General features: G+C 36.2%; 2 protein-coding genes across 7 annotated transcripts; both read left to right on the forward strand.

The window, feature by feature from the left end:
• The first annotated feature begins 18,664 nt into the window (after nt 1-18,664).
• On the forward strand, nt 18,665-27,547 carry LOC104594300 (farnesyl pyrophosphate synthase-like). The gene is made up of 12 exons (XM_010254539.3): nt 18,665-18,957; nt 20,352-20,376; nt 20,547-20,662; nt 20,800-20,886; nt 21,022-21,138; nt 21,226-21,314; nt 22,278-22,329; nt 23,371-23,466; nt 23,575-23,619; nt 23,730-23,819; nt 23,902-23,973; nt 27,224-27,547. Exons 1-12 carry the CDS (start codon nt 18,826-18,828, stop codon nt 27,350-27,352), a joined length of 1,050 nt encoding a protein of 349 aa, XP_010252841.1. The 5' UTR covers nt 18,665-18,825; the 3' UTR covers nt 27,353-27,547.
• Nucleotides 27,548-28,573: 1,026 nt separating this feature from the next.
• On the forward strand, nt 28,574-59,835 carry LOC104594299 (C2 and GRAM domain-containing protein At1g03370-like). Of its 6 annotated transcripts, XR_016081086.1 has the most exons (11): nt 28,577-28,764; nt 29,466-29,811; nt 30,080-31,333; nt 46,246-46,428; nt 46,624-46,907; nt 47,002-47,118; nt 47,352-47,614; nt 52,430-52,598; nt 53,101-53,373; nt 53,507-54,079; nt 59,698-59,835. XR_016081086.1 is itself a non-coding variant. In XM_088896172.1 (10 exons), the coding sequence occupies exons 1-10, from the start codon at nt 28,720-28,722 to the stop codon at nt 53,702-53,704; spliced, it is 3,105 nt and encodes a 1,034-aa protein (XP_088752298.1). In that variant the 5' UTR covers nt 28,576-28,719; the 3' UTR covers nt 53,705-54,355. The 6 variants fall into 6 exon arrangements, 4 of the variants coding, with proteins under 4 accessions (XP_088752305.1, XP_088752298.1, XP_088752296.1 ...); XM_088896172.1 differs by lacking the exon at nt 59,698-59,835 and having other exon boundaries at nt 28,576-28,764; nt 52,430-52,571; nt 53,507-54,355; XM_088896170.1 differs by lacking the exon at nt 59,698-59,835 and having other exon boundaries at nt 53,507-54,355.
• The last annotated feature ends 8,628 nt before the right edge of the window (nt 59,836-68,463 follow it).

Below are 68,463 nucleotides of genomic sequence, written 5' to 3' on the forward strand. Positions count from 1 at the left end.
AATTTCTCTTTACTGAAAGAAATTGTGGCACAGCCATTTGTGATTCTGCCTGTACAGGGTTTTCTCTGTCAAGCATTGCATACAAAAGAACATGCAATCAGCCGAAGAATAACATAGAGTGAACACTCATTAAGCTTATCCCAATTAGCCCCTAACTTTTAGAACTAATTTAAAAGCATAAGCTTCCTTCTTCAGCTAGCACATAGAATGTAGCCTGTGATAGGGTCGATCAACATTATCATCACCCATACCTTATCCCAACTATATGGGGTCTCGGCTACATGAATCCCGTTTTGTCAATCCGTTTTATTTAAAGTTATTTCTACTATTAAATTATTAGTATTTAAATATTACTATTTTTATTCATGTCCTTTTTGGTCGGCCCCAAATTCTTCAGGTAATAGGTTCCGTTCCATGCAATGACAAATACACATTCATTTGACCACAAAAATATCCTCTTGAAGTAGGTTTTTTCCTTCAATTCCACAAGATTCAGTTTGGAAGGAGTACAAATACAAATATGTACTATGCAAATACATACAAAATATAGGGTTTTGTACTGTTCGTATTTGTATTTGTACTCCTTCCAAGCTGAGCCTAGGTGATGGATTAACCTCCCATATAAGGAATGATTCGTTACAATCCAACTCCAACCTGCTGCTATAGTTTTGTATCTAATGGTTTGGTTCCTATTAAGTTAATAAACTAATAGAAATGTCATGCCTACTACAAGGCAATATTTATATCATATATAATCAGATTTATTTGGGAAAACCAAGGCCATCACTTGTTTTGGGAATTAAGGGTCTGTTTAGTTCATAATCAGAATCGGAATCAGAATTGAAATCCTCTGAAATTGTAAACGGAATGGTCCATTCCCATGGTCTGTTTGGTTCAGATAAGAATGTGAATGGGAATGGGAATTAAAATCAGCAGGAATGGGATTTCATTCCCAAAGGAGGGGCAGGGAATGGCTGTTCCCTCAAATGAGAGAATGCCACTCCAACAGAAATGGGAATGAAATTCCAATTCCACCCAACCAAATAGTTGGAATCGGAATAGCCCATTCCAATTCTGATTCCATACGCTTATTCTCGCGAACCAAACGGGCCTAAATATATGTCAAAATGCTTTAACTTATAACTTCTTTAAAGTGATCTGCACAGTTCTTGTAGGGGCAAATCCGAGATAATATTGACATCTACATTTGAAGCATATATAGTATGGTATCAGTCCCTATTGCCATCTGCATTATTATTGGGGTAGAAGGGAGGGGACAGACCAGGGTGCATGTGAAAGCCCACTAGCAGTTCCATGGGTTTGATCCCATGCCTCCTTTTAAAAAGTGACCCTCTCAATTACTGGGTCATTGGTTATCCACAATATTGTCCATGTTTAAAAGAAAAGTAAGCGGCATACTTCCAATTTGATAAATACATATCTTCCTTTGATGTTGCCACTTTTATAGAAAGAAAATATCTAAGCTGGCTACAGTTTTTTATGTGTAAATGCTGCTGAAAATATTAATTCCGGATTATATATGTCTGTATATAGTAGAAACACCAAATTTAACGTTTTCTGAAAAAATAACAATGGTACCAAACACAATCTAAATGAAAATCAAATTAGCTGTTTGGCCATACCTGAGTCCATAGCTTGTTATTAAGACCATACAAATTAGCCGTTTTCTGTAAATTCATAAAACTATATGTATTGAAAGGAGGCTGCACGCCTCCCACATTCTTCTGCTTCCTCTTAAATTATAAGGGATTTGTGTTCCTCATCAAGCATCTTTTGTTCTATTAGTACTTCTTTTATTTATTTTTATTTAATTAAAAATTTGAAAAGTTCACATCTTCTTTTACTCCATTGTTTTCTAATTTGCAGAATTTGTTATGGAACCTTCTCCCAAATATATGGGGTTGGCTACATGAATTTTGTTCCACCATTCCATTATATTCAGTGCTATATGTATTATTAAACTATGAACCCTTCACTTATTTCTCACTATTTCAATTCATGTTATGTTTAGATATTCATATTATATCCATATTAGATATTTTTGTTTATAAAAAACATAATTTTTTGTAAAAAAAAATCTTAATATCCTTTTCTTAGTCTTAGTACACTAATTGTTATGATTGAGTCTCCGTAATGAGAAATAATGAGTTTGGTTGATGTTTCATTCTCAGATTTAGGCCATTGATGATAATCGTCCTTAATCGGAAGTAGCCTTGAAAACAAAAGGGGGAAAAGCCCAAAAGATTTGTTCCGTAACCGTAAAAGCCCAGGACTCACTCCATCAGTTAAGGGGTGTTCATGGACCAGGTTTGAGTTGGATCCATTCAAATCAAAATCAATTTGAACGGATTGAATGGATTAATAAAACATGAAATATTATTGGATTGGATTCGACCTGATCCATTTGTAATAGGTTTATATTGTACTAGGTTGAATTGAACCAATATCTGGTTCACCGGCATAAGATAAGAGTATAGGTATCAATGGACCAAGTGTGGGTTAGACCCAATCTAAATTAAGACCAATTTGAACAGTTTAGATGGTCCATACATTGAATCGGACCATCTGGAATGGTCCAAAGTATTCTTCGGATTGGATTGGACATGATCCATCTATAATAAATTCATAATGGACCAGGTCAGATTGAACCAATATTCGGTCCATTGACAGCCCTACCGTCAGTATAAAGTTTAATCCAATTCGCTTGAGTGTAAGACCTGTTATGGAGACTGTTCAACATGATTAGTGTTAACATGTGAATTCAATTGCAAATACATGGGACATATGTATTCATAATTCATTTTTTTTGTTTTCCATAAAATCCCCGTGGTATGATAGAAGAAAATTTGCAGATCGGTCAGCTTCAATGCCAAGGGTAAAAGACAAAATTGACCACTTAATAAAACAAGAAATTGTAGTCCGTTGCCTTGCCTTTGCGGAAAAGAAATTTCATTTGGTTGAATTGTATTATTGGCGCTTGGAACCACACTTAACAACCCCCTCCCCCCAAAAGAAACAAGACAAAACAAAAAAAAGGATCATCTCTTCTTACCCCTAATACTGTGTTTGGTTTGAAGTAAAAAGTAGAGAAAGGAAGGGAAACGTAGGGAAATTTATACAAACCTAAATGTTCTGTATAGGTTTTTCTACATTTTTCTTCCTTTCCCTATCTTTTCTTTCAAACCAAAAATATTTTATTTGTTTGTAATGCAGTTTTATTTACACCAATACAAATAATTGCATTGGAGTACAAGCAAGAGAAATAAAAATTGCATTCCCATGAATTTGCACCAGACCAAAATGAAATTGCATTAGAAACAAATTGTTGTTAATTAATTTTCTAGAGGGCCTTTTTATTGCATTTGCAATTCCAAAGAGATTAGGCTTTTTTTTTTGGCAAACAAAGAGATCAGGCTTATGGAATAAACTTGTCAATGGATACCGAATTGATTGGATCCCTAACCCACTGTTAGAGATTAGGCTTTTTTTTGGCAAACAAAGAGATCAGGCTTATGGAATAAACTTGTCAATGGATACCGAATTGATTGGATCCCTAACCTACTGTTCCCATGGTGGATTCCAAATCTGCTCTGTTTTGATAATTTGGATTAATTGAATGTAATGGCTGTTCAGCAGGCTGTAGAACCAATGATGATATTCCATGATAATAATAATTTCATAAGCCCCTCTGTAAGAGATATGGGTCCAATGTATTTTATTATTGACATAGAAAATTATAATTGCTTCTACAATCCACTGAACACCTATCATGCTCAGCTAATCCTTCCTTGATTGAACCGATGCAACCGATGTATGTATATATTTTATATTTTATAATATAAAGATGGTATTTTTGCATATTTCACAAATAGACCTATTCATGAATCGGGTTTAGACTTAGTTTTTGTCAAAATTCTAATGTGCCTGGCCTTAAGCCCGAGCCTGAAATAGTACAAAATTGGACCCAAAGCCCAGCCTGTGAACAGGTCTATTCACAAATTGAATCAGATCCCAACAAATTAACTAAAAATTAGACCTGAGGGGTTGGGTGGGTCGGGTTCGGGTTGGGTTATCAAATGCTAGACCCTAACCCTAAATGTCCGGGTTAGGGTTGACCCATGAGTCAATTTGGGTCATCCCAAAAAATAACTGAAATTTAAAAAAATAAAAAAAAAACTACATGAAAAATGCCAAAATTAAAGGAATTAACCTTAAAATTCCAAATATAAAATAAAAAACGTGAATATTTAACAATTTAAAGAGTAAAGACTAAATAAAAAAGTAAAGAGTGAAAACTTCTAGCAGTGCTTAAATAGTCCCAATTAAACTTGACAATCAAATCAACGGGTTGATCCATGACCCAATCCAACCCAACCAACTCAATTTTTTCGGATTAAATTAAGTCGGGTCATTTTCACATTCACATAACTAAATATAAGACCCTAATCCTATTTTTTCGGGTTGGATTGGATCGGGTTCGCGGGTTGAATCAACTTTTTGCCATATCTACTTAAAATGCTATTTCTTTATTTCTTTTTACTTCCTTAGCTTTGGTATGGGAAGGTGGAATAATCCGATCGGCAGCTAGTGGACGGCAGCACGAGTGAAAAACTCTTGTTGAAATTATCGTCATATGCTTTGCGTGCATATGTGCCTCGAATATCAGGATTCGGTACCCCCGTCCGGTGGGAATTCATTAAAACTTTTCGGGATTCTAAGCTGCCTGGAATATTTCTTTAGTAGTGTCTGACACATTTTACGTGCATATGTTCCTGCAATGTGGCTGGATGAGGTCATAAATTAATGAGTACTGAACGAATCCATGGACAAACTTCTCTTTTCCTTTTTATTGACATGTTGGGATACTATCTTTACATGCTCTACAAATATCTATATATTATTATAAATTAAAGGTGAAAGATTGGCTTTGTTGCTTCTTTTTCTCCTTTCATTATAATTAAAAATTATAATCATGATTAGTATTAATTACTATTAATTATAACATTGTGCATGCAAAGCACACAAGAAGGAAAATGCAATAAGTGTGTGTAACACATTATAGGTATGAATATGCTTTTTCTCTCTTTGGTATTATCGCTTGGGTTTTTCAAAGCTTATTTGGATGATATTTGCTTGTTTTTTTTTTTATTTTTTTCAAAACTAGTTTAAATTTTGATGCAAAATGGTTATTAGACTCTAAACCCACCACTCACGTGTAAACAGTACAGACAATAAATTAGGTTTTAGGTCTACATAATTTGTCCATTTAGATGGGTAGGGAGTGAGAGGAATGTTTACTTTGAATTAAAAAAACAGAAATATTAAAGAAATTAAAATGGAAAATCATTTTCTCCAATCAAACAAATTAAGTTTTTTAATATAAAAAGTCCAAATTAAAGTATATAACAACTTGTCCACATTCAACAACTAGTACACATGATTAAAGAAATTAATGTAAAATGTTTTGGCTGTCCACATTCAACAACTTGTACACAGCCTCTCTCCAGATGACAAGTTAGTGCATGATGATCTCATGCTTTCAATACTGTATGGACTAACATGCCATTGAAAGAGGGCCCTGTGGACAGCACATACCGTTAATCATGAATAGCCAGAATCATGAGATAAGTTCCTTAATAGGGTGGTGTGGGTCAGAATTTTTAGGCCCAAAGTAGTATTGGTGTAGGTGCCAGCTCAGAATTAATGTTAATTTACGGGTGGACGTTAGTGTATAGATTGTGGATTGTTGATATTTTGAATGTTTATAGCTCTACAGTGAAAATCAGAAATTTGTATTGGACTTGTCCGTACTCTATCAAAGAAAATTAGTAAAAAAATACCACAAATGCCCTCATAAATGAGAGTAGGGAGACTATCTTGTGGTGAGAGACCTTTCACCTCCCTACACTCTTCTTTCAGTCTTTTATATATAGAGATAGATGATAAGACCTAATTACAATTGACAGTCAATACTTTGACAACAAACCTACTTATTTGTTAATTTGTTAAATCTGATTCTGGCCCAATTAAAGTAATGTTGGGGTTAGAATTTTTAGGCCCAAAGTAGTGTTGGGGTAGGTGCCAGCTCGGAACTGATGCCAATTTACAGGCGGGTGTTGGTGCATAAAGTATGAATTGTTAACATTTTGAATGTTTATAGCTCTGCAGTGGAAATCAGAAATCTGCATTGGGCCTGTTCGTACTTTCCGAAGAAAAATTAAAAAAGAAAATACCATAAATGCCCTCATAAATGAGAGAAAGGAGACTATCTTGTGGTGAGAGACCTTTCACCTCCCTACACTCTTCTTTCAGTCTTTTATATATAGAGATAGATGATAAGACCTAATTACAATTGGCAGTTAATACTTTGAACCTGTATTTTGACAACAAACCTACTTATTTGTTAATTTGTTAAATCTGACCCTAGCCCAATTAAAGTAGTGTTGGGGTCAGAATTTTTAGGACCAAAGTAATGTTGGGGTAGGTACCAGCTCGGAATTGATGTTAATTTACGGGTAGATGTTGATGCATAAAATATGGATTATTGACATTTTGAATGTTTATAGTTCTGCAGTAGAAATCAGAAATCTGCATTGGACTTATTCATACTTTTTCGAAGAAAAAATAGTGAAGAAAATACCATAAATGCCCTCATAAATGAGAGAAGGGAGACTATCTTGTGGTGAGAGACCTTTCACCTCCCTACACTCTTCTTTCAGTCTTTTATATATAGAGATAGATGATAAGACCTAATTACAATTGACAGTTAATACTTTGAACCTGTATTTTGACAACAAACCTACTTATTTATTAATTTGTTAAATCTGATCCTAGCCCAATTAAAGTCGGAATATATACTATTTCTTAGTTCTGACGGATTGACCATCTGGTCTAGAAAGAGTAACAATATTAAATCCAAAGTCCAAACAGATCCTACACGATTATTACTACAGGATATATTAGAGCCAATGTTGGAGAATCTTTACAGTTTTCTTCTCGTGTTTCGTTATTTGGCTTTGCATAATTGCCAACAGAGATAGATGCAACTAGAATCCAATAGGAGAAGAGCTCCCTGTTCACCAAAAATCTTCTGTTTTGACTCCACTGGACCATCTTATTGACAAACCATCAAACAATGGTTTTGGTCCATTTTGGCAAGGGACCTGGTTTTTTTATTTCTTTTGTATAAGAGAGAGAAATAAGAGAGATTTGATTGAAGATGCAAGTCAGATGGATCGGTGTAAGATGGTTGAAGGGGGATGTGGTTGATCCCATTTATATAACTGATTCATTTTTGTTTGAGCACTAAGATATTCCTCTTGATAGGGGTGGTAATTTGTATTCTTTTGAATCGACAAGAATATAATATGATTAATTAATTGTGTCAAATAATGAAATATGAATTTGACAAATTTATTGTATATGTAAATGATATAAATCGTATAACATAAATTAATACAATTAACCTATTTATTTCTTTACTAAATGACACGTATAATCTGAATTAATTCTAAATCCACATGATTAACTTATTTAAATTAAACAATAAATATATTTAAATAATAAAATAAATATTTAATAAAAACCATTCAATGTAATACTTACCTTATTTCATCCAAATACTATTATATGATCTAATACTTGAAACTTCTGGTCATAAATAAGTCATTTTCAATTTAAGTGGATCAACTCAAATTGATACATTTATTAATTATGTTAAATGGGTTGGCATAATTTTGATACGAACACAATTAAGATAAACCTAAACCCATTAATTTCGTATCGTATTTGAGTTGTGTTCACATGTCATTTTAAATATTTCCAACCCTACTTGTGAGTTGGATGCAATTTGGGCTTGGTTAGCCTGAATTAGGTTGAAGCTTGGGTTAGAGTTGAAAAATATTTAGGATAATCTAATTTAACTTGAGAGCGAATTAACTAGACTTAATAAGCTATATTTTGAGCTGTCGAACCAATCATAACACCCCCACACCAGCCATAAGTGGTGGGCTATATGCACTTTATGGTTGGCTTGGGGCATTATGATTCGTCTTAGGGCCGAAAATGCAACTATCATGTTCAGCTAATCCATTGTCATTTAACTTTGAGTTGGGTTAGCAATTAGAATCAAGGGTGAACTAATTTAACTTTTTTTCTAACTTAATTCCATTGTATCTTGTATGCATAAACAATATAATAACATCCATTGATTAATTTATCCCTGAACATTACCAACAATTTTAACTGGCAAGAATTTTATAATATTGTGTTATAATTTAGTATGATACTCTTGTATTACCAGTTTTATCCGTATACAAACTACCCAAAAAATTGTCGTTCTATAAATTACAAAAAAAAGTTACTATTATACATTTAGCAATACTAGTAAGTCTGTGTGTGTTTTATACGTGGCAATTTTTTATGATGAGGATGATTAGGGATACAACTTGAGCAGGTTAGGTTAGGTTGAAGGTCAACCTAGGCCCAACCCTAAAGGTGCAAATTTTGGGCTTGGACCTGACCCAATCCGAGGTTAAGTCCAAGTTTATTAACCCAGACCCAATTTGAGCTTAACCCAACACAACTCAGGTTGGGCATGGGCTCAAGTTGGGGTGGGTTCGGTTTCAAAGAATTTATGTATATATTTTTACGTATTCATCTTTTATGGGATTTATGACCCAATTTAAGAATATAATCATTTGAAAATATGTACAAATTTCATTTGCAAAGAAAAAAAAAGATATTTTATATAAATATAATACACACGCACACACACACACACACACACACACACACACACACACACACACATATATATATATATATATATATATATATATATTCTTAGGTTGGCTCAACTTAGGAACGCTAGGCTTGAGTTTCTAGCCTAGGCCCACCCCACAACCCAAAAACTCAGGCCTAAACCAGGCAAAAACTCGAGTTTGGTTAAGTCGGACTTAGGTTGGATTTGCCCAAGTTGCACCCCTAATGATGACAAAAAATAATATGTTTAAAAAATTCTATAATTTTTTTTTATATTTCTGTGTTTATAAAAATTATTTTTATTTGTCACACTTATTTTTGTTTAATATGATGAGCATATGATATTAGAGAAGTGCCCAAATGTTTTACAACTTTTTTTGTATCTTTATACTTTTTGTGTATTTTTATATTTTTTAATCATTACTATTTAACTATGACATCAAGGATTGCCACATTTTGTTGACTCACCACCAAATAGGAAAACAACTCCATTTTTTAGTTGGTTTTAAATTTGTATTTTATTTGTATCATCAATAAAAATAATTGTTCTTTGTCACACTTATTTTTTTTAATGTGGTTAATTAATATAGGATTCAATGAAAGAATGCGAATTAATACCCTAAACATAAGACTTGATAAGAGGAATTGAATGAGGAGAAATGTAGCAATTAAAATTACATTTTGTGGCCTCAAAATTAGAGAGACCAAATTCAAGAATAGGGATATTTTAGTCAAGAATAAGGCCCAATAAAATGTTAATAGGAGTTAATGCTTTAATATAAGACTTAGAGGGATTTGATTGAGGAGACAAGTGGTTGTTCAAATTACATTTTTGTCCTTACAATCAAAGATGGATTTGAAAAAAGCCAAGCCAACCCAAATCCAACCCGAGCCCAATCTAATATTAGGGTTAGAGATGATGACTCTACAACCAAAGTCAAAGTCAAGTAGATTGACCTCAAACCCGGCCTAACCTTGCATGATTTCCACCCCAACCCTTATATGACAATGTATGGTTTCTAAGAGCAATTACAAGTATCTCTGCACTAAAAAAAATAAACGGTCAATAATAAATTACCACTAGCTTTGGGACTTGGAGTAGTAATACTTAACCCCTTAAATTTTCATGTACAGCAAAGACCCCTGAGCTTTCATGTTCCAACATTTTTGCCCCCTTTATTAGCATTTCATCAATTACGGAATTACTTTTTTTTTTTAAAAAAAAAAGCTCATTTGATTGTTTTGTGCATTTTAAACATTTTCCAAATCCCTAAAGTATCCTTTCACTTATATAAGAGAGAGAGAGAGAGAGAGAGAGTACAAATCAGTTTAGTCATCAACACATTGTTAACAAAGGTGAGGTTAGCTACTTTTACCCTACCCATTTTCTTCATTTTGAAATAACATATTTTCCCCCATGTGAAATTTGAAAAGGCATTTTAGTAAGGTATTTTTGCAAAATAATTGACCAAGTTTGGTCAATTGACAATTTTGATTGTTTCATAAATAATATTGAATCTAGTGAATGGGAGAAAACATAGACATTTTATGATGAAATTACCCTTTTGTTAAAAACAGGATTAATCCAAATCCAAAAAACATTCATGTTTCATCATCTTCTCCAAAGTTCGAGTTCGAGTGATTTGGGGTCCCATTCTCTGTCCAAGTTCAAGTTTGAGTAATTTGGGGTTGCATTCTCCATCCAAGTTCGAGTTTGAGTTCAAAATTACCCTATTTCAACTAGAGGGGTTTCTTCTTCTCACAAACTTCAGAGATAGCAAGGAGGGGTTTCTTCTTCTAACCTTGAAGGCTCCATTTTTCGAAGTTCAATCCTATATTTGTTCGCACTTTCCAGCAATAGGGTGTAAACATTAATCTGAGCTTATTATCATCTCTCAAAGGTATTGTATTTCTTACTTTGATTTTGTTATTCAAGTTTTATTACAAACAAACACTTAGTTTGATTTTGTATCCTGTGTTTTCTTTATTTATTTTCTTGTTTCTCCATTTGATAGGTGTAGTCTCGAAGGAAGATGAACGTAGGCTTTATTTTTTTTCTTGTTTCTTATTTCTTGTTTCTCCACATATTTTTAATAGGCCTGACGGAAATTATACATATTTTATTTTTTTAGTTTGCTGCTTCTTTGTATTTGTATTTCATTGTTTAAGTAATTGATGTAATTCCTTGGTCAAATTTTGCAAAATGTACGTAAGAAATAAGACTTATAAAACCTGCTCCTGTTAGAAACAAGGAAATGCTAGAAAAGTATCTCATAAAAGAAGAATGCTATTGAAAAATTTGACAAACCTGCTCCTGTTTCTCATGAATTTCCTTAATAAATGCATGTTTCTTAAATGCAAAGTGTAAGTAGATATCTTGAGAAGCTTTTTTGAGTAGGGTCCATTTGAACTGGAGAACAAAATTGGGTGTATTTATAAAAAAAAAAAAAAAGTAGATAGATGGTGTTTGTATTCAGGGGATACAAAATTGGGTGTGCAAGTTATAAGACCAATTCCATAAGTGTTCAGATGCATCTTTGGGTTAAGGGATTTTTGAAGGTTACTACACCTGTTTTAAGGGATTTTAATAAAACCTTTTATTTTATGATAAAATAACATTAATTCCTTGCATTTATTGGTTTATCCCCCCATAAAATAATATAAAATAGCTTAAAATTCACAATAGAGAGTTGAAGGTTCTACAACCTATAATATTGCTTTCTTCCCCATATGGAAAAGCATCTTTATCCTCCTAAATAACTGAAGACCTAGAAGCCACAAGTTCTAGAAGTAAAACAAGGAGAAAGAAATTGGTGTTGCCTTGGGAGTATGGCAAGTAGAAGAAACTTAGGAAGAATAGGAGGGCTCCCCGTTGGAGGTACACATATACTTGCTGATTTCCAGATATTGTATGTGTTGCTTAATGGTGGAATGATGTGGAATGTACATCATTCCTTTGATTTGGTTCTAGGAGTGACATCAGCAAATTACCTTTTTTTTTTGTCTCTTCTGTCACACATAAGTGGTCAGTCTCTTTCTAAAACTTTTAGTAACTATCCATTACAATCCTTGTCATTGCTGTTATTCACCCAATATCTTCCTACATTTTTTTGCTTTATAATAGAACTTGTATATGAAAACACTATGACCTTAAATTACAGTATTTAAAACAGGATCTCTTGGTCTATCCTTGAAAAAGATATTTCTTCAAGGAGTTCTAAGTCTTGTTGCGTTGCTTGCAATGAAGTTAAGAAACAAGTAATATACTAAAATGGTTTTTAAGTCTGTAAACTATCATCCGGTCTGTTTAGTGTTTCAAAATTGCAAACTATCATCCGGTCTGTTTAGTGTCGGATGGTTTCTAAGTCTGTAAAACACCACCCAGTCTGTTTAGTGCCAAATGGTTTTTAAGTTTGCAAAACACCATTCAGCCTATGTAATACCTAATGTTTTTCAACTCTAGAAAACACTATCCGGTTTGTGTAATGCTAGATGGTTTCCAACTCTGTAATAAACCATCTACTCTTTCCCTTGTCGGATGGAGTATACTATGAATACGATTCATATACTACTTTTATGGAATACTGGGATTTATATGTTTTAGGGTGTAAATACTCTTTATCAACCGAGGGGTTGAAGTTGACAATCGAGAATTGAAAATTCAGAACTACAATAAAGCATCCAGTGTAATGCTAGATGGTTTCCAACTCTATAATAAACCATCCAGTCTTTCCCTTGTCGAATAGTATATACACTTATGAGAATCATATACTATTTGTATGGAATGTTGGGATTTATATGATTTTTATGGTGTAAATACTATTTTATCACCTGAGGGGCTGAAGTTGACAATTGAGAAATGAAAATTCAAAACTACAATAAAGCATCCGACCTGTGTAATGCCATATGGTTTCCAACTCTGTAATAAACCATCTACTCTTTCCCTTGTCGGATGGAGTATACCATGAGTACGATTCATATACTACTTTTATGGAATACTGGGATTTATATGTTTTAGGGTGTAAATACTCTTTTATCAATCGAGGGGTTGAAGTTGACAATCGAGAATTGAAAATTCAAAACTACAATAAAGCATCTAGTGTAATGCTAGATGGTTTCCAACTCTATAATAAACCATCCAGTCTTTCCCTTGTCGAATAGTGTATACACTTATGAGAATCATATACTATTTGTATGGAATGTTGGGATTTATATGATTTTTATGGTGTAAATACTATTTTATCACCTGAGGGGCTGAAGTTGACAATTGAGAATTGAAAATTCAAAACTGCAATAAAGCATCTGATCTGTGTAATGCCATATGGTTTCCAACTCTGTAATCAACCATCCGGTCTTTCCCTTGTTAGATGATTTATACACTTGTGAGAATCATATACTACTTTTATGAAACGTTGGAATTTATATGATTTTTAGGGTGCAAATACTATTTTATCACCTGAGAGGCTGAAATTTACAACTACACTTGAAAATTAAAAATGCAATAAACCATCCAGTCTGTATAAATGCCGGATGGTTTCAAATTTTGTAAAGCACCATTCGATATTCCCCATGTTGGATGGTTTTCAATTCTATTAAACAGTACCCAGGTTGCTCCATATCAAATGGTCTAGGCACAAAATATGCTCTTGTTGTTGATCATATAAGTAGATATGTTGTTTGGATATTAATTAGTTTGGAACAAACCAAAACTGGTCCAAATCCAACTAATTAAGATATTCTATCACAATACCTCCCCATAAAGATAAGCATTATGAGCTTTATTCAACTCCCCTGTTGTTTTAGCCAATTTGGCATTATCAACCACCACCTTCTTCTTGTACACTTTCCTAAAGTTCTTTGCAAGGACCAACCTCTTACTGACTGTTCTATTCATGACTCATTGGCCCATATGCCATTGGAGAAGGATGAGAGGGTGGTGACAGTGGTGGCATTTGCTTTTGTTCCCACTAGTATAGTTTGTGACAGTGGTGACAATGGTGGTACACCTTCCTCTTATTGATTATTTTGATCAATATTAACCACTAGTGTAGTTGTCTGTATTTGGTATGCTAGCTGCATAGTGCCAACATGTTGCTACAATGCGGCAATGCCATTGAGGATAGTATTAAACACCATTTATGCTAATAGTATTTTAAGATTTATATAAACATAAAACATAAGAAAAATTTTCATCTTTTATCAAAATATGTACCTTTAGTGTACAATAAATAACCAAACATGTCTTTCATTGTTTCCACTAGTGTATTTTCAATATATGTGCATTTACAAAAAGAACTTATCTCCTTATATGTATTTAACATAACCCCACCCATGTATTAACAAAAAAATTCATTTGGTGCTTCATCTTGATTATAAACAAAAAAAAAAAATCAAAATGAAGAATATATCAATTTCTTAGGCCTTGAAAAGGGGGATTCTTGCATCCCCTTCTATTGTGGCCAAATTCCTTGACTTTCCACAACATATTGACACATGAACCATAGATTGAGACTCAGTCCTCTTTTTCCTAGGTTAGCCTGGTTAGTGCTTTGCATTTGGAGGAAGAACTTTAAGTTCAGATTCAACAGATGGCCATTGCAATTGATCCAATAACGGATGCAAATTTCTTGGTATGTCATGCGATATGTCTCACAAGTAAATCAATCTTCACAATACTCATATATATATATGTGTGTGTGTATCAAAATGCACGATAGGAACATGTAAACTTCTAGAGATTATTGATACAATGAAATCACTTGATATTCATATAAAGAAAATGGAATTGGATTAGTTGAACCTACATCTTGATTAACCTTTTGGATGTACTTCTCACCAAATGGAGTTAGTCGTGTTTTCATTTTTGCACCTTCCAATTGCCTTTTAAAAAATAAATCTGCAACCTTCATTATTGTTTTCTCAACTAATCGTGCAATTGACAACTCTCTTGCTTCTTTTAATGAAAAGTTAAAACTTTCAGACAAGTTTGTCATGTCTATATTGTACCTATTTCCATCAAAATAGGCTCTTGCCCAATGTCTCTTTTCAAGCTTCACTATCCATTCAAAAGCATTTGCATTTATTCCTTTAATTTTTTTCCAAGATTTCATCACATTCCTGCATAGTAAATCCACGAGCTGCCACCCAAAACAATTTTCTCAATGACTCATCTTTGAATGTACCCCAAAAGTTCTCCAAAACATGACGAAGACAGAAACTATGATGTGAACCAAGAAACACCTCGGGAACTCCTTTAAGAAGTTCATGATGTCAATCGGTAATTATTGTGAGGTATGGCTAAAACCACTCCCAACAGCCATTGTTCTCAATCTTGACTATTCCAAATGCAACTAGAATAATACCATTATTTCCATCAACCCCGGAAGCTATTAACAAAGCACCGGGCACAGGCATAGAACCCTTCAGATGTGTCCCATCAATTGGTAGAATTGGCCTTAAATTTTTGTGAAAAGTGCAAATACATGCTCCAAATGCCCAAAAGAAACATGAAAATGTCGAATCATCATTTAGTACAATGTGTGCCACACATCCTTCATCCCTTCAATGCAATTCCTGCATCAAACTTGGCAATTTTGTATATGAGTTTTGAAATGTCCCATCTATCAAATCTAATGCCTTCATTTTAGCCCTTACCACCTTTGAATATGATATTGTAATGCCAAATATTATTTTTATATCTGTGATCATTTCAATTAGTCGAATGTTCCCTTTAGTTTGGATGTTATCCAATATGAAGTTGCTTGACGGTGATCATGACCACCTTTGCGCATATGTATAGAACATGTATGACTTTATTATATTTTGTCACTTTAAAAGTTGGCAAATTATGCAATTTTTTTGGCATGTAAATGCCAAGAATACTCTGCAACAACACACTTCACCGTTATCATTTGTGGGCTTGTATAAATTGGATTGTATTCATGCTTTGTCTTGATTGCATTATCTTGAAGAAAACTTTTCAATGTTGATAAACTTGTAAAAGACTGTCCAACTGATAATTCAAATGAATCACCAAAATTGTTGCTTGTATTTTCATCACCTCCATTGTAATCCATTGCCTTTACAAAAATGTACGTTGGGATCAAAATAATAATCATCAATCAAGTCTTGCTTGAATTCATCTCCATGATGTCCATTTCGAAATTCCATTTCTTGTTGCCCTTTTGTTGCCTCTGCATAATTGAAATCATCTTCACATGTTTCTTGATTAGTTGGGCTTAAACTAAAATCCTCTTGAAATTTTGGTTCATTTTGGCTTAAAATTGGGCTGAATTTATCTTCCAACTCTCTTTCTAGTTGACTTATCAATGCATGGTGGAAGTGTTTTTCTATAGTTGGTTCTTGTGACCTAGGAGATATCAAAGTAAAATAAATTATATTGAATCAATATAAAATAAATAGTCGTTTCTTTAAATAGTATACCTGGGAAGTGATGAAGGAACATAAGATATATTGGACCATCCCTCAACATTATATCTACCACCGGGCTTGGTATTTTTGTTCATGCTCCCAACTCCTAATTGAATTTTAGCTCCAGATTTAATTAAAATAATAAAACATAAATGTTAATTTAAATCAAATAAGTAAAACATGATTCAATAAAGTGATGAATAAAATGCTTAATAATATGAAAAGAATTACTAGAAATGGCAACAGGGCGGGTTTGGGGCAAGGATCATATTCCCTGTCCCTTCCCCGATTTTGAAATTAACCCCCATTGTCGTCCTCGATCCCCACTGGGGATAAAATTTGTCCTCCATCCCCGATCCCCGATGGGGATGGGTTCCCTATAGGGACCCGAATCGCCAAATCTTTTTTAGATAATAGTATTTTTTTGAAAAATAAATTTATTTAAAGCAAATAACAATTTTAAATTATAAATAATGTTTTAAATATGTTTAATATATAAATAATATACATTTAATATATATATATATATATATATATATATAATCAGGATTGGGGTGGGGCGGGGCGGGGACCTCAATCCACATCCCCGATCCTGACTCCGATTGGAGATTCCTATTAATCCCCCTCCCCATCCCCGCCCCACCAAAACAATCACCATCCCTGACCCGATGGGGTTAGGGAAGTCGGGTCCCCGTCAGGGATGGGGAAAATTGCCATCCCTAATGTATACCACGACTATATTACAATGTCGAGGGTATAGATCTATAGCATATTCTAATGCTCGATCATCATCTGCATCTATGGATATCGAAGAATGTTGGTCAAGAAGATATCAACACTTGATTTTTATCATTAACCCCTCCACTAGTTTTCATATTGAATGTAATTTTTGAATAAATTCAACAAAATTGACACCCTTAACAACTTGATCCACCTTGGTATGCCCTGATATATATTCAGAATTATTGGCACTATCCTTTAACTGTCCATCATAGTAACATATCAAAGGCACATATGGCGTGTTATCTTGAGCATGTTGTCCTCGTTCTCCCATATTGCTCTACATAAGTAAAAAAACATAAAATTATTTAAAATTATTCAACATGGGCAATAAGTGTTTGTGAATCAAACACTTTACTATAAAAATGTAATGCTCCAAATTTATTCATAGATGAAGAAATGTGGAAAAAAAATTGTTCTCTTTATTTGTGCTAATGTTCTCACTAAAATTCTTCATCTTAGCAACAACCTTATATATTACATTTTAGAGAACACAATGGATAGAAAACATTACATGAAATTGAGGATACCTACCACCTGTTTCTCTTCTCTATAAAGAAAAGAGGATGCTCGAGGCTTTCCTTATCTATAGTTGTTGATTTGGAGCTCTGTTTTGAAACAAACCAAGCACTAAGGAACTTCAACCGTCAAAATCCTCTGTCATTAACTCAAGACAAAACATATGGAAACTAACGATTGAACATGTATACATTTTCTGATATTGCTTTGAAGATGGAATCTATGCTTCCTAGTTGTAGATTCTGAAATTGCTTTGAAGATGAAATCGATGCTTCCTAGTTGTAGATTCTGATATTGCTTTGAAGATGGAGTTGATGCTTCCTAACCAACTGTAATTTAAATCGATGGAGTCGATGCTTCCCAACCTGCCGTAATTTGAATTGATGCTTAATCAGTTATCTGTGTGAGATGGAGAATGAGAGCCCTCAAATCACTCGAACTTGGAAAAGAACGAATGAAACAAGATTCAGTGGATTATGTTTTTAACAAAAGGGTAATTTTATGATAAAATGTTTATGTTTTCTCCCGCTCACTGAATTCGATATTATTTATGAAACATAACTGAAATTGTCAATTGACCAAACTTGGTCAATTTTTTTTGCAAAGAAACCCTTTTAGTAAATTAATATCTTTTATAAATCTAAAGAACAGAAACTAAATGGATAAAAATAAAATGGTCTTTGTTGCAAATGAAGGTTCAGGGGGCTAAGTTTCATTACCCCAAACCATTGGGTGGTAATCTGTAATCTACCCAAATAAAAACCAAAAGATTTATAGCATTGAAAATGGTACTTTAGAAAATGATCTATTAAGGGTAAAATTGTAATACAAAAACTACAAAGTTCAATTATTGATTGTGCTAACAAGTAAGCTTATGCATGCATTTAATATTTTCTTTATAGAGGACAAAGACTTCCATAAATCATAATTAAATAAAAATTTTAAAATGCCTATAATTTTGACTGTTCAGTCCAACTTTTGGAAATGGTAGAATGAATCTGACCGTGGATTGATGTCAAAATTAACAGGCAGTGCATTATAAGGGGCGGCTATTAATAGACTAGAGATGGCTGTAATTTCAGATTTCTGAGGGTAGTAACAGTCTACTTATCCCTTTTCATATTTATTTGTATTCCGTTTTTTTGCAGGCAACTCAAGCGTACTTTCTCATAAGCTACCATTAGAAAGTAGAAAGTAGAGACTCCATTCCGGTCCGCGTGACTTACTTGCCTTGCCATAAGCCATCTTCTCCATCACCAGGTCATATACTGACTGCATTCCCTTTGCGCTCTCCGCCTCTCTGTCTTAGTCATGGCGGCTCTGAACGGAGCAACAGGTGATCTCAAATCGACCTTTCGCCTGGTATACTCCAAATTGAAATCTCAGCTACTCCAAGATCCCGCTTTCGAGTTCACGGATGATTCTCGTCAATGGGTAGAGCGGGTAACAAAACTCCTCTCCTCTTCTTGTTCTTATTTCTTACCACTCAAGATCTATAGTCCTTAATGTTTTCTTCCCGTTAATATTGTAATTGTTGGTATCTGAATGCTTATTCTCACGCAATTGGATGTGAACGTTTGTTGCTTTATTTGTCGAGTAATCCGAGTAGTTCGTAGGATTCTTTTTCCTGTATCTATGTTATCTTGTCATCTATGCACCAGTTTTTCTTTCTTTCTTTCTTCTTGTTTTCTGAAAAAGGCTTGGAAATGATATCTTTTACTTGCTCTGTTGCTTAAGTCATCGTTCAGAGCTATGATAAATAAACGGTAATCTGTTTGATTAAGCGCGGTATTCTTGGATAAATAGATACGGGACTCCAAGAAGGGGAAGAAAGAATTGTTCTTTTATGAAGTGGATTTGAAAATCATCTCTAATAATGGATTGTGTGTAGCTCAGGAGAGAGCAGAAAAGGGAATGAATAAATGATCCAATTCCAACTTGATAGATTTAGTGCTATGGTTTACAAGGGTATTAGGGCGTGCTTTGTTAGGAAGTGGAAATGGAGATCCGACTTTACTGCATGCATAAACAATTATTGTTACATGATAGAATGCATATTTTCTTAGCTCGGATCATGTTTTGCTTCAAGACTCTACAGAAAAGACTACCTCCTTCATGCCTATGTTCTTGCTAGCTGCTACCATGCTAACAGCCTAACACTACCTTTTCTTTCACAACCTGTTCTCTCTGATTGTTACCACAACAGGAAGGATTTTACTTTACAAATCTCTTTTTATAAGATGTATTGTCATGCAGTTTAAGAAATTTGATGATGACTGTTCTAGTCCATTTCCATGAGGTGGTGTTACTCTTCTCTAACAGCTTGTTAAGAGATTTAATAACTGTGCTAATTTCCAAACATATGCTGCTGATGGTGCTAACACTAGACTTTCTCAACCAAGATATACCATTGCAGCACTACCTTTGTTTTGATTGCACACAGATAACAGATTGCGATTGTCAAAGTGGAACCATTAATTCTGCATGCATACATATTCCCCCTCCCTAAAATTTCTCAAACAAATCAACAGAACAGCAAAAGTTTTGTTCATATTAGCTTACATTACCATTCATTATCATTCTGATCCTCCAAGAGGGTTTATGGTATATATTGTTCTTTCATCTTGCTAATTCATTTGAAGAAAAGCTTTGGGTTTTTATTTCTTGTCTTGCCAATGGTAAAATGGCCTAACTGGTTTTAAGTTCAAGGTACTAGGTTGTAATTATTAGCTCTTTTTGTCATATTGTTTTCTTGAAAACTTTCTATCTATTTTCTATTCATTGTAAACTTAACTTGTTCACATTCTGACCATGTTTGTTTGCACCTTCTGCTGCAGATGTTGGATTATAATGTGCCTGGAGGTGGGAAATTAATTGCTTATACTTGTATCATTTTTTATTTGAGAAAAAAAGGATAAGTTAGTATTCATTACATGATTAGTTATGCATTTGTTTCTGCAAGGAACTGACTAAAATAGGAAGGCATCATCTAAAGAAACATGGTCCAGTCTCACCTTTATAGGTATTGGCAGGAAAGTTGAATCGAGGTCTCTCTGTGATCGATAGCTACAAGCTGCTGAAAGAAGGAAAGGAACTTACAGAAGATGAAATCTTTCTAGCATGCACACTTGGTTGGTGTATTGAATGGGTATAGTATTGGACACAATCCTTGGGCTTTTGACCGTTTGAACTTTTGTTACTAGAACATTCTTATACCCAAAATTTTCCCACCATTTATCTGTTATAGTGCATAGGAATCTTACTCATTGACAAAATACTATGCAGCTTCAGGCTTATTTTCTTGTTCTTGATGATATTATGGACAACTCTCACACACGTCGTGGTCAACCTTGTTGGTTCAGGGTACCCAAGGTATGTGGCCATAGTGAGTATAGCCATGGTGCTTCCGTTGCTTTCTTTTGTGGTGTTACATGCATTTCTATTATCATCCTTTGATTTTTGATTTGGCAGGGAGCATTACTGACTTGTATAAGTTCTTTGTTATAGGTTGGCCTTATTGCTGCAAATGATGGGATACTCCTTCGCAACCATATTCCTAGGATTCTTAGGAGACACTTCAGAGAGAAGCCTTACTATGTGGATCTGTTGGATTTATTTAATGAGGTTATTGTCTTCGTGCAAGGAAAATTCACTTTGTTTCATTTTTAGCCAAATACTGAAAGTTATCCAATTTCTCTCATTGTTTATCAGGTAGAGTTCCAGACAGCTTCAGGGCAGATGATAGATTTGATTACTACACTTGAAGGAGAAAAAGATTTGTCCAAGTACACGATGCCACTGTAAGTGAGAAAACATACATTTACTCCAATCAGTAAGTACTATATAGTGATAGTGTTCTGTAACAAGCATTATACACTTGTATCCATATCTCACCATATGCACCATTTCTCACTATTTAGCTGGTGGGCCTCGTTTATGGTGTGAAATGCAGGACATTAAAGTATTCAATAAAAAAGAAAGGCAGGATATTAAATAGTTTCCAATGGCAGTAAATGACACCATGCAGTTCCCTTAAATAAAACAATGTATGCAATTGACAAGTGTTTGTTAGAGGATTACACTATGGTTTCTGTTATTCATATCCTTGTGCTATTAGCATCATAATTTTTCTACAAACTCTTCTAACCCTACCAGTCAATGCATGGGTCATATGTATTCTATTATATGGAGTTCAGAAAACTGAAGCTTTGTGTTGTTGATGGATGCATTACAGTTTTTCCAGTGAGAGCATATCCAAGTAACATGATGCATTGACCCATTGTGCTTCTGTTCTGAAAGGAATAACATACTAGTGATGCTAAATGGCATAAGTGACATCTTAGCTCCTGAAAGTATCTTGTTTGTTATCAGCATAAAATGTCTTTTTGACTTCAGGGGTTTTCATTTTAAGCATTTTGTTGATCACTGGAATGCTATTTTGTGGGTAGATTTCTTGGTCTAATGTCTAGCCTGTTGGCTAATTTCTTGTTTTCAGCTGTTGAGGAAATCTCTCCCTCAGCAGCTTTATCCTATCTTTATTAATAATATTCACCATTTCTCAAAAAGAAAAGTCTTTTTGTCTTAATATGAATTTCCAGTCTGGATTAAATTATGTAGTTTTTCCTTGCTTTTGTGCTACCTCAATATTTTCCTCTTCTCTCTTAATATGAATTTCCAGTCTGGATTAAGTTATGATTTTAATTAAATCAAATTTCTGATGGTCTTTGCTGATATGAGTTATGATATGGTTTTGATGGATGCAGTCATCATCGCATTGTTCAGTACAAAACTGCCTATTACTCATTTTACCTTCCGGTGAGTATAAAAAAGGAGAGGAAAAAAGAAATCATTATTCTAATGCAACAATATGCTGACTTTAATTGATTTGTATATTTTAATATCTATGATGATATTTGCTTAAAGAACTATTTTCTAGAGGGTAGTCTAGTACTAATCTTTCTTTTCCTATTTTTATTTTCTCTTCTTCTTCCACATAGAATTCATGATACCTGGGAATAATTGGACATGAAAAACTTTACTTTTAGAAGCTTGTTTGATGCTCACTGGTTTGGCTTAATTTTTGTTCTTTATTTTCTTAACATTTAAATGGTGCACATCTTTTTTTTTTCCTCTTTCAATGAAGCGATAATATAACATATTCAGTTGCTTTTTCCTTTTGCTAGCATCATCCAACAAGTATTGCTGACTTACAGGAAGATGGGTTCCATTTGCAGCTGCCTGCTATGCTTGACTTCCTTTTTCTCAATAATCTGGCTGTGGCTTTGAAATATGTATTATTTGAATTTTGAAGCACTCTTGATATTCATATAACTAATTGCACATTTCTTTTTTTTTTATAAATTTTTTAATTTCATATTTCTTAGTATCTGTTTTATACTACCTTTAGAATCTTATTCTTTAGAAAAAAAGAAGCAGCTTTTATGTTTACACAATTTGCTGTCCTTCACTTATTTCCTGAATGGTTTGCCAAACAATTTGGAAACAATGTACTCTGGTCTGGTATTGGTAAGGAGGTAATGGTCCTCCAATACATGTATGGAAGGATGGATTGAGATCTCACACTAGAAGTTGTTATAATCAGTGTGACTTGACCATCCAACTTGTAGATACATGTCAAATTTTCTTTACCCATCGAAAATAAAGAAAAATAAAATCTTAGATTTTAGATATGAGCAGTACTCAGAGTAAGATGTTTTCCTTTATTCCCTATGCTTCTTAGAACTTTATTGGTATTAATACTCACTTTGATGAATCCAACTTGTCAGAATTATTGCTATTCTTTTCAGTATAATGTGTAATTTGACCATTCTATTTATATTTATTTTGAATCAATAGGTTGCATGTGCATTGCTTATGTCTGGTGAGAAACTGGATGACCATATTCATGTAAAGGACATTCTTATAGAAATGGGAACCTACTTTCAAGTACAGGTGATTGACCTCTGCACATTAACATTTCTGATATCCTAAGTTCTATTATCTGTCTATTTGGTTCTTTTGTTGTGAATTTAATGTTTTGTTATTCTTTATCTTTCATAGGATGATTATCTGGATTGTTTTGGTGATCCCAAGGTTATTGGCAAGGTAAGGTTTAGCCTTGATCTCTCATTGCTATTTGATTATGATGTTTCTATAAATATGAAGTTTCTAACCTGTCAAGGAGATCTTATTTTGTGCTTTTCTGAGGCTATCAGATAGGAACAGATATTGAAGATTTTAAGTGCTCATGGCTGGTAGTGAAAGCACTTGAGCTCGCCAATGAAGAACAAAAGAAATTATTATATGTAAGATGGCATTTCTTCTCCACCACTGTGGTGCTACTTGTTTCCCCAGTGATTTTCTTATTAATAATAATTTTATTTTTAGGAGTATTATGGTAAACCAGATCCAGACTCTGTCGCAAAAGTAAAAGAACTTTATCAAGCTCTTGATCTTCAGGTTTGATCTCTCTCTCTCTCTCTCTCTCTCTCTCTCTCTCCCATTGTAATTGGGACTGAAGAGTTCTTTATAGATTTGGCTTGCACTCCACATCTTACTCCCAAGGACTCTTTATTTTTGCTTTGTATACAATATGTCAATATGTATTGTTTATATTAGTATAAATTGTAAAATTTTGAGTACCTGCAATTGTTTTTATTGATCGATAGCAGAAATTTTTATTAATGAATAATACTTGTGAAAATTTATTACAGAAAATGGGGAGGTAAACTATCTTAACTCCCCAACATCAAAATGGCAACAAAATACTAAAAATGTGCCCAAAACAAAGAATCCTTAGCCACCCCTTGCTTAGCTAACCCATCAGCCATTGAGTTAGCACTTCTCTTCACCCAGCTGTATTGCACCTCTAAGTCCTTACACAACCAATTAAATTTTTTCTTCTCATTGCTGTAGCTCCACAAGCCACTGATATCTCCTTTCAGCCACCTAATCACCACCTTCGAGTCCCCCTCAATCACTAAGCATCTAATGCTTAATTCTCTTGCTCTTTGGATTCCTTCAAGAACTGCTAGAATTTCGGCCCTAAGAGTCACCCTCTCCAATTGGCCCAGAGAACATGGCAGTAATATACCCCTCCTCATTCTTGAAAACACCCCCTATCCCAGAAGGCCCTGGATTCCTTAAGCTACATCCATCAAAATTCAGTTTTATGAATCCGGCGGGAGGGGGGGTCCAAGTGGGACTACAGTTCCTTTTATACATAGCAGCATTAGCAACCTCTTTCCACTTTCTCATCATGTCTGCCATAGAGAATTCAGAGAATATCTCTATTGATTTCAGCCAATGAGCAACCCTTGAAAGTATCAAATCTGTTAGGTTTTCTGTGGTTCTTTCCTTATCAGAAAAAATTCGTGAATTTCTTTCTTCCCATATTGACTAGCACACTGCAGCCGTAATCTTCCCCCTTCTCTTAGGCCAACTAAAGAAGGAGAGAACAAGCATTGCACACTCACGGGGGGATTCCAAGTATACCCCAAAAGGGAAAACACCCACTCCCAAACAGTCTTAGTAACTGGACAAGTAACCATAATATGATAACTCGTTTCCCCATCAGCTTTGCAAAGAATACACCTATTGGGAAGTAAACAACAGTTGGGCCTCTTTCTTTGAAACAAGTCATTTGTGTTAAATCTTTCCAGGAAAATTTCCCAACAAAAACTACCAACCCGAGGAGGAATGGGTTGCTCCAAATGTCTTTAACCGGGAATGACAGCCCAAGCGGAGTAGTAGGTTGGACTAATGTCTCAAAAGACGAAGCACAAAAGAGCCGGATGAAGAAGGGGTCCAGATTCTGGTGTCTCCCTTACTAGGGTTCAAGAAAACATTTTCAAGGATGGTTAGCAAAGATGACATACACCCCAAATCTGTATCCCTTATTGCCCTTCTCAACCCCAGATTCCACCCAAACCCAGAAGAAGAATTAGAAGGAACCAAGGAGGAAATGGGTTCATTTTTCAAATCTGACAAAGCAAACAATGATGGAAATTGGTCTTTTAGGGGTAGGTCCCCAACCCAAATTTGCTCCCAGAATTTTATTCGATTACCGGAGTTCAAGTCGTACCTGATCCAAGGGGAGAAAACTGGAAGCAGATCATGAATGGCTTTCCATGGGATTGCGACAGTAGTCCTTGCCAAAATTCCAGAATCCCAGTCATTCTCATCCAGCCCATATATGCTAGCCACAATCTTCGTCCACAATTTGTCCCTTTCCAATAGGAATCTCCACAACCATTTCCCCAATAATGCCACGTTCCTTTGCCTGATATTTCCAATCCCAAGCCCCCCTAGCTTCTTGCTCCTATTTACCACTTCCCACTTCCCACCTCACCCTATGGTCTTTCTTCTCCACTCTTGGTTCCCATAAAAAATCCCTCATTAATTTTTCTGTCCTGTTGGAGATCTTTGTAGGAATCTTGAGCACTGACATGAAGTAAATAGGAAGGTTGGAAAGGGTAGACCTAAACAAGGTGATTCTCCCTCCAAGAGAAAGATAATTTTTCCTCCAAGAAGCAAGCCTTTTCTCAAATCTCTCTACTACCGGGTTCCAAAAGCTTTCATTCTTGGGGTTATCTCCTAGGGGGAGGCCCAAATAAATGATAGGCCACTCCGAGATAGCGCACCCTAACACACCTGCACAATCACTTACTTCCCTTTTCATCCAAATTCACTCCCACCATACAACTCTTATCGAAGTTCACTTTAAGATTAGACATCTGCTCAAAGAGTTGTATTGTTAGTTTTAGGTTTCTGATCCATCTTATATCCCCACCCTCGCAAAATAGGATTGTGTCATCTGCAAACTGCAAGTGTGTAAGTGGTACTTCCCCCCTTCTGACTCTCCAACCTCTTATTAAGTCTCTAGAATCGGCTCTATGTATCAGTCTCCCCAGGACATCTGCAATCAGAGTACCTACAATTGTTGAATAGAGAGGGTGAGACATGTGAGGTAAACAGACCAAAAATGCATTGGGATATATAAATGTGGAATCATTATTAATGTATCTACAACTCAACTCAGCCTTGCCTAAGAAACACTCGGCTTTAAATCCCAATTATTTGGGGTCGGCTACACAAATCCTGTCCTACCATTGTGCTCTATCAAGAGGCATGCTTTCTGTCAAATTGATGTCTCACTACTGTAACATTTATTTTTGGACATAAAGAGGCATGGCATAGTCTAACCTGTAGCAGAGGTTGATACTCCAAATAATAGGTGTGTTTGACCTAGAAGACTAGAATAGAGCTCAATGGGGGTTGGGCTAGCTAAAACAGATATTAGAACTCCATTATGGTACTACGGAACCCGTAGGATATTTGTTATTGGGCACTCTTGATCTAGTTATATTGTTATAATAATACTTGTGCCTTATTTTTTGAGATATGAGAGTCCTTCAGAGGGTGGACCTTGGTGCAATGGTTGGGTTGCTCCATTGCAACCTGGGTGACCAGGGTTCAAATGTTGGAAACAGCCTCTTTGTATTGTGCAGGGGTAAGGCTGCGCACATCTTCCCCAGACCCCGCATTGGCGGGAGCCTCATGCACTGGGCTGCTCTTTTTTAGAGTCCTTCAGGCTCAGTTCAGAAGGAGTACAAATGCAAACCAAGTTTCTGTCTTCCATGTGTATATTGTAAATAAGTTGCACATTGGGTTGGAGTATCCCATTTGATGTTCTTTTTTAACATTGCAGGGTGTATTTGAAGAGTATGAGAAGGAGAGTTATAAAAAGTTGATCTCCTCCATTAAAGATCATCCAAGCAAAGCAGTGCAAGCTGTGTTGGAGTCCTTCTTGGAGAAGATTTACAAAAGGCAGAAGTAATGAGGGCATGAAGAAACAATCGCAAAGGGAGGAGAACGGGGATGATATAAAATTCCACTTCTTTCTTTTCCTAATTTGTTTTCTTTGTCCATTTATGTTTTAATTTACCTGTGATGCCGTCTTCTATATGCATGAACACTTACTGCTGCTTCTGTTAATTTTCTTTCACCAGAACAAATCCTTGCATTTTCGAAATTTGAGTTTTGGGTTCCATCCATCATTAGTTATTAGAGCTTAATGGCATGCCAAACCAGTGTGAGGCAAAATTGGGTTCGTCCAATTGAACTACAGAACTAAATTTGACATAATCATGCATGCATTTTATAGATTAATGCAACTAGAAGCTTGGGCCTGCAGATACAAGAAACGTAATATGGGACATTGGATTCAGTTCTCACAAGACTGCTCACACTGTCCTCACAGCCACTTGCAACTGTGTATTTGGAATATCTCCATACTTGTATGTTTTGGACTCGGTATATTGCCATGTATCGCATGTTAAGAGAACCGAGATATACCACCGGAGATATACCGCTGGCTTCGTGGAAGAGATCAATTGGGTAAAGATCATACAGATGCCATTTTGACAATGAGAATTCTGGTAAAGTTGAAGAGCTGCTTTTTGATATCAGGGAAGATTCATCTGATTATTCTTTTTAATGTAGAAAATCTGTTATGGATCGATTCAGTGTGTGGGCTGTGGACCACTGTTATTTGCAGTCCGTTTGTTTGCACCAGGGCAAATGAAATTTACAACCGGTGAAACCTTCAGTGAAACCTCTGAATCATAATATTTCACGTTTCAATGACCTCGAAAACCGATACACACCGGCGAAATCCACCCAAATTTCAATGAGTGGATGGCCATGGCCTCGTGCCGCTGGCTGAAATCATGCCCCGAAAGAATTCGAATTTCCTCCTTGACAATATCTCCCGACTCCCGTCGTATACGTATCTTTTGATTTTCTTTTCATTCATGGGAGGTGTTCCGAATGCGAACCAATGCACGGCTGCAATTACTGTGAAAGTGTGAGATGGTTCAGGTGGGTGTGAGGAGGGAATCGGGATTCGCCCCGAATACTCACCGCTTTTTAGGAGAGTCCACTCTTTTTTATTAGCCACGTGTCATCCGACAATTTCTGGGCATTAAAAATGTCAGATCATCGGTTGTAAACGGGTAAAGTCTCTTGCTGGTTATAGGGAGACGAGACCTGGGGAGTGTGATCCATTCCCGCCTTCGTCAGCAATCATCAGGATTGGAGACAGGGTCACAGGGCTATCCCCATCGAGATTTTGATCTGCCACGTCACAATTAATTTAACCACGTCAGATCATGTGTGAGACCCCAATCAGTCAATCACAACTCAATGACGAGGATTCCTCCTCCCCTATTTTTACTTTATTTATTTAAGGTGCGTATGAATTTCCAAACTTAGACCAGGCAAAGAATGGATATGGAGTCTCTTTGGCTTTCATTTTCATGCCTCGTTCTTTCGGTCTCTCTCTTGTCAATTTGGATTTCGATATTTCCGTTTCGGAAATTAGGATTTTCTGAAGGCTTTTCGTGATCTTAATTTTCTTTTCTCGAGTTATGCAGTTTTGATTTTTCTTCTTCTGTATTTTTGTTTTTTGGTGATCAAAATTCTGTATCCATTTATTGGTCCCACTTCATTTTTTTCTCAATATTTCCCCATCTTTCTCTTTTCCTATCTAAATTATTATGTTTTTTTACCAGAATTATTTATTTTATTTGATTCATTTTTTAATCATTCTTTTCTTTTCTTCACATTGAACCTTCTGTTTGATTTGAGTTTTTTGTATTCTTTATTTTCAGTTGATACTTCTGTTCATATTCATTAATGTATGATTCTATTGTTTTTCCTCCCATCTGTGACAAAAATAAGATTTTCTGCTGCTCAAATGGGATCCTTTTGTTTATGTAATCTGTAATTAATAAAAAACGAAACCATTGTAAAATTCTTTTCTTTATTAAAGAATAAGAATTCTTTCTTTATTTTCTTTTGTAAGATTAATTTCTAATTTTTCAATTTTCAACGTAAATGATAAATCGCGTTTTCATTTAATTTGCACACAAAAAAGAAAAAAAATGAAGCTTTTGGTACGTGTGATCGAAGCGCGAAATCTACGCGCATTGGATCTTAATGGTTCAAGTGATACTTATGTTCGGTTACACCTGGGAAAGCAAAAATTTAAGACGAAGGTGTTGAAGAAGAACTTGAATCCTTCTTGGGGCGAGGAGTTCAGTTTTGGGGTTGAGGACCTCCGTGAAAAGCTCGTTGTCTCTGTTCTAGTCGAGGATAAATACTTCAACGACGACTTCGTGGGCAAGCTCAAAGTGCCCGTTTCCAAGGTTTTCGACGCCGAGAATAAGTCTCTCGGCACTACCTGGTATCCTCTGAAACCCAAGAATAAGAAGAAGTCCAAGAACAAAGAATGTGGTATGTAGTATGCACTCCCATAATCAGCTTCCTGTTTCTCCTGTTGTGTTATTGGGTTGGTGGGGATATTTTTATTACGGTTTCCTTTTGAAATTTATTGCTTTTAAATTTTTTGATTTATAAGCAGTTATAACCAAAATTTATTTCCGTCATTTGATGTTATAATTTTTAACTGCATTATTGTTCTTATTGCAGAAATGCGATTGCTCTATTGCTTATGGTTTTATAAATTTGTTGGTTATCTCTCTCTCGCTTTTTTGTTTGGCAGGCGAAATTCTTCTCACCATATCTTTATCTCAAAACAACTCTTTCTTAGACGAGAAATTGTCCCGTACTGGTGATAATGTGCCACAAATGAGGAATTCTGTCGACTTAATAAGTGAATCATTTTCTGGATCCCCCAGTGGACCCTTAAAATCCCCTTATGCAGCGGGAATGGAGGAGACCATTTCTGCAAAGGATGAAAAAATGTCATCACAGACACTTAGTGGTCTGATAGCTCAAATTTTTCTTAAACAGGGGGAAACAATATCTCCTAGCGCTAGCAGTAGAAGTATTGCTACCGTGGACTCACCTGAGACGTCCAAAGTTGAAGTTAATGAGAATAAATCCGAAGAACAGTCCTTTGGTGGCAATTTTGAAGAAGCAATAAGGAGCATGTCAGAAAGAGATCAAGGTGGGGAGGTACCTGGCAATTTACCAGGAGGGATACTTCTCGATCAATCTTATATTATTGCACCGTCCAGCTTGAATTCTCTACTCTTCTCACCTGATTCAGATTTCCAGAAATCGTTGGCAGAGGTGCAAGGAACCACTGAAATCCAACAAGGACCTTGGAGATGTGACAATTGCACGGAGAACTTAAAAAGAGTAATTACATACACAAAGGCTGCAACTAAATTGATCAAGGCTGTGAAAGCAACCGAAGAACAGGTATATCTGAAAGCTGATGGGAAGGTTTTTGCAGTTTTGTCAAGCGTAAGCACACCAGATGTTATGTATGGGAGCACCTTCAAGACGGAATTGCTCTTCTGTATTACACCTGGACCTGAGCTGCCTAGAGAAGAACTATCATCACGGTTGATAATATCATGGCGCATGAACTTTATACAGAGCACTATGATGAAAAGTATGATAGAAGGTGGGGCACGACAAGGTCTTAAGGACAGCTTTGAGCAGTTTGCTGATTTGTTATCTCAAAATGTTAAGAAGGTTGATTTGAAGGACCTTGGGTCCGACAAGGAGCTGGTTTTGGCTTCTTTGCAGGTGGAGCCACAGTCAGGTTGGAAGCTCGCATTCCAATATTTTGCAAATTTTACAGTAGTTTCTACTATTGTTATGGGAGTGTATGTAATCGCACACATCTTATTAGCCATGCCCAGCTTGGTCCAAGGGCTTGAGTTTGTAGGGCTTGACTTGCCAGACTCAGTTAGTGAAGTGATTGTAAGTGGAATTCTTGTTCTTCAGAGCCAACGCCTTTTGGGGTTGATAGCCCGTTTCCTGCAGGCCAGAGTTCAGAAAGGTAAAACATTGTTAACAACCCCCTAACTTTATTTTCTTTTATAATAATTCGTTTTATGTGCTTAAATTGTACAAGTGCAATAACTTAAACGGACTTTAAGGTAAAACAGATAAATATGAGTTAATTGGCTTACTAGGATAGCCCTTAGTTTATTAACTATGAGTTATGATGTTTTCACCGATGACATTAAGTTGCTGATCTTTGGACTAGCTTGTGCAATTTTCTAGCTGAAGTTAGGAACTGGGAGTAATTTCTACTATATTATCAGAAACCTTGACCTTGGGTGTATCATTAATAACATTGGGAATATAATGTTCCATTTTCTTTTCCTAGAAGTAATGCCCATTCTGGTTTTCTTCAATTATGTCTTTGGGTGCTTCTTTTGCATTTCATGTTCAGAACTATGCTTCTTGTCATATAACCCGATGGATAGGATGTTAATGGAAGCAAGCAATTATATACATACACATAAGATGCAAAGCTTGGAATCAAGACATGTTAGAAAGTCAAAATCCTATTAGTTTTCTTAAAGCAAAACCAAAAGTACCCAAACACCTTCCTTTTGGTGCTGTTGTGAAGCTTATTAGTTACCTACTCCAATGATCCAAAAGTCTTCTGATTTTGTACATGATTTGAATAAGCAATTTCACCAATTCAGTAATTTTAGAATTTTCTATTTTGTTTGGGAAGTGTTTTAGAGGGTTTCCAGTTTCACAGAATTCAGCTTTCAATTTTTAGAATATACTTGTCTAAGGTGGGGTCAAAATAGGAATTCTTTAGTAATTGAAAGTGAGTAGTTGTATTTGGTATGTCAGACTGATTTCTTGAGTCTTAATGGAAGTATTTAGACATCGCATATGCATCTGAGTACAGGATCAATCTTTATTATAGAAAGATGTTGATTATTGAAAATTAAGTTCAATGTTTTGGAAACTGTAGGTTCAACTGGAACCAGGCCCCTTTCTGGTCCCAAGAGTGGACCATTCAGAATATGGTCAGAAACCATTGACTGATAAAAATGTGGTTGAACCATGGCTGAACTGGTGTTAAACCAGGAATTCCACTTTTATAACTATATTTTAAATGAACATATTTATGTCATTAACAATCAATCCAGTTGAACTATTATCAAACTGGTAGAACCATGAAAAACCCCTTCCTGGTTCTCTGTCTGATCCAGTTTTCAAAGAAAATTTTGAATGTGATTTCCTTTGTTATTTTTCTTGAGTTTTGACTCTCTAAAGGCCATTACCCAATGATGGTCTTGACTATCCAGGGTAGACTGGATATCGTCCTAACCTTTAGCATTTATTTTTCGCACAAAGTGACTGTTCTGAGATCTGAGATTTTATTATGCACTACATAATGGCTGATCTTGATTCTCTCAAAATACCATTTTTTTTGGTGTTACTTCATTGAAGGCCTCATATTAAGTGGTTTGAATTGGTAGTTGGATTTCGAAGAGATGGTGACTCTTCTATCTGCTTATTTGTGTGTACCTATTCTTGGCCTTTTCCATTATATCAGATTTCTACCAATTCTAGTTGATTTTTCCATCCTACATTAAATTGGTAACATTAACCAACGTTATGTTACAATGTTCTCACATAGTGGAGATCCTTTAGGGAAAGACTCAACAATAGCGAGATAATGTGATGTTCCTGATTGCTTACTGGCTTGATCATTCAGAGGACAATATAATTAAACTGAAGGTGAAGAAGGATGTATTTATCAAGATTCAAGCATATGACACTTGTAGTCAAAACTCCAATTGAAGAATTGAAGAAGCTTGCTGAGAACAACAAGATAGTGATGAAGCAAATATATGAGCTAGTGGTGCTGAAGTAAAGTTAAAGTAAAACACTCAAAGAAACAGTATGGTAAGCCTGGCATGGGGTATTTTGTAACAACATTATTTTGAGTATCATTCTTAATTTTCCATAAGATGCATAGAATTCAAAGTTAGTGCATTTATGAGGACTGAGGTTTATTGTGATCATGGGCCAAGTTTTATGCTCAAATACTTAAAATCTCAAGGATGACTTTTAATGGAGGTAAATAATGTCAAGCTCTGCCCATAGAATCTGAATGGGAGGAATCAAACTCATAATCTACCATAAGATATGGATTTTAGGTCAAGAATTATATTGGAAATTCAATTATACCATCATTTTTCCAAGGGCCATTTTTGGTATGCTCAAAAGTTTCAAACAATTTGAATTTGGTATTGTTTGGAAGTCTAGTTATGTATTTATGAAATAAAATGATCATGTGTCTCGAATATGGTTTAAGTTATATCCAACAATTGAGATACAAGTTTGTGTTGGGAGGATTTGCTAATTTAGGAGTCTTAGAATTTTGTATTGCTTTATTAGGGAACTGCAATTATGTTTGTTGAGTTTACTTAATTAGAGTTTGAATCGGGAAATGTTTTGAAATATGAGGCAGTTGTGCTTAGTACCTAAATTTGATTTCTTAGGTATTAAGGAAATTGATCATTGAAAATTGACTGACACTTTGCTTTGTTACCATGCATAGGTTTGAATCTCGCATGTTTTCTTCTTCTTCTTGGTATATCTATCTTAATAATCTCCTAGGCTCCTCTATATCAGAGTGGCAAATACTGTGGGTTCCCTTTTTTGCTGCTTAATTGACAAAGGAATATATGCTTGGCTTCTGCTTTCAAGTTTCAGGTTTATAGTGACTGGAATGATCTTTATTGAGCTAGAATAGACAAGGTCCTCAACTTGCTAAGTTATGACATTTAGCTTAAAAGTAACTATTGGAGATGACTTACTGATGAAGAAATAAAGATTAATGGTAAAAATGTAATATGAGAATGGTGATAAAAACTTAATAAACTAATATTCAATCAATAAATATAATACTTGCTACAAACTGAAGATAGATCCTAATGAAGTCAGCACCATTAAGTTTTCTCTAGTAGTTTGCATCTAGAGATAGGGCTGTGAATGGGTTAGGTCTGGGTAGACCTGATTCTAGCCAATAAAAAAGATACATAGACTTAATTCCAACAGGGTCTATAAGTAAACTGATCCTATTAATAATTGGGAGTATCAAGTCTGACTGGTAAGACCCAAACTGATGTCTCTAGCATGGTATTTTGGCAATGAAAGTATAAAACTACAAACCTCCTTAATCTATTTTCTCAAAATATCTTATATTTCCCCTATAAAGTGACAACCTTAGACATCTTATGTTAAATTATTATAGATAAACCATGACAAACATTTATAAAGCATACACACGTGCATTCATATATACAGACCATAATTGGTTAGATGGCTAAAAGGAAAATTCAATGGTTCTGGACATATAGGCATGTTATTGGAGATCTGCCAACAGTAGAGATGACTTAGCAAAACAAGGAGAAACCAAAGATCGATTTTTCTAGGGGCTTGGTTCCCTAAAATAGAAATTTGTAAAGAGGGATGGCTATTAGGTGCTAGGCCAAATTTCCCGCCTGGGTACTGAAATATAACATTATCATCAATCAATAAAGTTTTTAGTTGCTGACAAATAAAAGCCTGTGTCTTAATTGGGTAAAACCCATTACCTATGTTATTAATCTAGTTCGACAGATCTAGAAGAGAGAAGGGAGAAGAGAGAAGAGAGAAGAGATAAGAGAGGAGAGAAGAGAGAAAAGAGAGATCTATTCCAAGTTGAGTGGTTGGCGGCACCTAAGTTAATATTTATACTTAGGGCGACAACTCATAACTAATACACTGCGGAAAAGACAAAAAGACCCTTTAGTAGGCCACAAGCCTCTACATACACATGACAACACTCCCCCTCAAGTTGGAGCATATATGTCAATCATGCCCAACTTGTCACACAGTTCATTATGTCGCAAATAGTGAAGACCCTTTGTAAGGACATCAGCTAGTTGTTCCTTGGAACTGATGTAAGGAGTACAAACTTCTCCCTTTTCAAGTTTCTCCCTTATGAAATGCTTGTCGACTTCAATGTGCTTAGTCCTGTCATGAAGAACTGGATTGGCTGCAATATTAATGGCTACCTTGTTGTCACAATAGAGAGACATTGGGCCATCAATCGAGAGGCCTAACTCTTCAATCAAATTCTTCACCCATAGTACTTCAGCAACTCCATGTGCCATGGCCCTATACTCGGCCTCAGCACTAGATCTGGCCATTACACTTTGCTTTTTGCTTCTCCAAGTGACCAAGTTCTCACCAACAAAGGTACAATATCCCTTAGTTGATTTCCTATCATCAACTGTTCCAGTCCAATTTGCATCGGTGTAGACTTCCACTTTCATATGATCATGTTTCTTGAAAAGAGTTGTAAATCAGTCCTCTAAATCTGATGTAAGCTTGGGAAAATTAGAGAAAAAAGAGGAAGAAAAGAAGAGAACAGCAGTACAAGAGAATGAAGATGGAGAAAAGAGGAGGAAGAAGAAGAATTCGAATGTCTCTTCCCTCCCTTCTCTAATCCTTTTACTAAACTTCAATCTTAACATAATTATAAGTATACCCTTAAGTGGGTGGCCAACTAGGCAGCAACATAAAGAGAACTGGCAAAAGAAATAACAGGCCCATTAGCTAACAAATAAATAAAACATACTACAAGAAAAGATACTAGGGCCCATTCAGCCCAGCCTCTTTACACTCCCTCTCAAGCTGAGCATAGATGTCAATCATGCCCAGCTTGCTTATATAGTGTGTCAGTTTCCCTCTCGGAACTCCCTTGGTCAAAATATCAGCCGGCTGCTCTTATGAGGTGATGAATGGCAAACAAACTTCTCTTGAGGAAACTCTTTCCCGTATAAAATGTCTATCAACCTCAATGTGCTTAGCTCTATCATGTTGAACAGGATTATGTGCAATATTGATAGCTGCTTGGTTGTCACAGTAGAGCATCATTGGCTTCTCATAGTCAACTCCCAATTCTTCTAAAAGGGATCGTAGCCACATTAATTCTAAAACACCATGTGCCATAGCCCTATATTCGGCTTCAACAGAGGATCTGGCAACTACAGACTGTTTCTTACTCCTCCATAAAACAATATTCCTTGCCACCAAAGCACAATAACCTGAGGTGGATCTCCTATCGTTAGTACACCCTGCCCAATCAGCATCAGTGTATGCTTACAGCTTCATGTGTCCATGTTTGGCAAATAGAATACCTTTCTCTGGAGTACCTTTCAAGTAACACAGAACTCTTTCTACAATAGCTCAATGAGTATCTCTAGGAGAATGCATAAATTGATTAATAACACTCACTGCATAGGAAATGTCCGGCCGAGTCATGCAAAGATATAACAACTTCCCAAGCAGTCTCAGAAACACTCCCTTATCAGATAAAAGTTCACCATCTGTAGCAGAAAGCTTGTGATTAGGATCAATAGGAGTGGAGTCTGGTTTAACACCAAGTTTGTCAGTCTCAGCAAGGAGGTCAAGGACATATTTGCGCCGAGAAATGAAGATACCATCTTTAGATCTAGCAACTTCAATGCCCAAAAAATATCGGAGATTTCCTAAATCCTTGATCTCAAATTCAGAGTTAAGAAATCTTTTGAGTTTACTGACCTCTTGGGTGTCATTACCCGTGACCACAATATCATCAACATAGACTATAAAAAAGGTCACCAGAGAGCCACTTCTTTTCAAGAACAAGGTATGATTCGATTGAGTTTGTGCATAACCAAATGAGACAATAGCAGTCCTGAACCTCTCAAACCAAGCCTGAGGATACTATTTGAGACCATAAGGTGATTTTTGCAGTTTACACACCTTCCCCTGCATTTCCTTTCCATACACCCCTGGAGGCAAAGACATAGACCTCTTCATGTAGATCGCCATTCAAGAAGGCATTTTTAACAACAAACTGGTGGAGAGGCCAATCAAAAGTAGTAGCCAGAGATAACAAAACCCGGACTAAGGTTATCTTAGCCACAAGAGCAAATGTCTCAAGATAGTCAATACCATACATCTGAGTGTAGCCTTTAGCAACCAACCTGGCCTTAAACCTCTCAACAGAGCCATCAAAGTGATATTTAATGGCAAGAAAAGAGTAGTAGGTAGGAGATAGAAGGCTATAAGATAGGTGTTTGGAGATACAATGGGTTATGCACTTCCGCTTGCCCTTGCGGAAAGCAATAGGAAGATCAAGGTCTGGGAAGGATGTAGCTGGGTCAAAGGAAGGCCGACCTGTTACCTTAGTAATGATGGGTGGAGCAAGAGGCTCTTCTGTAGGAGTGGAAACAACTTGCCCATGTCTGAATCTGTGCCTTTGGTATCACCTTTGAAGAACAGGATGAGGAGGAATTACAGGAGGATGAGGTGGAGGAGGAGGAATAGTAATATTGGAGGTAGGCCCAGTGGGAGAAGTGGACACCTCATGAGATGATTCAAAAGGAACAGGAAGAGGAACTACTAGAGACATAGCAAAGGGTTCCTTAGATTTCTCCCCCTCAGGAGGAATACTAAAGAAAGGAGTAGACAAAGCAAATGTGACATCATGAGATACAAAACGAGTGCCATTAACTGGATCAAAATAGCAATATCCCTTCTGTGTGGGGGCATATCCTAGAAAAACACATTTACGAGCCTTAGGTTCAAATTTGTGCCTTTGATGGCTATGAACATGCACATAACAAGTGCACCAAAAACACAGAGAGGAAGAGAGAAGAGATCTTCATCTGAAAGAGAAGGCTAAAGGGGGTTTTGAAGCCAAGAACCCTGGAAAGCATACGGTTAATAAAAAAAGTAGCAGTAAGGACAACATCTCCCCAAAATTGTATAGGAACATGGGATGCAAAAAGGAGGGATCTGGCAACTTCAACCACATGTCGGTTCTTCCTTTCCGCCACTCCATTCTGTTGTGGAGTGTAGGAACAAGAATTATGATGAATAACCCCAAAAGTTTCAAGATAGGCTGAGAGGGTTTTCTCAAAATACTCCTTAGCATTATCAGAACGGAATATTTTGATCCGGGTGTTAAACTGGGTAAGAATGACTTCATGAAATTTTTGCACAATAGTTGGTACTTCATCCCTAAATTTCATGAGATAAATCCAAGTGTAACGAGAGTAATCATCAATATAAAGGATAAAGTACCTATAACCCCCCATAATAGGCAAATGATATGGCCCCCATACATCAGAGTGAACAATATGAAAAGGAGAAATATATCTTTTATTGCTTACTGAATAAGATTGTCTACAATGCTTTGCCAGTTCACACGACTCACAATGAAGACTTGATAAAGACACTCCCTTAAACATATTTGGAAATAAATGACTCAAAGCAGAAAAAGACAAATGACCAAACTAAAAGTGACATAACATGATTTTGTCAACAGACTCTAACAATACTGACTCCAAGGCAACTCCATGAGGTGGTCCAAGAGCACTATCAGGTGTGTCCAGCAAGTATATTCCGTTCGCCTCATGGCCACTCTCAATCATCATTTGAGACTGTAGGTCTTGAAAAACACAATGAGTGGGAAAGAAGGTTATGCTACAGTTCATGGATTTAGTCAGGTTACTAATAGATAAAAGATTTGTATTAAGTTTAGGGACATGAAGGATAGAGGATAAATAAAGGGTGTTAGAGGTTTTTATATCCCTTTTACCAGAAATGGGAGCAAGGGACCCATCAGCAAGGGATATTTTCTCTTTACCAAAGAGAAGGTAGTATGAATAGAAAATGTTAGACAAGCTAGTCATATGGTCTAATGCACCAGAATCAATGATCCAATGGATTTAATGATTACTTGAAACTAAAGCATGGTTTGTAGAAGCACGGATACCTGAGTGAGCAAATGCTGATGATGATGATGTGTTGCCTGAAGAGTGAGATGTAGAAACAGTAGACTCCAAGTGACTTAATAGCCTACCATACTTTTCAAAGTCTACCTTCATTGCTGCCAACTGTTCAATGGTGGACTTCTCTTCACTCTCCTTACTTCCTCCTTCTGGTACTGTGGCAACATTAGCTGTTTTCGGATTTCCTGTCTGACTGCCCTTCTTAAAATTGTTGTTATTCTTAAACTGGTCAGGATGAAGCTTCCAGCAAGTGTCCTTCGTATGCCTCGGTTTCTTGCAATATTCACATACCTGCTCCTTCTCAATTGGAACCTTCGGCTTTATTCCCGCATGTGCAAAGTGTTCCGTAGGTGGACCCTGTAACTGAACCTGCCGCGTACTCTCCTCACTGCTCACCATAGCATATGCCTAGGCAAGAATAACATCATCTTTGGCCAGAATATTCTGCCTAATGATGTCAAACTCAGGGTTGAGTCCAGTAAGAAATTCAAACACCCTGTTTCTTTCCACTAACTTCCTAAACATTTCTGAGTCATTCTTAGTCTCTCATGCAACTGTCTCCATAACATCAATTTCCTGCCATAAGGATTTTAGTATAGAATAGTAGATTGCCACACTCTTCTCCCCTTGTCTTAGATTCTTCACATCACTTTTCAGCTTGTAGACTCTAGCCACATTCAACTTTTGTGAATAAGTTTCAGTAACACTGTCCTAGATCTCCTTGGCAGAGGACATCCAGAGATAGTGTTGACTTATATGAGTTTGCATAGAGTTGACTAACCATCCTATAACAGTATAGTTCTCCTGCATCCATTTCTCATATTCAGGGTTTGTCTCTTTGAGTTTCACTTTAGTGCCTGTGAGGTACCCTAATTTTCCTCTACTACAGACATAAATCCTTATAGACTGTGCCCAAGCAAGATAATTTGTCCCATCTAGCTTGATTGTGGTCACATTAGTCAAAACGGAATCTACCGAGCCAAGCCCGAAAACCGACACCTGCTTGAACTCACTTCCGTATTGCTCCATTAATCAAACGAAAATAAAAAAACCAGAAATTTGGTCCTTATAAACTTACTTGAAGTCAAACCAGTACCCAGATGCTTGAAAACTAGGGTTTCACTGCGTCCGGCTGTTGGGAAGAAAGAGAGAAGATGCAGCCTCTCCTACCAGAGCTTCCCAATCTCTTCCAAACCTGAACCACCCTCTTTTAGAAGTCAAAAGACACCTACCAAGCACAGAGCGCCACACCCAAAGCTTCACTTTTACTTGTAACTTCGAAAATCTCTAATCGGCTAGGGTTTTGGGCAGAAACAGTACATCACCACTTATTGGCAATATTCGGCCATATTTACACTCTCCAAACCCTCTACCAATTAGGCCAAAGATCCTCTGAACTATAGAGAACCTATCTCTCCATACACTCTCTTAAATCGAAGGGTGTATGGGGAAAGAGAAAGAAGAAAAGAAGGAAGAAAGAAACCTGTTTTGATACCAAGTTGTAAATCAGTCCTCTAAATCTGATGTAAACTTGGGAAAATTAGAGAAAAAAGAGGAAGAAAAGAAGAGAACAACAGTACAAGAGAAGGAAGATGGAGAAAAGAGGAGGAGGAAGAAGAAGAGTTCAAATGTCTCTTCCCTACCTTCTCTAATCCTTTTACTAAACTTCAATCTTAACATAATTACAAGTATACCCTTAAGTGGGCGGCCAGCTAGGCAGTAACATAAAGAGAATTAGCAAAAGAAATAACAGGCCCATTAAGATAGGTCCATTAGCTAACAAATAAATAAAACATACTACAAGAAAAGATACTAGGGCCCATTCAGCCCAGTCTCTTTACAAAAAGTAACCCAGTTCCTGGATACTTCTTTAGATATTTGAGTACCCTTTCAGCTGCCTCTAGATGGGAGGATGTTGGTGCATGCATAAATTGACTGAGGACACCAACAACATAAGCTATATCCGGTCGAGTCATTGATAGGTTGAGGAGTCTTCCTACCAACCTCTGAAATTTCCTGATATCTGTCACTGGTTCTCCAGTACAATCACCAAGCCGATGGTTTTCTTCAATAGGAGAGTCTATAGGTTTTGTTCCTAACTTTCCTGTGTCCTGCAAAAGATCTAGGACATACTTCATTGGGGAAATGAAGATGCCCCTTTCTGAGCGGGCAACCTCAATACCAAGGAAATAATGTAGCTATCCCAGATCTTTCACCTCAAATTGCATAGCAATGGATTCTTTGACCTTTTAATCTCAGAGTCCCAATTCCCCGTAATCACAATGTCATCAACATAGACAATTAATACCACAACATTCTTCTGGTTTCTCTTGACAAATAGAGTATGGTCAGATTGGCACTACTTGAACCCAATTTGCTGTAAAGCCAAGTGAAATCTGCTAAACCAGGCCCTTGGGGATTGTTTCAAACCATATAAAGATTTTTTTAGTTTGCAAACTTTCCCTTCACACCCTTGTGCTACAAACCCAAAAGCATTTTTTATGTCCAATTGGTGGAGCTCCCAATCAAAGTTAATAGCCAAGGATAGTATAATCCGAATAGTGTTCATTTTAGCAACTGGGGCAAAAGTCTCTGCATAGTTAACCCCATACACCTGAGTATACCCTTTTGCAACTAGCCTGGCTTTATACCTTTCAACCGACCCATCTGCTCTATGCTTTACTGTGAATACCCACTTGCATCCCACTGGCTCCTTGCCTTCGGGAAGATTCACCAACTCCCAGGTATTGTTTTTGTGAAGAGTACTAATTTCTTCCTTCATTACCTCTGTCCATTTAGGTATAGATAAGGCTTTTGCAACACTTTTGGGAACAAAAATGGAATCAATGGCAGTCAAAAGGCATGAAATGTGGGAGCAATGTTTTCGTAGGATAAAAATTGAGCAATAGGATGCTTAGTAGTACATGATCAAACCCCTTTTCTATGAGCAATTGGGACATCAAGATCATTAGTAGGATCATCAATAGCAATAGGTTCAGTCATATCAAAGGGAACAAGGGTACCTGAATTTTCCTTCAAGGAGTTAGAAGGTGTTGGATGTATGGTCTCAAGTTGCTCCATAGCCTTCGAATTCAACAATCCCTTACGGCGTCTCAAGAAGACACGAAATGGAGAGGAGTTAGGAATAGGGGGAAGAGGGATTTGAGGAGCTGGAGCTTGCCTCTCCTCCTTCACACTATTCTCCCCCTGAGGAGAGGCTTGAAAGAAGGGTTCTGACTCAATAAAGGACACATCCATAGATACAAAGTACTTAGAGGTGACTGGATTGAAGCATTTGTAGCCCTTCTGGGAAGAGGGATAACCCAAGAAAACACACGGAACAGATTTGGGGTCCAATTTACCCCGGTTAGGAGATAGATCATGAATAAAGCATTTACACCCAAACACACGTAGAGGAATGGAAAATAAAGGGGATTGAGGGAAGAGAAGTTGATGTGGGGCCTTGTATTTCAGAAGGCGTTATGGCATACGATTAATAACATAAGCTGTAGCCATCGCAACCTCAACCCAAAAACGTTTTGGAACATGCATGTGAAGCATCATACTACGAACAACTTCGAGGAGATGGCGGTTCTTCCTTTCAACAACTCCATTCTGTTGTGGTGTTCTGGCACATGAACTTCTATGAAGAGATCCATGTGAAGAGAAAAACTTAGTTAAGTCATGATGAAAATACTCCTTTGCATCATCCGATTGAAAATTTGGACTTCAACATGAAATTGAGTGAAAACCATGCAATGGAAATCTTGCACAATCTTGGGTACTTATTTTCTCGAGTGCATAGGATATAGCCACGTGTATCTTGAATAGTCATCAATAAAGCTGATAAAGTACTTGTACCCACCCTCAATAGGTATGTTAACAGGGCCCCAAACATCAGAAAAGACAATATGGAAAGGCAAAGTAGATCTTTTATTATTTGATGGAAAAGTCGTTCTACAATGCTTACTCAAATGACACGTTTCACAATGCAAACTAATAAGAGACACTGACTTGAACAATTCAGGAAATATAACTCTCAAAGACTCAAAGGACAAATGACCAAGGCGATTATGCCATAATCACAATTGACTGTTTGTAGATTGACTCATAAGACTCACTAAAGCTGATGTCGCAGGGCCAAATTTATTCTCTAGGATGTAGAGACCATCAACCATATGTCCTTTACCAATTGTCCTCCCCGAGGTTAAATCCTAGAAAACACAAGAATGAGGAAAAAATGTTACACAACAGTTTAAAGACTAAGTAATACTACTTATAGATAACAAATTGATAGGAAGTTTGGGAACATGAAGGGTATGGGATAAGACAAGGCCATCAGGAAGAGATACAGATCCCTGACCAACAATGGTGGATAGAGACCCATCAGCAAGTTTCACTTTATCCTTTCCAGAAAGAAGAGTGTAGGTCTGGAAGAGATTTGACTTACTGGTCATATGGTTTGATGCCCCTAAGTCAATGACCCAAGGTGACTCAGGAGCAGAGGTACACACATGAAATGCAGAAGCACCTTTACCCGATGTAGAAGCGAATGAGGTAGAAGGGGTAGGAACCGACCTGTCCAATTGCTCGAGTGTCCTACCATACAATTCCAAATGATCTCTGAAAGAGTTGATGATGTCTTCCTTGGGATCAAAACCACTAGGATGCTCTTGAGAAAACACTGTAGTTTGATTACTTTGCTGATAGTCTTCAGTGGCCAGATTTGTAGAACTAAATTTCTTCTAAGGAGGCTTCTTTGAAGTGTCTTGATTTTTGGTTGCTCACTTGGGCTTACCCACTAATTCCTAACAGGTTTCTCGAGTGTGTCTGGGCTTTTGGCAGTGAGTACACCACAGTTTGTCCTTATCTTCACCTTTCCTTGGTTCCCCCTTTTTCATTCCTGTGTTACCCCCTCTTGCAGCTAGGGCAGTTGGTTGCTCCCCCTCAGAAACATTCATGAGATTTTTCCTGCTCTCTTCAGATTGGACTAGAGCATATACTTCCTGAACTGAAGGAAGTTCCCTACTTCCCAAAATCTGCACCTGAAGAGGCTCATAAGCCGGGTTCAGCCCATGTAAGAAAGCAAAAACCCACTGTTGGGAGAGAAGTTTTTTATAGTCCTGTGCATCTTCATCATTCTTCCTGTCAATGGTCTGAAAATAGTCTAGTTCCTTCCAGACAGATGTAAGGGCTGAGTAGTATGTAGATGGGCTACGGTCACCTTGTCTACATGTAGATGATTCTGCTTGAAGTTGATAAATCTTGGTAAAATGCCTGTGTTCAGAATAGGTTGCCTTGGCTTGTTCACAGATTTCACAGGCTGTGTCAGCCCATATGAAATTTTTCTGTACATGAGGTAAATGGAGCCTAGCAGCCATGACATAACCATGCTGTTCTCTTGATCCCATCGATCATGTTCAGCAGTACCAGACTTTGGTTCTTTTATTTTTTCACTTGTATAGCCGGCCTTCCCCCTAGCTGTAACATAAAGTTTGATGCCTTTGGACCATTCTAGATAGTTCAGGCCATCAAAGGGGGTAATAGACATAGAAAAATTCATGCTGTCCATTCCCCCATTTAGGTTTCCTTGCTGTGAAGTAATGCCAGAGGTTGCTGAATCCTCAGTAGCCATTTCCACAGAAATATTACTGCTGTTCTTTTTTAAAAAAACCAATCTGATGTAGAAGGTTTCTTTTTTCTCTGAACAATAAGTAGGCTCCAATAACACAGGTTTGACAGTACTGTAGGTCAAAATTCTTAGCTGAAACACTTCAGTTTGCACAGAAAGGATACAGCCAGTCTCTACGACTTCAGAACTGTGACATTCACAGTAGTCAAAGTTTACTTATGAATGTAACAGTACATACCTGGCTTCCACGACCCACAGCACATAGAAAAAAACCTCAGAAAAGACAAGTTTCAATGCATTTGGCTGCCACCACAAACTCAAAAAAAAAAACTTCTACTGCATTGGGTTGCCACCACAGATCCAGATATCATTTTTTAATGCATTCGGCTGCCACCACACCCTTCTTCTTGGTACAGCAACCAAGAGAGAAGAAGAAAGAAAAAAAAATTGTCTGAAACTTGCGCCCGGAAGAAGCACACAATGGAGTCTTCAATCAGAATAGTTTTTCCAGAAAAGGAAAGAGAACCAGATCTCAGATCTGGAAAAGTTGCACCCAGATCAGAGCTCTGATACCATGTAGTTCGACGGATCTAGAAGAGAGAAGGGAGAAAAGAAGAGAGAAGAAAGAAAAGAGAGATCTATTCCAAGTTGAGTGGCTGGCGGCACCTAAGTTAATATTTATACTTAGGGCGACAGCTCATAACTAATACACTGAGGAAAAGACAAAAAGACCCTTTAGTAGGCCGCAGGCCTCTACATACACATTACAACAATTAATAATTGGGACTCAAGATACAAACCAATATCCTACATTATAGGGTCAGATCATTTCAGGTCTGTCAGGGTTGACCCAGTCAATTGATAGTTCTACCAAGAGATGGAGTCAGCACCTTAAGTTTGGAGTCAGCACCAAACACATCAATGGGAAAATCTCTTTATCCATTCATTCAATGGCTCTGATGAGCTATTACTTTAAATATTTATAAAGAAACAGAAAGGATCTTCTAAGATCTACAAAATATTTGATTTTCCTAAACAGAAAAAGAATTAACAATACTTGCAACTAAAACCTATTCAAAATATTTTCTTGATCTGAAGTAAATCTTTAGAAGCATTACTCACTATATAGTGGCTTAGTGGGAATCCAATTGAAATTTTATTGGGAGAATCAAATCTATATCTCCACTTGAGTTGAGAACCAAGTAATTTGGCTTTTTGGAATGGGCCCAATTTTTTGGGCCTTAGGTTCAATTCAGTGATTTATCAGGCTTAGGCTTCATGGTGCATTTTTTTTGGCCTATGGAATTGAGCTAGATTCACAACAATTTTTATGTCCCAATTACTAATCTGTCTTTTTAGCCACATGAAGGCCATCTAAGCCTAAAGAAAAGTATGAGTTTGGCTTCCCTTTTCTTAAACGTTGGCCTCACATCATACTGATTCATTTTTCTTTCAATTTTGCAATTCTAGGTAGTGATCATGGCATCAAAGCACAAGGGGATGGGTGGCTACTAACTGTTGCCTTGATTGAGGGAAGTAATATAGCAGCTGTTGATTCAAAAGGGTTTTCTGATCCATATGTGGTCTTTACTTGCAATGGTAAAACTAGATCGAGCTCTATCACTTTTCAGAAAGCTGATCCTGAATGGAATGGTGAGCTATTGTTTTTGGTATTCTACTTTCTAGTTTCAATATGCTCTATAGATTTACCACTTGCATAACCTATGATGCCATGGTTCAGTCCTAGAACAGTTAGCACTCAAATTTCTGTCAACAAGAATGATCTGTATGAAATTCAAATGTTCCATATATTGATTTCGTTTTGTTGAAAACCTGTTGGATACACAGAAATATTTGAATTTGATGCAATGGATGAGCCTCCTTCTGTGTTGGATGTGGAAGTTTATGATTTTGATGGATCCTTTGTTGAAGCCGAATGTCTTGGCCATGCTGAAATCAATTTTGTAAAATCTAATATATCAGACCTTGCGGATGTTTGGATCCCTCTTCAAGGAAGATTAGCTCAAGCATGTCAGTCTAAACTGCACCTAAGAATATTTTTGAACAATACAAGAGGTAGCAATGTTGTTAAGGAGTATCTAGTAAAGATGGAGAAGGAGGTTGGGAAAAAGGTGCTTTGTCTAAGTTGGCTTCAGTGTTATTCTTAACAAAGTTCATGCCATTTTCTTTTAGTTGTGCATTGTTAATGACCAAGAACACTTGCAGATAAATTTGCGGTCACCTCAAACAAATTCAGCATTCCAGAAACTGTTCGGGCTTCCACCCGAGGAATTTCTTATCAATGATTTTACTTGTCACTTGAAGCGCAAAATGCCACTGCAGGTGCTGTTACATTCAATGCTATTGATCATTGCCATTTAAACTTCCAATTGCAGAGTTACTTCCCCATAAGCTTTGCTTTTGTTGAAATATCTTAATAACCTTGCATTTCTCTCTAATTTTGGGTTATACTTTGTGGAATAACATTGATTATGCTAATGTTCCTCTTTATCAGTCTACAGGGTACCTATGCTTCAAAGGCTTTAAATTGTTGAATTATGGTTGCTTCTGTGCAGGGTCGCCTCTTTCTGTCAGCAAGAATAATTGGGTTCCACACAAGCTTGTTTGGACATAAAACCACATTCTTCTTTCTCTGGAAGGACATAGAAGATATTCAAGTTTTTCCTGCTACACTTGCCTCAATGGGCAGTCCATTCATTATCATTACTCTTCAACAAGGCAGAGGTATGGATGCAAGGCATGGTGCAAAGACACAAGATGAACAAGGGAGACTGAAGTTCCATTTCCAAGCTTTTGTATCCTTCAATGTTGCCATTAGGTACCTAATGAAACCTGTTTTATTTGAAAGAATCAAATTGATTAAATGTAGTCTTAAATGTAGGAAGAATAAAGAAAAGAGAGAGTAGTTTAGAGAGAATAAAATCTTCTGGTGGCATACTGCTCCCATATCAAAATTACATTAAAAATACACTTATACCCCTGGATGCCCATATCTCAATGATAAAACTATTAAAAGAGGGGGGGGGGGAGAGAGGGAAACGAGAAACCTTAACCCTCCTTAGCATTCAAGCTACCTAATAAAAGAACGAATGAAATAAAATAAAAAATATCTTATAGGGGACATTCATAGAACCCTGATTAGGCTCATGGTATGAACCAAGAGGTATACCGGCCTCAAGTGAGGGGATTAGCCCCAAAGAGGAACACCTAGGGCCTAATAGAGATGGTTGGGCCTGTCCAGTTATGCTAGGCTTGGGATTTTTGGGCTGGACTTGCATCAGTAGGACTCATAAACTTTGGACCCTCTTTGTGGCACCCTAACTTTACTTTTTATTACCTTTGTTCAATATGCTATGTAATGAAGGGATTATGTGATGTTTTCATAATGTGATGGTGAGGAGGGAGAAATACCACCTTTAGATCCCCTACCCATGCATGATTTCTACTTTTATTCCCACCTTTATTTCTTTGTCCATGATTGCCTTGTCTCCACGAGTTTCCCTTGGAAATTTTGTCACCTATTTAATGAATTGCTCTTATGACTTTTGAAGCACCCCATAGCTTTCAATTTTGAACCCTATGCTTGAGCAGTTTTTGTCTTCCAAGTTTTGTCTCAACTTTCATGGCTTCAGTAGGTTGTAGTCCTAATTTTTTGTCAATCATGTGTGGTCTCTAGCCCCACTGAGTGTTAAAGTTTAGGGAGAAGTACAATTTATGCCAACTTTTCAATTTTAGGACTGCCAACTTTAAATATGCAAGAAAATGTTATCTTTTAAAATTTAATTCAGTGATTTAATAGGTTTTCCTAGGTGCACAGGTGAGGTGCATTTTAAGGCATGCACCTCACCTAGGCCCTGGGTGCAGCATTTTCAAAAGGTGCACGCCTGATGCACCTTAGGCTGGGCGTATGCTTTTTTTTATTTATCTTTTAAAAATATATTTTATTAGGATGAATGAATTAACAGCATTAGCAAAAAATGTTATGTTTGATTTTATATTTACATTTTCATTTTGAATATGTTTTATATGTTATGTTTATGTATTTTAATTTGAGATAATAGTTTTTTAAAATATTTATTTTAAAATTGAAGTTTATATTTTTAATTTTTTTGCATTTATTTTGATTTGTTTTGGCATTTTTTGCACTTTGCTTCTAAAAGGCATGCACTTTGCCTTGTACCTTAGGGCGCAAAATGCCCCTTGTGTGTGTGTGTTTTTCTGCGCCTTGTGCTTTTAAAACACTGATTTAATTTCAATTTAGGAAAATATGTTATGTACTTCTCAAGTTCTAAACATAACAAATGCATACATGGATTATACCAAAATAATATGTAACATAAATATTAGATCATACCAAAAAAATATGTAGCATTTATAAATCATCATCATCATCATTATCTAAGCCTTGTCCTATCTATAGGTGGTCAGCTACATGAATCCTATTTTGCCATGCTGTGAACATCAGAAAACGGCTCACTTGGGTTGATTTGGAGTCGCCACCCACCATTGGGAATGAATTGGGAGTGATGGGCCTCCCGGGGCTTTTTCGCTTAAAATCATTTTGGTCTTTTTAGTAACTCCATATGTGAGGTACCGATCTAACCAAGCTAGGTAAGACTTGGATGGGAGAGGGAAGGGGTTAGGCACCCTCTCCTGTGTTCGATAGGTGGGGCCTACATGGGTTTTAGAAACAAGCTCTAACAGACAATGTTTATCACAAAACGCATTAATGAGACTTCACTAATAACAAGAAAATGAGGAATTATCTAATGCCCATAAATGAAAAGTCACTTAACGAGAGATAGGGAGAGAGAGCGGTGGCGGAGTGTGAGAGAGGTGGTGAGGGAGAGTTTCAGATCTGGTTTAGTGATCAGTAATGACAGTGAGAAGAAGAAGAATAAGAGGAAGAATGAGAGAGAGAGAGAGAGAAGATGTTGGGGAAGGAGGAACTGCTATCGGGTTCACTGCTGCATCGAGTTTCAAGAGAAAGGAGATGAACAATCGATTTTTCTGTCTGGGGAGAGAGATAAGAGAGAAAAATGAGAGAAAGAGGGGAACTGAGTTGGATGGAGGTGGAGAGGGTTGCTGCCGTTAGGTTGCTCAGTTGAGAGCTTGAAGGAGATGATGGTGAACAGTAATTGTTTTTGATAAAAATAGCTCGGGTTGGGTTTTATATTACGGTAAAAGGATAATTTCGTAATTTTGTGAACTTTAGGGGTATTTTGGTCAAATCGATTAGAAAAGGGGGTAAATAAAGGTATTTTTGGATGAAATTTGACAAGGTAGGGTTTTTGGACATTTCGGATTGATTGGTGGGGTCAGATTGGCCTAACGGTGCTTGGATCAAGGGAATTTGAGGTACGAACATTCCGACTAACGAAAAAGTCCAAAATGAAATCTTTTTTTGAGGGGTAAACTAAGGAATTTGCATTGAAATTTTGTAGGATGGTATTTCTGAGTGTCTTAGATGAATTGACAAGATTTTATTGGTTCAAATGTGTTTGGGTTAAGGCAATTTGTGGTACGAGCAATCCGACGTGCGAGAAAGCTCATAATGGAATGTTCATACGATGGATGGGCGGATCGAGGAATTTTGAGTTGACATTTTGTAGGATCGGATTTCTGAATGTCTTGGACGAATTGGTAAGATTTGATCGGTTTAAATGTGTTTGGATCGAAGGAATTTGAGGTATGGGTGGTTCGGCCAATGAAAAGGTTCAAAATGGAATCTTTTTATGATGGAGGAGAAAAACAAATATTTTGAGGGCTAAAATTTGATGGGTGGTCAACGAGAGTTTTAGGAAGATTGGGGGTCTTGGAAGATGTATTGTGATATAGATCTGTGACTCTAAGAGTAACGGGTAACGAGAAGGCTTGAATTGGAATCTTTTCCTTGGTGGATGGGTGATCGGGGGGGGGTGATGGAGGTTTTGATGGGTTTGGAGGTGTTGGGTTATATGTTATGACGAAGATCTTGAATTTGGAGATTGACCACCAATAAGATTGGTCTATTTGGAATCTTTTTAAATAAAGGGTGAAATGGTCATTTTGAGATTTGAAATTTGACGGATGGTCGATCGGGAGGTTGATGGAGGTTTTGATCATGTCTAGGGTATTTGGATTGTGGGTTTTAGTTGTAGTGTTTGGTTCGTCAAAATGGAATCTTTGATGAGTGGATGACGAAATCAAGGAATTTAAGGTTGAGATTTGGATCGCGGGTTTTAGTCATAGCGCCTAGTTTGTTAAAATGGAATCTTTGATGGATGGATGGTGAAACCAAGTAATTTATGGCTGAAATTTGTTGTGATTGGATGTTTATAGGTTTTGTTTCATATAGTGGGGTCTAATCATATGATAAGTGTGGTGACGGGGCGCAATCGTGGCTGTCAAAAGGGAATCTTGTAGTTTTAACTGTGGATTTCAGGGTGTTTGAGTCAAAATTTAGTCTTTTAGGGTTTTGACATGTTTTAGAGAGAATGGTGGGGTCTAATCGGGCATCTGTAGTGTGAGGAGTGGGTCAGAGAGGGAACCGAGCAAAAATCGGGTGCTGACACATGCTATTCTGTTCAATGCAAATGTAGGGGTTTATCATGAAGACTTCCCAGGAGATCTCCCATCCCAGTACCAAAAATATGTAGCATAAAGCATCATATATTTTGACATTGTATTTTTGCAATTATATTTTAAATCCTATTACCATTCTGCCCCAAACCATAAGAGATTGCATTTTCTTACATATTTAAAGTTGACTTTCCTGAAGTGGAATTAGACCTTTAAAGTTGGCCTAAAGTGCACTTTCTTAAAGTTTACCTTCTGGATGACAACAAAAAATCCTTGGAGGATAAACAACGCACTAGTAAACTATCTCTTCATATGTTTGATGTGTATGAGAGGTGTTTTGTGCTATAAAGTATATTCTAGAAGTGTTTATGCAATATAAGGTGTTGTACGGGGGTACATATTATAGATTTAGGGTTGCAAATATTCTAGAAGTGTTTATGCAATATAAGGTGTTGTATGGGGGTACATATTATAGATTTAGGGTAGCAAATAGATTGAATCAAATTGAATGTAGACAAGGTTTACATGGTTTCTGCCAGTTGTACGTCCTTGGGACCTGGGAAGAGGGATTAATCCACTATGAGAATACTCAGAAATACAAGACCATGAAAATAGGCACTCTCTTCCCTCACTCTCAACCCTAATCCATACCAAAAGAATGCTTATATAAGCCCAACATTAGAGAATAACTCAAAATTACAGATTGACTCCTTCACAAACCCAAATTTACAATTTGTAATACCCAGACATATAAACACACCACAGAGATCCTTCACAGACCCAATTTTAGGATGTGTTGTTATCACTTATCACTTGTCAGAAATGGCACACTGTCAGAAAATAGAATATCCTTGTTATATGGCTAAGGGTCCTGGAGTTTATTGGATATGCATATCTTGTGTATGGTTCATTGACTTACTAGGATAGTCTCCTTGTGCACTGTATGTTATATTGTACAATTGATGTTTATATTTTTAAATTAGATGGGCATCATATGTTACAGCTAGAGTTACATGTACTGTAATCTTGCTTTCTTTTATTTGGAACAGACCAGCTAATGTCTATTAAACAGGACAATCATGGCTGTATGGAAGGCGAATTTCTTGAGTCCTGAGCAGAAGGTGGAAATTGATGAAGAAGAATCTGAAACAAAGAACCTCCAAACTGAAGATAATGGCTCTATCTTGGGTGTGGAGGATGCCAGGATGTCAGAGGTTTATTCCTGTCTTCTTCCTGTTCCTGTGAGATCTCTCTCTCTCTCTCTCTCTCTCTCTCTCTCTCTCTGTGTATGTGTGTGTGTGTGCGCACACGCATGCGCGTGCGTGCATGCACATATATGATAATGTCATTATGTTTTGCATATCTCCTCTCCCTTCAACATGTTCTTTGTCACTATGTTATGGTAGTCATGAAATTCCCAGGGGGACTGGTCATCTGAATTATGCAGAATTGAGTCAGGACTAGAATTCAAATTCAACCCCTGGCTATTCAAGACAACCTCAATGCCAACAAGTTGGCACAGTTGGTTGATTGATCACCTGAGTTACTATGTTTTGGTAGATTGGATGATTGTTGGATCTCCTTGGTTGGATTATTCAGTCTTCCCCAGTTTTCATGTATACCGAACATTGAATGGGACACTTATACAGTTTGTACTTGTCCAAGTTGAATTCAATTTGCATGTGTTAGGATTTTTTTCCTGTCAATATTTGATGTCAAAGTTATCTTTTGGGTGACTTGCAGATCAACTTGCTAATAGAAATGTTTGGTGGAGGTCCCTTGGAGCGTAAAATAATGGAACAAGTTGGATGTTCCAACTATTGTTACACACCATGGGAACTAGAGAAGGCTGACCTATATGAAAGGCAAATTTCTTACATATTGGACAAATCTCTTTTTCGTTACAGTGGAGAAGTGACAAGCACTCAGCAAAAGTCTCCTCTTTCTGATAGAAATGGATGGATCATTGAAGAGGTCATGACAATCCAAGGAGTTCCACTTGCTGATCATTTTACTGTATGTATTATGTAACACCACTTAACATTATTCTGATAAAAGCTCAGTGTTGTAAGAGGATATTGGGTATATTTTATTCCTTTGCTTTAGAACCTTGGTTGAGAATTGACAGTGCCTTTCCACTGATTTGCAGCTTCACTTAAGATATCAAATTCAGGATCTCGCCTCCAGATCTAAGGGATGTCTATATGTTCAAGTATTCTTTGGCATTGGGTGGCTGAAAAGCACCAAACATCAGAAAAAGATAAAAAAGAGTATCTCATCAAATCTGCAAGATCGCCTGAAGAAGATGTTCAGTCTATTTGAGAAAGAGTATGTTACAGGAATGTAGAATTTGGGGCATCAGTGCAGGATTATTATGATGAAACTTCACTGGGTTATTTTTCTGATGCATTGTTTGATGATCAACAAACATACTCTGTTTCATGCATGGATTCAGAGGTATCCAGTACTTTGGTGAAATGGATTTTTTGTGATCCAAGTGCAGGCAATAATTACCTATCTATCTGAGAGGACTAGACATCTAAATGCTAAAAACTTTTGATCTTCATCTTGCCGATATGCTGCATCAATATGGTTTGTGTAAACCATTCTAGAATGGATGTCATTACAGGAAAGTTTTTGGATTGGCGATGCAGATGTCCATAAGGAGCTTAATTTAACATATCCTATGATCATACAGTCACAAAAGGACCTATCTGAATGGGTAAGGAGATGTTTGTTACAAGGGATGCGTAGGTTTCTCTCAATAGATTTACATGAAAAGTTTTTTCTGTTGTAAATTGCGCAATTAAACCAAAAAATTGCAGCTAGATGCTTTGTATTTTGATCAAGCGGGAGCAAGTTACTGGCTTTAAGAAGATCAAGATGAGAATAATTGTACATGATTCATGTACTTGTATCCATAGTTGTTTGAATTGTACATTTCTGTATATACTCGTCCTTAGTAAAACATTTTATATAATAAATTTATAATTTCATCTTTGAATGTGAAACATGTATGGCCATGGATGATATTATTTGTTTTTCTCAGGAAAAATGTTCTTTTCTGTAGCAAGATCCAAGGAAAACATGCTTAGTTTGCCACAAGGAAAATGCTTTCTATAAACAAGAAACCTCTACTCCAGCTACGTAGAGGAGTGGTTTGTTGGCATAAATGGATCTGGAATGGGGGAACTCCAACTGATATCTCCTTTTACATGTGAGTGGTTTTCCATGGTTGCATTCGGGTTGATGAAAACTATTCAGCGTAGTGGTGTGCTTTGTAAGATATCACAAAAGGAGTCCTTGCATCACTTGCCGATTGGTAGTTGTTTGGCAACCAAAAGTCTGGTCTTATTTTGCCCAATGGATGGGGGTAACTTTGATTGACTCCGAGTCAGAGAGTACCATACTGAACAGGTAGCATGAACTTGCCAACAAGACAAACACCCAATGGGGATACTTAGTAGGTCTTGCTCCCAATTTTATCCTCTGGGAAATCTTGAGGAAACAGAACAAGAGGAGGATGGAAGGCCATTATAGTTGCTCGCAGTTTGTGATCCGCAAGGTCTTGAACTGGATCCATCATTTACTACCCAAAACACTTCAAGGAGTTAAACTTTAATCAAAAAGACTGCCAGTGTGAGGTCTAGGCCTAGATGAAGTCATGGTGAAGCATCAGCCTTTGAGGTATGTTTATGTCCTTCAATCATCTGTTGGTTATATGAAGTTAAATGTTGATGGGGCTTCTTGTGGTAATCTAAGGGCAAGCAGTGGTAGTGGCACCATTAGAGGAGAGAGGAGAAAATAATGAAATGATTCTTTCCTTCTCCCACTGGTATGGTGTCAAAACCAATATGTTTGCAGAAGCCATGGCGCTATTACAAGGACTAGAGTTGGTCAAGGTGATGCACTTTGTGAAGGTAGAGATTTATACGATTCTCTCTAATCTAGCCAAAATGGTGAAAGATTAGTCATATTTACCTTGGGATCTTTGGAACTGGAAGCATTTGTGAGATGAGGATTGAGAGAATGAGGTGGTCATTCATCACACTTTGAGAGAGGGGAATAAAGTTGCAGATGTTTTTGGCAAATTTCATATGTACTGGTCAGGATGCTGATTTTAAAGCAATGGATAAACTGCCTAATCCCCCCCCCCCAACCAACCAGCAAAACCGCAAAACTTCATTGAATAATGCTCAAATTATGATCGAGAGACCAACAAATAGGGACAAACAATTAGAGACAAAACAAGAAAAACACTAAACTATACTGTAATAGGTGGAGTGAAACAAAACTAATACGAATCTGTGATGCAGGAGCTAGAGAGTCAAAATTGGGATTTTATGAAATTTTATGTATTTCTGTATTTTTTGACAGAAGGGTATTTTTGTCATTTTTACAATTTTATGTAGGGAACAATGATAGGGTTTAATTTGTCTAGTTATAGTTTGTTTATATTTAAAATTTCAGAGTCATTGCATAAGTAGGATTAGAGTTATTGAGTCTTTGAATTGAAATAAGATATGACAACTTAGTTTGAGTCCTATTAGGATTATTGAGTCTAATAGTTTGACTCATAAGACTATTATGAGTCTAACAGTTTGACTCCTAGGATTATTATGAGTTTAGAGTCTATAAATATGTATTGACGTTTTACACAAAGGCAATGAATTATGTTGAGTTTTCTTCAGCTTATGCTATCTATGGTGAGTGATTCCCATGTCCTAGAGTGATTCTAGGCACCCTGTGAGTGATTCCAGGTATTTTTTTCTCTTCTTTCTCTCCCTATTTTCTCTCTTATTCCTTCAAGAAGCCATTGCAGCCATTGACAACTATAACTCTGATCAAGAAGACCATTCAACATTCTCTAAGGACTAGAACTAAGCTGGTCCTACATCAGTTTGGTATCAGAGCCTAATGGTTTATTCAGTATGTTCTCACACAGTGACCGATTCTATTGGCCCAAGGTATCTTCTAGACAATCTTACAGGTCTAGAATCAATGATGATTGGGTTTCTAAACAATATGAAGGGTCTTTGGTTGACTTATTTGAGAAGATGGTGGAAGAAAGTAGATCTAATAATGTTAGCTACGAGAGCAAGATTTTCAAACATGTTAGAAGAGAAAGGGAAATACCAAATTTCAAAGGAGATGATGATCCACAAGCATTCTTTGATTGGATTGTTGAACTAGAAGAGTATTTTGATTGGCATGATATGCTTGACAAACAAAGGATTAGATTTGCGCGCATGAAGCTGACGGGTCATGCTAAAGTATGGTGGAGAACTCTTGAAAAACGACTAGAAAATATAGGTGATGATCCAATTAGTACATGGGCTGAGATGAAGAAGTGTTTGCAAGAAAAGTATATCCCACTAGACTTCCACGATGATCTATATATGGAGTTGACTAATTTCAAGCAAAAGAAGAAGTAGCAGGTTACAACAAAGAACTTGAAGTCAATGGGAAAAAGGTACAAAGTTGAAAAGAAAGTAGATAATTCCTTGCAAGTTGATGCCTATCCTAGAGTTGAAGTTGAGGATGAAGCTATAGAAGTTGTAGATATTAAAAATCAAGAGGGTGTAGGCCAAGAAAAAACAGAAATTGCTGGAGTTTCCAACACTTATGATCAACTTGAGGTTAATGATCAAGAAGAAATAGAAGTGGAGCAAGTTAAAGAAATTTAGGTGCAAGATAAAAATATGCTGATTGAAGTAGATCCTAGTAAGGAGGTAAGTGACTTTACCTTACAAGTTCAACTAGAACTAATTCCCCCAACATCAACAATGTAGAAGGAGTCCTAGATCTTGTTGAAGAACCGAGGATAGCAGAACACACAGAGATGGTGATTCTTAAGCTAGAGGTTGAAGGAAAAGTTCCAAATGTTGCAGTTGAGAATTTGGATAAGCAAGGGGAAGATTCATCACATAGGCTGGTTGATGAATAAAGTGTTCAAGAAACTAATGTTATTGATGATTTAACAAAGATGGTTATGGAAGGCAATGTTTCAGCAACACATTTCATTCAAGATCCTTTTCTAGTTCTGTGTGGCCTCTACTCTATAGTCCAAGCATGTAGCTGTGGGAAGTCTTACTCCCTTTGTAATTGGGACATATCAACTTTTCATCCTCAAGTTCTTCAAAACCCGAGGACTAGTTTTTTTGAACCGGGGGAGAATGATGTAGGAGATGGAGAGTCAAAATTGGGACTTCATGAAAATTTATGTATTTTTGTATTTTTGGATAGGGGTATTTTTGTCATTTTTACAATTTTATGTAGGGAACAATGATGGGGTTTAATTTGTCTAGTTATAGTTTGTTTATGTTAAAATTTCAGAGTCATTGCATAAGTAGGATTAGAGTTATTGACTCTTTGAATTGAAATAAGATAATGACAACTTAGTTTGAGTCCTACTAAGATTATTGAGTCTAACAGTTTGACTCCTAAGATTATTATGAGTTTAGAGTTTATAAATATGTATAGACGTTTTATACAAAGACAATGAATTATGTTGAGTTTTCTTCAGCTTATGCTAGCTATGGTGAGTGATTCCCATGCCCTAGAGTGATTTTAGGCACCCCGTGAGTGATTCCAGGTATTTTCTCTCTTCTTTCTCTCCCTATTTTCTCTCTTATTCCTTCAAAAATCCATTACAGCCATTAACAATCATAGAGCTCTGATAAAGAAGACCATTCAACATTCTCTGAGGACTAGAACTGAGTTGGTCCTACATCAATCTGCAAATGGAATGAGCTTCAAGCAGGTTGCATGATCCAAAAGTCATTTTTCACTTTGATAACAGTTTTCTGCACCATCATTACCTTAGGCTAAAAGCTTTATGGGATGGTATTTTATAGGTTGAAAGCAGGCCATGGATCGGAGGGTCGGCAACAAAAACCTTTTTACATACCAAGTTTCAATTTTCAAATGATTTGAAGCAGTCTGTGCTAAAACCACATTATGGCTGCCTTTGAATGCATGCAAAATAAGGGGGAATGGAGGATTTCATTGAAAATTAATTTCTTGTTTCTCTCGACTTGGTAAATAAACCTGAAAAGTTGATGAATATAGTATTGCCAAATATAGATTGAGAACATCATATCTCTGCTTGGAAGAAGGAATGCCATTTTTCCTATGATTAGTGATGATTCCATCCATTTTACATATGATCACACATAAAATAGCAAATTTCAGAAAATTGTTTGCTTTACTTGGGGGGTGTTGGTATAATGGTATTGCACCACGCATTTTGGGTTGATCAACAAATTTGTGAGAAATGTGTCGTTAGGAATGGCAACAGGGCAGGGTAGGGTGGGGATGGGGAGAATGTCAACCATTTTATTTTTGTTTTTTACTTTATTTAAAAATTAAAAAATAAAATAATTAAAATTTACAATTCTATTAAAAAGATTAAAACATATTTTAAGAAATATTAATATATAGACATATGCGTACATATATACATATATAGATGTATGCGTACATATATACATATATAGATGTATGCATACATATATACATTTATATTAGCGGGATTAGGATCCCCGTGGGGCGGGGAGTGCTCTCCCCGTCCTCGCCCCATCCCCGTCAATGGGGATGAAAATTTTCCCATCCTCGCCCCTACGGGGAAAATCATCCCCACCCCTACCCCATTCGGGGTAGGTCCCCATGTGGATCAAAGAAATGGGGAAATTGCCATCCCTTATGTGTTGTCAGTCACATCGTGTATGAGTGTCATTTCAATTAAAAAAGGGCAAATTTCTTAAAGTACTCTATGGTTTAGGAAATTGACTAAGTTTACCCTTATTGTTTACATATTGTATGTGTTTGGTTCTGTTTATGTTTATTGAATAAACGTTTGTACTTTATTTGCTGGTAAAAGCGAGAAATGCAATAATTGTAACCGTTTATGACAACTAGGCGCCAATTCAGCATAATAGTGAATAAACGCCTGGCTGTTTGTGGAAGCTTCAAAAAATAACTTCTACAAATAGCTGGCATGCACATAAACCAAAGTTCACTTTTTACATTTTCGATGTATGTAGAAGAGCAAGAGAGAGAAAATGCCGAGATGGCACCTATGTGGCACCATCAATAAACATTTACTGAATAAACGTAAATGGAACCAAACACCTGATTGTCTTAAAGTACGCTTAAGTTTTTTGACAATTGTCTAAAATTTCCCTTGCTATTAACGTTCATTAGTGTTTCATCACAATTTATTCACATGTGGCATCACGTGATAAATAGATTTTTTTTTTTAACCCAATATTGCTTTTTTTGTGACTGATGCTTTGCTTTCTTCATATTTTTATTTCTAACACTGAAAACCTTAAACAGGGTTTTCACAGTGCTCAGCCTTGTTTCAACAGCTCTCCCTATTACTCTCTAGCCTGAGATTATGACAGGAGCTATGAAAGGTATGTTAGAAACCTTATGCCTAATCAGATATTTGGCTTTGGGCCTTTCAACATCTAGATCTTTCAACCTTCATTTATGCAGTATGAATTCGAGTTTCCTCTGAATTAATTACAGAGTACTCAGACATCCTTAAGCTACAAACCTTCAAATCTATCCATGGGGCAATTTTGTTCCATGGAATTAAATCAGGCTTCTAGGGAACCCATGTATATGCAATGACCTAGTCCTGCATTGATGTATGCTCAGTCTCATGAGCAACTTAGACATGCTGTTTTCCAGGCTCCTTTTTATCACCAACCATTAAGTTTTGATTACTCCTAGAACCATTAGAAAACAGAGGATACCTGTATATCGTTACTCCTGCAGATCGTTTCATTTCCTTTCTGTTAGGTACTGCTGAGCGTAGGGATGCAATTGATTTGTTTTTGATGCACTACCCTTTTAGTTATTGTATGTTTCTATTTTCCTTCTTATTAGCAAGGAGTGAAAAGCTAAGTAGTATTATTCATATTAGTCATATATTGTTGGTTCAATGCGTAGATATATTTTTTGTTGGTAATGGAATTCCATTCATTGATCTCGTGTGGAACATGATTTTTCTTGTTTCTTTTTAAAAAAAAAAAAAAAAAAAATTCTACGAGTGACCAAAATATGCGGAACCTATTCTAGCAAGATTCTGAACGCCGGATTTAGCTACTGGAAAACCGACGTCCCGACTAAAGAGACGCAGTCACCGGTCAGTAACGAAGTCAAAGAGCTATGAAACATCAATCGTATTACAAACGAGAGAGAGAAGATTGAAGGGTAAAATTTAAAGAAGACTGAAGGGTAGTGTAGGAATGGCAACGGGGCGGGGTGGGGACCCGTCCCTGCGAAAATCCCCATCCCTGTCCCCGTTAACAGGGACAAGGTTATCCCCATCCCCATCCCCATCCCCACGGGAATCCTTATCCCTGTGGGGATCCCCATTCCCCGTCCCCGCCTCATTCCCGCTAACGGGGATGAAAATTTTCCCATCCTAGTCCTTACGGGAGGAAAATCATCCCCATCCTTGCCCCATTTAGGGCGGATCCCCACGGGGATCGGAGAAATGGGGAAAATTGCCATCCCTAGGATAGTGTTTGTTTTCAATTTGAAAATTTAAAGAAGATTGAAGGGCAAAATAGTCTTTTCATTAACAGTAATCAATGATTATCAATGAAAACTTAGGAATACTTTAAGTCAATTTCTAAATAATAGGGGTGAATAAGTCAATTTCCTAAACCTTGGAGGTACTTTAAGAAATTTGTCCTTAAAAAATTGCACGTGTGCGATTAATCATTGTCATTTATGGTTAAACGTCAAATTTGACATTTTGGATAGAAATAACAATTTGTATGATCAATTCAAAACATTTTTGACAAAAGAAATCCCACACATATTTGTATTGAATAATCTAAAATGCAATGCCATTGTGCCAAACATCTCCTTAGTTTTTAGGAAATTGTTTTATTATCTATTAGTAATTTTATTTTTATTTTCATATTCCCACTTATAGGTTCCAAATGAGTGGTAGCAAGTTAGTCGTTCAACCTTTCAATTAAAATAGGCCAATTATTGACATCATAAATCAAATAAAAAATATAAAATAAATAAAACTATAGAACAATACAAAAAATTTGTCAAATATATATATGACCTCAAGAAATTATAGGAATGCCACAGACAAATCTCCTTGTATAATTGATTTTATGGTATTCAAAAATTATATGACTCACATATAAGACAAATTTTCTTTTTTTACCTCATTATGTAATTGTCTCTATGAAAATTACAAGAGTGCCACATAAAAGACAAGCCTTCCATGTAATTGATTCTATGGTATTCGAAAATTACAGCAATGCCACATATAATTATTTACGATTATGCCATTCTATAAAATAAAATGTCATCCATCTCTCTTGCCTACTTTTCTTTCTCTTCCTCTTCTCTATCTCAACTTTTATTTATTCATTTATTTATTTTATTATTATTATTATCTAAGCATTTATTTATTTAATAAAAGTAAATATATTGTTCATAAATCAATAAAATAAATCAGATTCGACATTGAGAGAAAATTTTAATAAACATTTATTTATTTTATTAAATTATTTATTTATTTATAAATATTTTACTAACAAATTATTCTCTCCCCTTGAGACCAATATTTAGGGTTATCAACGGATTTGGTTTAGTTCGAGATAGCTTATATCAGTCCCATGCCAATATACTTGTATTTATTTATTTTATTCAATTTAATAAATTATTATATAAACATTAATTTATTTAAGAAAAAATAGGGCTGGACCAATGGGTTGGGTCTACCTGATGGAGCTAAATTGATTGAACATAAATCTAACAATTATGGTTCATGATTTTGTCTCGATTAATAATTGGGTTGGTTTTTATTTTTATTCAAAATTGATTTAGATCTAGAACCGATTATTTTATGGAAATATATATATATATATATATATATATATAATTTCTTGTAATTTTTATAATGTTTTATGTTTGAATAGTAAATTTGATAGATGATAAATAAGATATATTAGTTAAAAAATGTTTTAACTTATTAACATAAAAATATGGACTTTTTACAAAAAAAAAATTAATGAAGTTTATTGAATTTGCATAATCGGATACGTTTTGAAACATATTATTAAAACAGTGAGCAGGATAAAAATAATTCATTTTTGACAAAATTACCCCTTCTTAAAATCGGAAAATGAAATGGTCTTCCTCCTCCAAGACACCAAATTGGAACATGTCTCTCTCTTTTCCATGTTTTGTTCATCGTCTACCTCTTCTCATGGAAAATGTACCTTTCTGCTCTCAAGGGTGGTTTCAATGCAGCATCTGGTTCTTTCCCTTTACACTTTTATTTCAAACTAATAAAAGTCCACACATGTTGCACGTGGCAATATCAAATGATGATGATGATAATAGTTAGCAACCAAATGACCTTACTGATTGAACCATTAATCTATTTAACTAGGAAAATGGACTATGATTAAGACATTAATTCATTTTTTTGTTTGTATTTTAGCTATTTGTTTATTTACCAACAATAATTCTTATTTTTCAAATATATTTTTGTTTAATATGAAGAATGTATAATATTAATGCATGTTCAAAATTTTTTATAAAATTTATAAAAAATTCTATATTTTTATTTTTTATTATTTAATTTATGAGATAATAAAAATTACTTATTTACCAAGAGGAAATGCAATTCCAATATATTGTTTTAATATTGGTTTTTAATATTATGGTCAAATCAATTATTTATATATATCATTTACATATAATATATATGTTATTTATTATTTATTTATAAATATGTTATTTGTATTACATTTTTGTAAACTTCTTATATGATGAAAATAGTTGAAAAATACTTATATCTTTTTTGTTTTTCTTTATTTCAACTATTATATTTTCTTTTTCTTTTAATAGTTTATTATTTTTTACATTAAATCAGATCATATTATATTCGGTTATCTAACACCTTGATCAGATTCAGATTCGAAGCAATATTTATGAGATCCGATTAGATCTTTGGATCGAATTGAATTCGAATATACCATGATTCAAATCCAATCCGATCTGTTTGCATCCCTACCAAACCACTTACTTACAATGACCTAGCTAATTAAATCATTGAACCACTTGACATGGTTAGTAGGGTCATGTGCTATACATTAATGCTCTTTGTTTTTTATTCCATTTCTATCATTAATGAAAATAATTCTCATTAATCACACTTTTTTATATAAAAAATATATAATATTATAGAATGTACCCAAAATTATCTACATTTTCTAGAATTTTTTTATTTAACAATAACACCATGCGTTGATCCATTTGACATGGATAGTTGAACTACTAACCCACCACTTGGATGGATTAACCATTTTTTTTCCTTTTTCGGTTGATTTTAAATCATGTATTCCATTTTCATCTTCAATAAAAGTAATTTTTATTTTTGCACGTGGTAGTATCAAATGATGATGATGATAATAATCAGCAACCAAATGACCTTATTGGTTGAACCGTTAACCTATTTAACCAGGAAAATGGAATATGTATAAGACATTAATTCATTTTTTTCATTGTATTTTAGCCATTTCTATCTTTACTAACAATAATTCTCAGTTTTTCAAACATATTTTTTTAACATGATGAATATATAATATTAATTTATGTTCAATTTTTATAATATTTATAAAAAAATTCTATATTTTTATTTTTATTATTTACTTTATGAGATAATAAAAATTACTTGTTTACCAAGAGGAAATGCAATTCCAATATATTGTTTGAACATTGGTTTTTAATATTGTGGTCAAATCAATTATTTATATATATAGTATTTATATATATTATTTTTATATAATATATGCATTATTTATTATTTATTTATAAATATGTTATTTATATTGCATTTTTGTAAACTTTTTATATGATGGAAATAGTTGAAAATATACTTATATTTTTTGTTTGTTTATTTCAACTATTATATTTTCTTTTCCTTTTAATAATTTTTATTTTTTTAAAAAGTTAAATTGGATTGTATCATATTCGAATATTCGACATCTTGATCGGATTTGGGTTCGGATTCGAATCAATATTTATGAGATCCGGTCGAATATTTGGATCAAATCAGATTTGAATATACCCTGATTCAAATTTGGTCTGATCTGTTTGCATCCCTACCAAGCCACTTGCCTACGATGACCTACCTAATTAAACTATTGAACCATTTGACATGGTTAGTCGAGTCATGTGTTAGACAATAATGCTTTATTTTTTATCCTAATTTGATCCCATTTCTATCGTTAATGAAAATAATTCTCATTAATCACACTTTTTTATATGATGAATATATAATATTATACAATATACCCAAAATTATCGATAAATTTCTATATTTTCTAGAATTTTATGTATTTTATTATTTAATAATAACATCAAGTGTTGATCCATTTGACATTAGTTTAACCACTAACCTATCACTTGGATGGAAAAACCATTTTGCTTTTTTGGTTGATTTTAAATCATGTATTCCATTTTCATCATCGATAAAAGTAATTCTTATTTTCACATTTATTGTTGTTTAATATGGTGAATATATAACAATAGAACTGTATCAAAATGCTCTGTACAAAGCTAATATTCGTTACTTAGTTATGACATCATAGATTGACCCATTTGACCCAGAATGTTAGATCATTGACCTACCTACCATCTAGATATGGAAGTGGTTTCATTTTAAAACTGTTTTAAAATTTTGCATTTCATTTATATCATTGATAAAATAGTTATTGTTTATCATACTTATTTTTGTTTATATTATTAGTATATAATATTATAGATGTGCCCAAAATTGTTTCATATTTTTGTACTATTTTATTTAAAAAAATATTTTTAATTATACATCATAGGTTAACCTATTTGACCTGAAAGGTTGAACCACTAACCCACCCCTAGATAAGAAGATGGTTTAATTTTCCATCGGTTTTAAGTTGTACAATTGATGTCTATCATTAATAAAATTATGTTTATTTTATCATACTTATTTTTTAATATGACAAATATATAATAATAAAAACATGTCCAATTTTTTCAAATTTTTTCTATATTTTTTATATTTATAAATTTGTATTATTTATTTATGACATCATGAAATTATCTATTTGACCCAAATGGTTGAAGTACTTACCCACGACCTAGATGAAAAATATGATTTCATTTGTAGGTTTATTTTAAAAATATAAAATTTTATTTTATTAATAATTATTGTTTATAGATTTATTAGTGGAATTTAATCATGATAAACAAAAGTATTTTTTATATTTCTAAATTTGTATTATTTATTTATAACATCATGAAATTATCCATTTGACCCAAATAGTTGAACTAGTTACCCTCCACCTAGATGAAAAATATGATTTCATTTCTATGTTTATTTTAAAAATAAAAGATTTTATTCTATTAATACTTATTGTGTATGGATTTATTAGTGGAATTTAATGATCATAAATAAAAATATAAATGTTAGATTCAATGAGAGAGAATGTGGTTTATTTAATGACTTAAATGTGAGACTTAATGAGAGGTAATTGAGTGTACTTATTGGCATTCTTTTAATTACATTTTCTGTCCTTTTAATGGAGATGAATTAAATTCAAGAGGAAGTACATTTTAGTAAAAAAAAAAAATTCAGAAGCCAATACCTCTTCATTCACACTTTTATAAGTAGTATAGATAGATAGATATAGATTAAAGGTAGATTAATTTTTGTCCTTGTTTCTTTATGCTCTCTTTGAATTTTGAGCTTTTGAGAAAATTTGTACTAAGTATGATCTACTTCATTGTTTTTGTTCTGTTACATGAATGCTGATAGGTAACTTTTTGAGAGTTTTGGTAAGATTTATTTGGATAGTGGAATTTGAAGTTGAGAAGGGTTTAAGGAAAACTCAGCAATTTCCCAAAAAATTAATTTGAGAAAATCAGAGCTTCCAAGCAAGGTTTCAGGATCAGTTTTGGTTGAGATCTGATGTGGGGTGACCCAACCTAGCCCAGCCCACGAGCGCTAGATTCGGGAACGAGATCCGCTACATCAGGGGTTACCCTGCTCCCCTCGTACGGAGCCAACCGCGAAGTGTTCACATGACCCTGCGAAGGCTACTGTGCGCTTCTATATGGCTCCCATCCCAGGCGTTCATCTCCACGTACCTCCAGGCAACTCAAGTATAAATAGGGGTGCCTCCCTCCAGCTAAAGGGGCCAAGAATATACAATCTACAGTCTGAATTTGGAACTAGGCTCACAAACCATATTCTGTTTCACCTCTTCGTACCACGTACTAACTTGACCGTCGGAGACTTTGCCTCAGGTTCTCACCCAGGGCCTCTGACGTATTCTGTCTTGCAGTACCTTGGTCACCTGCCTTTGACTTCTACAGTACTCGGAGCCTCCTCCGCCTCGGCTTACATACCACGGCCTCAGCAGCAACCTCTCCGAACCCTCGAAACCTTCAACCAGCCTCAGGAGCCTAGGGACGAAATTACTTTGTTGTCCTTGGCCAATCCGAGCATCAACAATTGGCATCGTCTATGGGAAGCGTTGCTAGGACGTTCCCTAAAAGAACTTTAACAAGCTAACAAGTCCCCAAGCTCCGACCAACCAACATGGTACGAAGAACCTTGTCACCAACGAGCAGTTCCAAGCCGTGCTCGACCGCCTAGAATACATGACACAGTGAGCCGAGTAATACTACCCCCAGGCAGGAGGTCGCCCAAAGGGTGACCGCCCCGCTGGGGAATCAACACAGCCGGGCTGGCATTGGTCCACCAACCAACCTATCCCCAGCCTCAGCCACATGCAACAGGCCGAGCCCTCGAAGTCTGGTAGTAGTCATCCAACCGACCCACTCTCCAAGACCTCAAGACCTCCTAGCCGAAGGGAGGAAGAATTGGAACGATCAGAGGATAGCCGCCAGCCCTCCGAGCAGCATCACCGACGTCGAAGGGTCAATCCAAGGGACGAAGGCGGACGTCGTGATCACCCTAGTGCCCATTCCAGGGCCGAGGGCCGGCGTCGAGCCTCTTCCTCTCATGTCTCAGACCTCTGGGACGTCCTAAACGACCGTCGTGCTAAGTATGAAGCACGCGGTCTCAACTCCGAGCACTCCGGAGTCCGTGTCGAGCACCATCATGTCCATGAAGACCAGGATGGCGCGTAGGCCATGCCCGACCCCAAGTTCGTCGAACTCTGAGCTGAGCTCGGTGCTATCAAAGTCAAGCTCCGATAGGTTAAAGAAGGCCGAACTGACACCTCGGTCGGACAAAGCAACTACACAGGGAGAATGGATTCCTTCTCCCCTGACATCATCGCCGAACCTCTACCTCCAAACTTCAAAGCTCCTGCCTTGGAGTTGTACGATGGGAACACTGACTTGGACGACCACCTAGAGAGCTTCAGGGCGCTCATGATCCTCTATGGATATTCCGACGCCTTGATGTGCCAAACTTTCAGGCAACCTTCAAGGGAGCCACTCGGCGGTGGTTCTCGAGCCTCCCACCTTGATCCATCAACTCGTGGGAGTAGTTTTCCAGCATGTTCCTCGCACGCTTCATCAGTAGCCGACGACCCTAGAAAAGCGTTGTCTCATTGATGACTGTCAAGTAGAAGTGAGGAGAAAGTTTGCGGTCATACATCGACCGCTTCAAGAAAGAAGAACTCGAGGTCTGTGACCTCGACCCCCTAGTCTCTATGCATGTCGCTATCAGTGGGCTCCTCCCCAGCTCGACTCTCAAATGCTCCGTTGCCAAAAGCCAGTTGAAGACGAAGCTGGAGTTCGTAGAAAGGGCTCAGAAATACATTACCGTCAAAGAGGCTTCATCTACGGACACCCCTGAGAGGGGTACAGAGCACCGGGACGAAGCCCCCGAGAAGAAGAGGAAGAACGGAGACCAGGGCCATAGCAACAACAATAATAGCAACAGGAAGCCACCGGCCTCGGCCTTGGCTAACAATCAGTACACACCACTCAACTCCACCCGCACATAGATTCTGATGCAGATCGGCTAGGAGAAATTTATGAAGTGGCCTGAAAAGTTGAAGAAGAACCCCCGTCGGGGGAACCCCAAAAAATACT

Source organism: Nelumbo nucifera, chromosome 1 (assembly GCF_055504915.1).
Source record: "Nelumbo nucifera cultivar China Antique chromosome 1, China Antique-T2T, whole genome shotgun sequence".
Lineage (NCBI taxonomy): Eukaryota > Viridiplantae > Streptophyta > Magnoliopsida > Proteales > Nelumbonaceae > Nelumbo > Nelumbo nucifera.

Coding starts and splice junctions, on each gene's coding strand:
- LOC104594300 (XM_010254539.3), top strand. CDS start 18,826: ATGGCGGCTCTGAACGGAGCAACAGGTGATCTCAAATCGACCTTTCGC. Junction 20,887..21,021: donor GTTGGTTCAGGGTACCCAAG/GTATGTGGCCAT, acceptor TCTTTGTTATAG/GTTGGCCTTATTGCTGCAAA. Junction 23,820..23,901: donor AACAAAAGAAATTATTATAT/GTAAGATGGCAT, acceptor TTTTATTTTTAG/GAGTATTATGGTAAACCAGA.
- LOC104594299 (XM_088896170.1), top strand. CDS start 28,720: ATGACGAGGATTCCTCCTCCCCTATTTTTACTTTATTTATTTAAG. Junction 31,334..46,245: donor GCAGGCCAGAGTTCAGAAAG/GTAAAACATTGT, acceptor TTGCAATTCTAG/GTAGTGATCATGGCATCAAA. Junction 46,908..47,001: donor AGAAGGAGGTTGGGAAAAAG/GTGCTTTGTCTA, acceptor GAACACTTGCAG/ATAAATTTGCGGTCACCTCA.